This window comes from Oryzias latipes, chromosome 1 (assembly GCF_002234675.1).
Source record: "Oryzias latipes chromosome 1, ASM223467v1".
Classification (NCBI taxonomy): Eukaryota; Metazoa; Chordata; class Actinopteri; order Beloniformes; family Adrianichthyidae; genus Oryzias; species Oryzias latipes.
The window spans coordinates 34,612,510-34,682,925 of record NC_019859.2 but is presented as its reverse complement, the minus strand read 5'-3'; the positions used below and the strand labels follow the sequence as shown (position 1 = coordinate 34,682,925).

The following is a 70,416-nucleotide window of genomic DNA, read 5'->3' as shown; positions in this document are numbered from 1 at the left end:
AGATTCCAGCTCAGTCGAGGAAAACAAAAACCTTAACGGATCTTTTTGTCTGACAGTGAATGCATCACAGCAGAGAGCTTGTGGCCCGACTGTAGCAGCTGTGTCACCACTACAGCCTTTTTCCAACAGTATGTTCTCCTGATTCCCCACGATCTGAATGACGAAATACTCAGGAACGCAATTGTTTTCTTCTTTTTCTATATGTTCTTTAGCATCCGAAAATGTGGGTTAACTTTAACTGCAGTGGATAATTGTATTTTTCCTGCACAAAGACATCTGTTTAACTGATTTATCACATATGCAGATATGGAATACTTTATTTGTCAGTTGAACTCAGTAAGGTGAGATTTAACCACCTCTGTGTATAACTAAAAATCCAAAAGCATTGGAAATTAAACACCTTTGATTTAGTTAAGTTTGCATAAAATTTAAGTGTTGATCATTTTTGTATCGTTCTCCCTTTTTTTCCTGTTTTTTTTTTTTTTTTTTGCTTGTTGGGTCACATGAAAACAAACCTGTTAGTTGTAGTCCAAAACACCCAAATCCTCGGTCATGATTTTATAAACAAACCTCAGATTTATCTACTAATTTCATGTCTAAGTGTTTGTGTAGATCCTCTGAGACTGAAACTTTCCTTTAACGTGACACTCAGAACTATTCAGCAGTCATTTTTTAAAATACTTTCTCCAGGCCGGCCTTGGCTACCCATCTGCCCCTGAAGTACTTGGTGGCTTTAACATCAATTAAAATCCCTGCACCACTTGCTGACCATCACTGCGCTCCGTCACATCTTGTTGTGCGATCTTGTTTGGTGATGAGCACCGACAAAAAGCTCCAAAGGGTTTCTGTGCAGCCCACTCACAGGGAAGATGCCCCCCCCCCCAGTTTCCATCTCAAAGAAGGGACCCACATTTTTATTTTGATCACAGAAAATTAGCACGCTTTTCAAAAGGTTGGGAATAAATCAGCAAATGCAGATAAACGTAAAAGGACGGGCTGAAAAAGACGTGTTTAAAGGACGTCCGATGAGCATCAGAGCAGTTCCCAGCCTTCCACAGTAAACAAGCCCAACAGCTCCACTCGACGCCGCTGCGTGTCTGCTTCCGCCTGCCTGCCTCTAATCACCACTGACACACCAAATATCTCTGGAGACTTCTCACCACTTGCTTTGACTTGTCGGTTGACTTCTGACTACATGGCAGTTAGCATGGCTTTAAGGTCAGTTGCTTCAACAGTGGTCTTGTGATATTATGGGCCATTGAAAAACTGTCTGGCTCAGCTTCTTGATGCTCACTTAATCTGTTGGTATAAGCGGTTGCATGTATGTACGGGATTTGAGACATCAGACTGCTTCCAAAGCAAAAAAAAAGAATTATTGAAGAGGCAATAAAGAAGAAAAAAAACACATCAGAAATGGGGAAAGACCATCTGAATCCAGATAGAAATGCTGGCATCACGGCTAGATTTAGACCCCGACTGGAAATGTGTTTGATTGATTTGTTCGGCTTTCATTTATCCCTTTATTTAAAAGTCAGTTTTCATCGTCTTCGTGTTTCTTCATGTGGGACTGTTTTTTCTAACTTTACCGCAGCATCAAGGCTGTTTGTGTGAGCTCAGTGATGCTGACTGTGTGCGTTCACTGGTGCGTTCACGTACTCTTGCATGACAACTTAAGTAGCTCTGTCTAACGGCGCTGATGTTTCCTGCCATATGCCTTCAGGGCCTCTCCTCAGTCTTTCTCCTCTTTGCTGACTTTTAAAGTGTTCCTCGTTTTTTTTGTCCCTGAGGACGGACAAAGCCTAGCATTAGACGGAGTGAGAGCCACCGATCCTATGGTCTATTAAACTAGGATGACTTCTTGTGACTTTTCTGGTCCTTCTTTGAGTTATGTATGTCAGGTTTAGGAATAACACTGCAATCTGAAAGTAGAATTTGACTTCATTGCAAGCGTGTTCGTTTTTGGAGCTAAAGAAACTTAATGGTTTCAACATTTATATGTTATCCCAATGAGAGCACAAAGGTTGTCATGATGCGTTATTTTATGTCCCAAATGCACTGACACCGATGTGGAGGCATAGGCAGAATCTTCAAGATTTCATGCCGATTTTCGGAAAATTGTGGGCGTGGTCATGAATGTAGATGGCGGCAGCAGGCGGTGATGACGCCATTGCGAAAGCGGTTACCAGCCGACAGCAGCTCTGACTGGACGATGTAAAATTGTCTCTGGACCGTCCACATCAAGGGCCCCTGGCCGCCACCTGCCCGGTAGCCCAGGGAGTAAATAAAAAGCGGCCCATGCTGCACCACTGGTCAGTAGCAACTCAGATTTTGAGCACACATTACAATATTGTCAATTGACAAATTTACAATTAAGTAGAGAACATGCCTCCCAAGAAACCCATCAAGGGTAAGAAAACAGCAAACAAACCATCAATGCCGTCTCCCCATTTGGATCCAGGGTGATTGACGTCCAGTCATTGTGCTACCGTACGATTTCTAACAATCTGGCGGTAGCTGTGGCACGGGGGCAGGTGGATGGCCAGAGGGTGTCAGTCTAAAATCAGACAATTTTTGGGACCTGGAAGACCCTCCCATCAGTCAACTAAAGGAGGGCTGCTGCCTTCCTGCCCCTCTCCTGCTGCCGGACTGCCCGGGCGACCACTGACCAATGTCAAAAAATATTTTGGCGCCGTAAAATTGACCATTTTCCTTAAAACCATTGCGCAGCATGTAAAAATGCAACTGCCCCCTCCTGATTACAAATGCTGCCAGGCACCCACCTGCCGAATTTGCTGAAAAGCTTGCATTTTGGTGGCAGCGCTGTGGCATTTTGGGACACGAGACTGGAGTCTTAGGAACGTCTCAACTCACGGTCTTCCCTTTGGTTCTTTTTCGGAAGTGCGTTCTTCTGAGGTCGGTCGGTCAGTATTTCGGACTGCTGCTTCTTCAAGACTCTGTTTGCTGGTTCTGCAGTATAAAATAGCCTTAAGGCCAAATGACTGAAAACCTGATCCAAAGGGGTCAAAGACGTTTCTGCCACACCAAGAAATCATTTGAGGTCAACTAAAGCTGATCTATTAGTTTGTTCTTGGCTGACAGCTGGACATCAAGTTTTTAGGGAGAGATCGTTGTTGTTTTTTCTGTGGTGTTATGCTGTATACTTTCATGAGAATTGGTGTTTAAGTTAAAATTAGGGTTTGTCATATGTTTAAGTCTAACTTTAGAACAGTCACTCCTCCCCCTCTCACAAATTATCTTAATAAGACTCCTAATAAAATGCACATTTGTCCACTGATTTTTTCTATAAGTTCAGTTTATGTACAATCCTAATGATTTCAAACTTTTTTTTTTCATTTTTCCTGTTCAAAAAAGAGCAGGCTGTGAGGTGAGGCACAGCGCCTTTTGGAAACCCAGCATATGCCACTAATGATAATGCTTTGTTTAAATGTTTTTACACATTCTTGACATTTTCAATTCATTCTTTACTTTCCATTCCACTGTTAACATATTTCACTTTCAGATCTGACATTGAAGCTACACGGAAAAGGCACAAGGTGAAGATGTCAGTAGCTCTGCCTAACCATAGAGGGCGCTATTGAGCTCATCTTCATTTTTCAGTGGTCGTTAATAACGTTCTAGTGCGGTCCGTCAGTTTTGCTCTGACTTGACTGATTGTGAGAAATGGTTGATGAACTATCTCAGCTTAGAAAATTCTCAAAACTGGACTTTTAACTTTTGGAACCGATGGACGCCTGATGGCAGCTGTGAGATCAGAGTGGTAAAACTACATCTCGGATAAACTTATTTTAGTGTTCTGTGATTAGGATTGTATTGAATGAAAGAGAAAAGATGGGAGTTATTTGTAGTTTCTAGACAAAAACAATCTTTTATTTTAATGAATGAGGCAGAAGATGGATGTAGGTCTGATGGCTGCAGCAGATGATCCGCTGTGGGGGGGGGCAGAGCTATCTGTCAGCTATTAGAAATCCAATAACGAGGAAAGCCATCATGTTCTTATTTTGGGATGGGAAGGGACAAGACTTTTCTAGAACAACGAGCACCAGCGTTATCCTAAAATGTAAGCAAAACTCCCGTCCAAGACAAGCGTGAGCAGATTTCAGCCAAAGAGGATCAAACTATTCCATAAAAGACCTTTTCATTTGGTTCTTTTGAACTGATATAATCAGGAAAACTTATGGGGGGAAAAAACAAGACAAAAAAAAGCTGCAAAAGAAAAAAAAAACGGAATTCTAGGAAAAAAGTCAAATGGACAGCAGAGGACCAATAAGACAAATTCAGATGTTTTGGGCTGCGTGGAAGCTGAAGCCACACAGGCAGACAGTTCTTGTTGCTTTTATGAAATTACACCTAAAGCGTCCATTCTACGTTGTTGAAACAGTAGGCTTGTCAGGATCTTGGGGCTTTTTTTTGATCCTCTTGGCTTGCCATACATGCTCAGCCTCCTCCCCACTCCACTGATTGATAATTCGGCTCAGCTGGATCCTGGAGTACTGAAGCTCCATTCCTTCACCCACCCTGTTTGGTTCTGCTTTGCCGCCAATTTGTTGCTTTCATGGTTTTGTCATGTTTCAGTTTGTTCATTAAATGTTCCTCAAGCAGCAGTTCCTGACGTTGCTGAGCATTTGTGGGGCTACCACAGCAAAATTAAACCTTTCTGTCCAGGCAGAAATGTCTGTTTTTGTGTGATTTTACATCTAGTCAGTGAATACAACATGGAAAAATGACTAACTAAAGTTAGTTGCACAAAGTTGAGGTTGTGCTGATTAAACTGATACCAGATAAGAAATTACTCTTCAAATTGAGAATACAGAGGAAAAGTAGGCAACAGAGTTTTAGGCCCTTTAGGTTCCAAAGGGTTAATCTAAGCATGAAGTCATAAATAATGGAAAACTAATGCTGGAGCTAAAGGACTTCAAGCCACAAAAAAAAGTTTCAAAATGTATCTGAAAGAAGAAGAATATATGGAGAGCTTTGACACCAAAGTCACTGAGAATCAGTCCAGATTAGAGGAGCATGGACCTTGTATTATGGGTGATTTCCAGCAACTAGGCAAAAGCGATTGGACAACAATTATAGTTGAACTATTGGATATACAGTTAAGGACAATCCTATTGTGGGTCCAAAAAGGACATTCTGAAATTCCTGACAAAAAAAAAAATCCTTCAACCAGAGAACAATGTAAAGACAAATAATAAACGTTTATCATTTGGGGTCTTCTGTAGATGTGTGCAGAGTAAAAAGCAGATGCAATACGTACATTTTGTTGTATTAAGGAAAAGACACGTCTGTTTTAATGTCTTATCCATTTACTCAGCAAACAGAATTTTTCTATTTGAGAATGCTTAAGGGGATCTGAAATGTTCTCATGGATGAGCAACCAAATATTCACTCACTATTTTTAAAAATGTCTGATTTACAGTCTGACGTTAAGCCGGGGTGACAAAGTCAAACGCTAGAGCTGATGTGTCATTCACTATGAATGTCAGCGCTTGAAGTCAACATTTGTAGACTTGTCTTGTGTAAAGGAGTCGGGGGAAGACTTGATGTTTGCTCTTACAGCCTCCAAACCATTCAGGTAAGACCGTTATTACCCCCCACCCCTTGTCCGCCCGCCCCTGACCATCCTCCAGCCCTTTTCTTTTATTGAAAGCGGTGAAAGTGAAATGCAGCTGAATGGGACGCTTGTTTCCCGCAGGCGTTTGATGTCCCGTCTGTTCCTGCTGCAGCTCAAGTCCATCGTCAACCGAATCCTAATGCAGTGCTAAGAAGTCAACCGTGCTGTTATTGTCCAGCTCCGTCTAATATTAAACCTCCGTCCGCTCAGCTGGGAAAAAAGAGAAGCCACACAAAGCACAGCAAGTTTTAGGAAGAAATTGAATTAGTGATGAAGCAAACAATTCAAAATAAACTTTCTCTGCGCCTGTTTCCATATTTAGAAATGTTGGTATTTCAACAAAGACGGGCAGATGTGTAACAGGCTGAATTCAGAAGCCTGATTTGCTTTTTCCTTTCACAGGTTTTTATGCAGCAGCTAGGATTCTTTTATGGGACATTTTAGTCTGTCCGTGTTAAAAAAAATCAGAAATTAAAATTTCAAAATACATGTTTGATGCATTTATGGCTAAGTCTGCAGTTACACTGCATGGTTCAAGTGACCCAATTCCGATTTTTTCCTCTCATGTGGCTCAGATCGGATATGACCGGTGAACGTGGAAGCAGGACAAAAGCGCATGGATTCCGATTTTCTCAGATCGGATTCAGGCCTCATTCATAAGTGGAAATAAATTGAAAACGAATCGGATACATGCGTTTGCGTGTGCCATGTAAGCAGACAAATCGGATATTCCCCAATAAATGCGAGTCGTACGTCAGTGACATCAACTTAGGACATCACCAACTGAGATCACATGACTTATTAAGGTGCTTTTGTGCTGATTTTGCTGTTCGGGGACAGCTGGAGCCCCATCAGCGTGTTACCTTTTAGCCTCAGGCTTCAGACTGTAGTCGGAAACCGCTATTTCCGGTCCGGTCCCGGTCGAGACGCAAACGGTAACTAATCAAGCGGGACACCGTTGCTATGGAACAGGCTAGAAGGCGTTTATTTCTTTGCTCGGATCAAACTGTTAGTCCAGCACAACGTCTGCAAACACTCCCTCATTCAAAACTCAGAGAGAGCACATAAGCCGGCCGAGCAGCCCTCCTTTTTCCTCTCCCGCGCTTCCCCTCTGGAGCGCCCAAGGCAACGTTTCCTTCCGTCGCTGCCTCCATGACAACCGCAGTCACACAAAAGAAACACAACAAAAAGGGGGGGTTTCGCCATGCTAAACGTTTGCCGTTGGACCAACACGCATCTTCTAAATGTGCTTTTATTACTGTTATGATTATTGATTCAATGAGGTTCATTGTGTCTATAAATGTTTTTATAAAACAAACCAGTCTGATGAAGAAATAATTTAAATACGCTGTTATGATTATTATTAAGGGCCTGCTCGCACATAATGTTAATAAATAATGTTAACATAAATGTTGCTACGTAGTCCTCAGAACGTTTCCGTTTGATAGTTTCAGCATTGTTTAGTGTAAATGCAAAAATCGGATACGGGTCACTTTTAAAAGATGATGTAAGCGGGTCGTCAAAAACATCGGATATGGTCAGAAAATCGGATTTGGGCATCAAGATCTACAGTGTCAATGCAGCCTAAGAGTCCTCTTCCAAGTATTGGAAATAAAAGTGAAGCATTTTCTACCAGCCTGAAAGCTGCAGCGCAGTGAGAGTAAATGCTCCTTCTTCATAAAGAACTGTGGCTGTATAGAAGTATTCTGCTATATAAATAGCAGTATAGCTAATAATGTCGGTAGTCTGGATCTGTAATTTTTAATTATGCAAATGACCCTTTGGCAAACGCTTCCACGTTCATTTAAGTTTCATTCATTTTCCAAATCAGCCAAACAAATCTCTGTCATTAAAACAGACTTCTGTTGTTGTTTTCTACTGAATATTTGAACAGTCTGGTTGGGTTTAAATCCAGTTTTCCACATGACATGATACTAGAGCATAACTGATTCAATAAATGCTAAAAATGTACAAAGCTACATTTGATTTCTATTTTACAATCATAAGTTTGCAATGGTACTGACTCAAGGTCACAGTTTTTATTGTGTTCTTCTGTCCAAATATGTTCATTATGAATCATTGTTGGCTGCAAGGTGAGGCAGCACCACAACAGTGAACTGTGCAAAAACTGGGTTAAGCCTTTTGCTAATTCAGTGTTCACTACTACCTTATATTCCACACAGTAAAGCGTATCTAAGTCCCAAATTTCTTTCTAAAACTACAGTGCGCTTTTTAACCTGAAGCACCTTATATGTAGAGTCATTCTGGCTGTGTTTACTGATGTTGAAGCAGTTTTGAGAGGCACACGCCACTCAAAATGTTTGGTTGGGTGTTATTGTAAATACGCTAACAGCTAACATGTTTAAGTGTCAGACGTTTTATTTTTCTGTGTTACTCATTGGGTCGGGTACGGAAGCGAAAACGGCCTGCCCTCCTTTTTTTTATACCGTTTTCTCGTGATAACGAGATCGACTATCTCGTTACTGTACTACTAAAGTAGCTAATAAAGTCTGACTGATTTATGATCTCTGACTCTTTTGTCTCACCTAATGCGCCTTATAGTATATATGACACAAGTTAATTCTTCTCTATGAGTTCTAGTACATCGCCTGTCCGTCCTGGGGGAGGATCCCTCCTTCATGTGGACACCCCTGAGGTTTCTTTGTTTTTTTCCGGAATCCGTTTTTTAGGAGTTTTTCCTTACAGAGAAGGGGGGTCTAAGGGCAGGGATGCCAGTATAGCTTAGTCAGTTTGTTAGTTCATTTTAGTATTTTCCTATTGAACTCTTTGTATTCATGATCCTTTTGAGTTCATGTTTACTTCGAAGCCCATCGAGACGACTGTTGTTGTGATTTTGGGCTATACAAATAAAATTGAATTGAATTGAATTGAATTGAATTGAATTGAATTGAATTGAATTGAATTGAATTGAATTGAATTGAAGTGGAACATAGACTGGTTGTTTTTAGAAACTGTAGACATTTTTATAACATTTCCTCTTTCCACTTAATAGTTGATGTATTTCTATCGTTCATTTTGTGTCTGTCTGACATAAAGATCCACAGAAAAGACAATAATGTGAGGCAATAGCTCTGCCTCAATGAAGAGGACGTTCATGAGCTCACCTTTTTTGCTCAATGCTTGCTAATTAAGTTTGACTGACTGGCTGCAACAATGTCAGATGTACTATCTTAGCTGTGTAACCCTTGTTCTATCCTAGGCACTTTAACGTTGGGAGTTGGGTCATCTAGACCCACTAGACAGTGCTCTGAACCTTTTTTCTTCAATGATTTGTGATCTTCACTGGTGTCCATGGATTACATGACATCTTTCCACCTTTATCCACCTTTGTCATGGTAGGGAGAACACGTCAATGGAGGGGGGGGGGGGTCATCTAAGATAGCACAAGGGTTAAATTGGACATTCAATCAAAGTGTGAGGACCAGTGCTGGTGGGAAAAAAACTTTAAAACTACAAGGAGGAGGAGGACTTTTCTGTTGAAGTAACAGAGTTTTTTACAGCAGTAAATGTTAGATCAGTGTGTGAATTCTGTCTGTGTTTGCAGCATCCTCCATGGTCTGTGGCATAGCACCCATACATTTTACATTCTTCCGTGATCCAATATGTTCTTGCCATGTCAGTCCCTCACCAGCCACAAACCTCACTACACGTTACTGTCGTCCAATTGGTTAACCCCAATCCCAAACAAGGTTTACAAACAACAAAGAATTTTATTAAATTATATGGGAGACTTTAAATGTTCTTTTTCTATTTTCAATTAAGCAATTGTTTCCCATCTGGTCAGTATTTATTGATTTTCATGAAAATTCATTCAAGACCTAAATTGAAAGGACTGCTTGTGTGTTGTGTTGCATTTACAGTTTCTGAGGTCCCACCAACTCAAAATCTGAACTAACACTAGAAAATCTTATTATTGACATTTTTAGTTTTCTGGGTTTTTTCATAAACTTTTAATTTATTTATTCGTTTATTTAACAGGGACAGTGCACAGTAAAAGCATCACTGCAATGCGCCAGAATTAGCCCAAAGGCTATTTTTCATCCGTAGTCCCCGGACAGGTGTTAAAAATTGTCAACCTAAAAACCTAAAAACATCAATTAAGTACATTAATTAAAAATATACATTTACAATTAAATTATCATCTAAAATACATATACTAATAAAAACATGCACATAGTGAAAACATAAAAAACAAGTATAAAAGACACAAAGGTGATAGAGGGGAGGAGGAAGGGCAGGTGTTAATCCAGTTCAATGTGAACATGTTTGCTGTGATATGAGCCAGTTTTTTAGGTTCTTTTTAAACAGAGTGTATGTGGTGATGTGTCTTATGATGTGAGGGACAGAGTTCCATTCCTGTGCTGCTGTTACGGAGAAGGCGCTCTGGCTGAAGGCACTTCTCCTCAGAGGAACTATACAGTCTTGTTGACCCGACCCTCGAGTCACTCTTTGGGAGGATCTTATTTTAACAAACTGACTGAGTGGAGGGGATGACAGACCATTAAGGATTTTATAGAATAGGCATAGTTTTGTATACTTGATGAAATTCTCCCAGCTTAACAGTTTGTATTTTTGTAAAATGTCACAGTGATGATGTCTTATTGGTTTTCTATTCAGTACTTTAATTGTTTGTTTGTAAAGTGACTCCAGAGGTTTTAATGCTGATTTGTTTGCCTGTGACCATGTAGTGAGACAATATGTCATGTGTGATAAAATCATTGCATGCATGAACATTGTGGCAGCTTGCAGTGACAAATTTGCCCTAATAAATCTAAAATTGGACAGGTTAGACCTCACACGGTTACAAACTTTTTGAATTTGTGATTTAAAATTGAAAGTTGTATCAATTAAAATCCCAAGGTATTCAAACTTTTCAACAATGTCTATTTTCTTTCCTGCCACAAAAACATCAGCCAGAATATTTTTACGGTTTGTTTTGGAAAAGAACATTGCAACTGTTTTGTTTACATTGAGACATAGACTTGACTGCTCCAACCATTTTGCCACATGTCCCATTGATCAGTGAGCTTCTCTGCTACCTCAGATGTGTTATTGCCATGTGAATAAATGACAGTTTCATCAGCATACATCTGAGTGAAGGCATTTGAACAAACAGAGGGCAGATCATTGATGTAGAGTGAAAAAAGTTAAGGCCCTACAATAGAACCTTGCGGGACACCTGTAGAGATAGGGAGAGGTGAGGAATGATAGTGATTTATCCTAACTGACTGGGATCTATTTGACAAATATGATTCTATCCATTTTATGGTACTAGAGGAGAAATTGAATTTGGTTAGTTTAGTCAGTAGCTTTTCATGATTTATAGTGTCAATAAAGTGTCAATTAACAAATGTACCATCATGACCTGCATAAAGTAACACTTAAACTAAAAAATAACATGCAGCAGTTTTATTGATAGAAATGCTCATTGTAATCAGTAAAGCTTTACATCGACACAGCTGTGGATCATCCGTGGTTCATTGGGCTAAGATGTGCACCAATGAGTCCCACTGCACATCAGTCTGTTGGCCTTTACTATACATTCCTTCAGGGCTAATCTGGGAGGAAATGTTCTCAATAAGACACTTGCATCAACAGTTTATCCTAAAGATTCACACATCGCAGCCGTTGATGGTGAATCTGTTGACAAAGGACATAAACAATAACCTTTTTGCGCAATTAAATTGTGAGCTAAATTCAAATTAATTTTATTTCTAAAGCACCTTTCACGTAAAGAAACAGCTCAAGGTGAATGGAAGGGTGGGGTCATCAAAGATAGCACAAGGGCTAATGTCATCTATCTTTGTGGTAAAGTGGACTGCAAACTCCTCACAGGTATTACTGCTAAAGGTGGGGGGCGGGCCAGAGATTGGGTTTATTATTGTGGCAAAGAGGATTTTTGGCTTTTACTGATTTTCTGCAATGAACTTTGAGAAATAGTCTTTTCTTGCCTTTTTAATGAAGTTTTTGTAATGCATTAACATGTTTCTAAAAATTTGGTGATGTATTGTTAGTTTTGTTTTCCGCCAATGCCGTTCTGCCCTCCTTGTCATTCTTTTAAGTTTCTTAATATCTTCTGTTCTCCAAAGAGGTGGAGCTTTCTCTTCAACAGTTTGTAGTTTTAATGGGGCGACTTTGTCCAGAATTGTGATGAGTTTACTATAAAAGTGTTGAATAGATGGATATGAAAGAGTTGGTTGCTGATTTTCCGAATGTGAGATAAAGTTTGCAGCCACTTCAGGGTGCAGACGGCGCCTTCTAATGCTTCTCTCAGGGAGTTTCTCAATTATGCAGTCATGAATTTTAAAAAACACACATGAATGATCAGAAATGCCCACATCCACGACAGAGGTCACTGAGACCTTCAGGCCGTGAGTAATGATGAGATCCAGCGTGTGACCTCTGTTGTGGGTGGGCACGTTCACATGCTGAACAAAATGCATAGCTGTTAAAATGTTCTCAAAATCACGGACATACATTTCTAAAGGATTGTCAACGTGTAAGTTAAAATCACCTAGAACCATCATTTTTCTAAATTTCATGTATACTAAAGAAAGCAGTTCAGAGAAATCAGAAATAAAAGATGAATTATACTTAGGTCTGTACACTATCAAACACAACATGACAGGATTATTAAACACAATGCCCTGATATTCAAAAGAAGAATATTTGTTAAACATGGTGTCTCTAATACCAATACCTGCAGATGAAATTGCAGCGGTCCCCCCACCCCTGCCTTGTTTTCTGTCCTTGTTTGTAAGGTTAAAAAGGGGAGGTGTTGCCTCTGACAGAGGGATTGGTGCACCAGAGTTCCAAGTTTCTGTTAAAAACAGGCCATTAAGATTGTTTTCTGAAATAAAGTCATGAATATGAAATGATTTGTTTGAAAGTGATTGAACATTTAAGAGAGCCAGATTCAGTTCGGTTGATTTATTGCTGTGACTGGATTGGTGGTGCCTGGACGAGTTCTGGATGTGCACTGTTTTAAGATTATTACAGTTACTGTTGCGTTTCCTATAGTAAGTAGACCGTGTGGACATAACGGATGGTATGGTGGAGATGTCAGTTGGTGGTGTTGCTTTGTGGGATATCTGGCTGGGGGGTCTGAAGGAGGGGACAGAGGTTTGTTGTGATACTGCAGATGTTGAGTTAATAGTCAGTCTTCTTTAAACAATGCACAGTTCTGTATAGCCTATGGCCGAGCTTGGTTAATTTTGATCAATTTTGAAGAATAGAAATGAATTGCCATACTTTTAGGACCATGAGGCAAACCTAAAAACTTAAAGTTTTCCAAAAGAAATTATAGTGTGCCTTATAATATATCTTCTATATCGGAGTTTATTTATCTAATAGTGCATTCAGACAGAAAAATGTCTGGTGGCCCGGACCGCATTTGGACAGAATCAAGTCCTGAACCGGGCATTCGGTCTGTACTCAGACTGTCGTCAAGAGGACTTTCCTGTTTTAGATCAAAGCATGTAAACAAAACCATGTGACTATAGATCTCTTCACTCATTGGCCAGCAATTATGAAGGCGGGGCAAAGCAACGAGAGATTGTCTAATGGAAATTCTGTGCTTTACAATTCTTGTCGATATAGTTCACTTTTTTAAACTTTACATTTTGCTGACAATTTTGAATGTCTGTATCAACGTCAGGTACTTACCCTTTATTTGCTGCTTTGGTGCGGCAGAGGCATGCTGCGAGACGGTTGCTAAGAAGACATCGGCTAAGAAGGTACACTGATATGTATTCATGACATATACACCGTTGGAAAACAGTGTGAGAAGCAACATGTGTCACGTTAAAAGTTGTTTCCATGAGCCTTTGTTCATCCGACCACATTTTAATCAGTTGCTGTTGCATTGCCGCTCCACGCCTGCCCCTGACACTCTGGTTACATCACATGGAGACCAGCTACGGTGGCTGTTTTGGTCCAAATGTTCCGCTCAGAGCATAGAGCCTATTCAGATAAAGGAAACTCTGAGCAAACTGGAACTCCGTCCGCTTGGAAATGAAAAGATGGGTCAAGAGTGGATCCTGGTCCTGGGCTAGGGTCCGCTTGGGTGTATTCAGACGGAAAATGTGTTCCGGATTATCAGGGGAAACTGACTCTGGTTCCCTTTGAGCCAGGGTTGCTCATTCCTGGTCCTCAAGATCTACCACCCTGACTGTTTTCCTGATCTCCAATCCCTGCTAGCTTGTGATTAGCTCAATCATATGTCTCCAGATCAAATTCTGATTGAATGAACACACCTGGGTCTTAATCAACAGCAGGGAGAGGTGGAAAACAGCCAGGGTGGTAGATCTCGAGGACCAGGAATGGGCAGCCCTGCTTTAAACAAACCAAGTGTGTCCAGTCTGAATACACCCTAAAACAAGGGACAATGGATAAAAGACAATTGATCACATGAAACGTGAAATGATGAATTGTGCCAGCAAAGTCTGCTAATTTCCACCTGTAGTCCCTGGGAAATCATCAAAATTCAACAGAGCGTGATGATGTAATGATATAGTGATAAAAATTCTTGTTGTGCCTACTGACCTCAAACCTGTTCTCTGTGGTAGACGGCACTCAAAAATCTGTCAAAGTGTTTGAGGGTGAGGGTGAGGCATCACTGCGGCCAGGAGCCTGCCAGTGATACTTGATGAACTGAAAACGTTTTTTTTTCTTTTTGTATTTGAGATGTTACAACTAAAAAATGTTGAGAGTAACTGTTTTTGTATTTGTTTGATTTTTCTGACGTGTTACACTCTCTGCATAGGCTGCTTATTGCAGACAAAAGAGGTACACATGAATAACAACAAAAAACTTCCCTTCAACTTTTCTGACCATTCGCCTGCCCCTTGGCTCCTCTTTGCATTCTGGGGGCTTGCTCGGGATCCCACCCCAGTTGAGGGAGAAAATAGGTAAGATTTAAACAAAAAAAAGTGTTAAGACTGCCAGGGCAGCCATTTATTTGATAGACAGATGCAATGGGGTTCAAGAAGATAAATAGTAATAACTTAAATTCTCAGGCACTATAGCAATAAAAATCAAAACCTCAAAGGAAAACAGAGAGACGGGGGCTGCTGAGGCTTTGATGCTTCCCACCCGGCCTGTTGATTGGAGGAGGGAAGGACACCGCAGTCTTCTCCTGCAGGAGGTGAAGTCTGTAAAGGATAGACACACACACCCATACACACACACACAAATACACACAAAGGGCTGGAGGCAGTGACAGTGGTCATTCCACATTACATGAATGTTTTGTTTTGTTCAACGTGCCCTGTAATCTGGTGTGCCTTACTTATAACGGGGAGTTGATTCTCTGTTTACTGATATAATCCGGTGCACCTCATTGTTTGAAAAATGCGTCCGTCTGAATCTGACGCCTTTTTCTCCTCAGCTTGTTTTGGATTAACAGTAACGTTGGGACTTCCACGCATCATTCAATCCTGCAAGATTGATGTTTTGTCTTCTTGTCTGGCTTTCTGGGGGGGGGGGGGTTTGCAGACATTTTTTCCCAAATGAGAGTGCTGTGGATAATTTACCAATCACACGTATGCTGTTTAATGTCTGTCTGAATGGATCAACACGGAAACGAACACATTAGCTTTTCCTCTCATCATAGATCCTACCTTGTGCAGCTGTCTGTGAGAACGTGCCGACAGATGTTGCCCTAGGAAATCGGCGTAATCACACACAAATGGTGCAGAGTTGTGTCAAATTTCACACGTATCGTTGCCGCTTACGGCTACCCTGCCCCCGCCTCTGACCCCGTTAGAAATCAGACACTGACTTTTGTGGTGCAACTCTCCAACAACAATTGCACACCGACCAAATCGAAAGCAGATTTCTTTTCCTTAACAAATCCTGAGCAATGAAACGAACATTTATCACGAATGCACGCGCTGTAGAGGACACGCATGCTTCAAAGTTGCATTACTTTGTATATGGTCTTGACTCAATGACATACCTTTCTTTGATTGGTTCAAAACATCAATAAACAACTCCAGATCTAGATCCAGAGAATACATCTGAAAGCAGCCAAAGGCAGAACCTTCAGAAAAAGTTCTCCCTAATCCTCTTTTACAGCTCTGTGCACGGCAATGAAGACACTCACAACAAATAAAGAAAAGAACCTGGAGAAAAACAAACTGAGCACTGGCGAAAGGGGCACTTGTTCAATGAGCGTGAGCTGGCAAATTAGTTTTGGGGTCAGACCTCGGATCTGCTCCATTGTCTGCCACGACATCAGCTCGTCATGCCTCTGTGGGAAAAATCAAATAAAGCAATAGAAGCGTAACAGAAAAGATCAGTCAGTGTTTTAGGTAATCCTGGTGATGGCCATTGAAGGGGTCATAGGTGGGGAGCCATCACAGTGTTTAGTAAAGGAAGTGGCCCAGAATTTCAGACACGGTGCTGCCTGTCGGATGTTCTGGACTTTAAAGATCCTCTACAGAAATGTTTTTAAAGGTTTGCTTCTACGGTGGCCGAGAGGTGCAGGACACGTTTATGTTTAAGATACAACAACAACAAATGCCAGGACAAATGAACAAATACTGACACACAACAGCAAATAACAGAACAAATTACAGAGTCCTGAAACACAACAACGAAGGAGGAGACAGCGTCTAACAGAAAGGGACGTAATATAAAACTAATCGTGTATGATTCTTTAAAGTTATTTATTACTGTGGACATAAACTTTCTGCGTCCCAAAGGAATACCCTTACTACTCGACGTGACGCAGAAACTTTAGCTTGCTAAACATTGTTGTAATTTTTATTGTAGTAATACAATTAAAAAAGGCTTTTGGACTGTTTCATTTATTTATACTGTCCACATAAAGAAAACAGTCAGAAATAACTTTAAAAAAATCATACATGATTGGTTTTATATCATGTCCCTTTCTGTAAGAAGCCGTGTTTTTGCTTTCGTTGTTTTTTTTGTAGATTTGTTCCCTTTTTCTTTGATTTGCTGTTGTGTGTCAGTATTTGTTCATTTGCACTAGGATTGTTGTCATTGTATCTTAAATGTAAACGTCTCTTGCACCTCTCGGCCACCGTATGTTTCAATGATTACTATCTTTGCGCATCCTGAAGAGATTTTTGTTGGCCCCGTCGAAATTACACACTTTCCCAACGTGATATAAGGGAGAGTAAGTTGGGCAGCTAAGCAGGTTGCGGTCCACATCTCAGGAGTTCTCCAACACATCTCTTTCAGCTCTCCCCTTACCTTACGGCCCCCTCACACTTAGACACATTGTCCACTGTTCCTCTGCCATCATCCGAGGAAATGCTGCAGTCTGTAATTGCTGCCTTCGTGGCATTGACAGACAGACAGACCGGGGATTGGAGTAGACACGCACCCATTATTAGTGGACCAAGTGCTGTTTTTGCAATTACTGAGGTCTCGGCTGAGCGTGCTGACTCAGAGGTTGAGTCTCTATTCAGAACGCGTTTCAGCTCCAACTGGCTGCACAGCGTCTGTTGGCTCTGGTATAAAGATCAGTCTGCAGCGTCTCTGCAGACTTTATTAATGAATCTGGGGTTTTTATGTTTGCAAATCAAACAAAATCCGTTTTTTTCAGGATCCGTGTTGTTTTGTGTGGGGGACGGCTGGGGGACTCAGAAAACCGGGCAGTGATGTGACTCTGTTTGCCTCATGCAACGCAACACACCAGTGCATTCAAAATGCCATCAATAAAATGCACCTGTGTTCTTCGTCCAGAACATACACCTGGCCTTATCACGACCCCGCTGAAACCATGGGCAGCAATCAACAACCCCGCCAGGCAAATGGTGTTCACGCCAGATACTGATGTGTTTTCTAAGTCCCCAAACGCCCCAGATAGAACAAAACGGCTCGTTTCAGAGTGACCATTCATTGTGGCCAGTCTAAGGCACACCTGTGCAATACTCATGCTGTCGAATCAGCATCTTGATGTGGCACACCTGTGAGGTGGGATGGATTTTCCTCAGTAAAGGAGACATGCTCACCATCCCAGATTTAGACAGAGCAAAAACAAAAGTGTTATCTTTATGTTTCTGTTAAGCGTAGTAAAAAAGGAAAAGTGATTGGTTCTTAAAAATGCTCATGAATGTTAACCCTTGTGCTACCCTATGACCCCCCCCCCCCCCTTCCATTGACGTGTTCTCTCTACCATGACAAAGGTGGATAAAGGTGGAAAGATTTCATGTAATCCATGGACACCAGTGAAGATCACAAATCATTGAAGAAAAAAGGTTCAGAGCACTGTATGGTGGGTCTAGATGACCCAACTCCCAATGTTAAATTGCAAGGGTTAAATGAAAACTCAGTGAAATGAGCGGGGACCTCTGGAAGGTTAATGAATGGAGGAATGAACCTTAGTGTTCAGTGCAACTTTTACACCATAAAGACAAAATCCAGTAAAAGCAGCCTCTAAGAATAAACACTCGTCAAGACTCAAAGACGAACGGATGCATTCCTCAATGTTGCATTCAGTTCATGTAAAACTTAATAAATGTACAGCGGCACAGGCCAACCCATTTCCACAAGAACCCCTCATGCCAACTGTCAAACACGGTGGTGGTGGGGGGGGTCCAGTCCAAATCTACACCAGCTGACGTGGTAACGAATTCTACGGCCAGTTACTGAGCAACAGTGAGAGAAACCGACACAATTGTTAATGTCAGAGATGGATCTTCCAGTCTGATGACAATGGTGTTTTTGGTTTTCTTAAGAAGTTCTTGCTGCATGACGGAGGACATAAATAAAAAGTAAATTAAGCTTCTGAGTATTTCTTTTTAAAAATTGCTGTGAATTAACTAGCCTGAGCGGAACCTGGATCAAAACTGTCCAGCTGGTCAGCTCCAATAATGCTAGCCCTTCTGTTGCAGCGATAATGCTAGGTTGGGGGTGTTAGGGGCTGTTATGGAGGGGAAATAGACTTTCTTGATCTGTGTGTGCGTAGTACCGTGAATTCCGGACTACAAAGCGCACCCGATTACAAGCCGCACCCACCCATATTCATGTGTTTGACTGCTTTTATACATACACAAGCCGCGTCAGAGTACAAGCCGCGCATGTGTTAGGCGATATTGTCATCCTGACGGATCACGCCCAGCATCCCAGAGTGAGTGCAATTTATTAGCACATTGTGGGTGGTGCCAGTTTTGCCTCTGAGTCACGTATTTGAGTGTATCCACATCTGTCAAACAGCATGGACCTATATTCTGTTCACAAGTGCCAGGGCAGCTTCAAGGAGGAGCACTTCGTCCCCGTTGCGCCGATGGATGGAGCAAATCGTTTCTGTGCAAAGCAATCGGACTTAATACTGTACGTTTTGTGTATGAGGGGTGGATGCGTTGTTACGTGTGGGAGCCATCAGACTGCCATCGGCCCCGCAGCTCAATCAGCAGGAGAAGATGTCTCCAGCTCACACGGAGGCTGTGAGTTTTTCAAAGCAAAATTCCGCTTTTACGGTTTCCTTAGAAACCGTAAATGGAGTGTAAATTCACTCCATGCGCTGTTCTCTCCGTCACGCAGCAAACCGGCTTTTCCAAACCCGTTGGTGACGGTGGACTTTTTTACGCTGCTTTTAACGATTGATTTTAACTTGAAAGCTTCATCATAATGTAGCGGCGATCACGTGCACGTTGGGTCTAATGGCCCCAAAGGATTCTGGGATGCGGCCGGGCATGCGTGTTTCGTTTTGTTGAACCATGACTGAAGTGTCTAAGACCTGAAGTCAAGTCCATGCTGTTTGGTTGCTAAGAGGTGTGTTGATTAAAAATGCCTCGTGCTTGGTGTCAGATAGAGAATTCAATCTATTCACTGAGTTCGAAAGTACGTACATGGCGGCCGCCAATTAAATCCATAAATCAGCCGCGTCACTGAATAAGCCGCAAGGCTGTAAGCGCAGGAAAAAAGTAGCGGCTTGTAGTCCGGAAATTACGGTACTTGATTTGTAACTCATAGATTTGTGCGTAACTGTGTTTGCTTGCAACTGTGTATTGGTATGTTCATCTGAATATCATAAACTTACAAAATACAACCACATTCATGCACAGATGAGAGTTACAAGTGCACAAGGGGTTGTGAGACTCTTTTCACATCTTCAGATTTGCATTTAGACGATGCATGTAAGTGATGCTAGAATGCTGGGTCAACAGAGTTTTCATATCAGCCGCTTTGAGTTTAGATTGTGAATAGTATTATCCTCCTGAGAACCAGACCCTATATATGTCCTCTGTGGGGGACAGTTGTTCTTGGATTAAGTCATTTGACTCATTTGAAGTCTTTATAACAAGGACATCCTGGGTTTTGTCTGAGTTCCTTCCCTGCTGACTATAAAATGCCATTTTCTAGTGCTGTCCGAATCTACAATTCCAAAATCCAGTGCCCTGGACATTTCCCAGAAGTCTCTGCAAAAACCAGTGTGCATCAATGCTCACTCACTTGATCGGCAAATATAGACCACAATGCATTGCGTCTGAACAATTATTTGCCAAAAAAATATATATCTGTTTAATAAACCATCAACGTTTTTATCTTCAGAAGACACTGGACTCATAAATAAGTGTTGCAACTCGCTGATGTTAAATAGATTTTTAGTAGTAGTGAGCGTGGTGTCTGAATTGTTTTTAAAATGCAGGGCACTACACAGTCCCACACTTAATAGTTTTTTAGTAGTTAGGGGTTAGGGCAGGTAATGGGACACAGCCCTGGTCTTTCCAATGATATCTTCCATGTTTGGGTGGTATCATGGCAAGTTTGGCTTTCTGGGGAGGCAAAGAAAAGGTCATAAATGAATGTGCTGCTTCAGGAGGATATCTAGAAAAAATAAGACTTTCTTTCACCATTTTCTTAAACAGATGGAGAAAAAAAACGGACACCAAATAAGCATTTTTAAACACTCCAACCCTTTTTAAAGACAAAAAGATTTCCAGACTTGATGGCTCCTTCTCTGCAGCTAAAACCTCTTTGCTCTCTGAGTGCAGAGAAGGACTTGGTGCTGTCTGCTATTGCCCTGATTGGGGACTGGAGCTCAGGGCAGAGCTCTGTGCTGGAGGCTCCAAGCAGACACACATCCAAAGTTACACACAAGCAGGCAGAAACAAGTTACAAATCAAGTTTTTTCTTGACCGGTGACGGGAAGGGGGACCGGGTTGCTCCACACCAACAGTCCTGCCCACAACTCAGAGGTGAATTTTTCAGAAACTCCTGCTGCTCAGCAGAAACTATGTCCTAGAAAACAACAGGTTCTTGGAGTTTGGCTAAATTGATCGGAGTGGGACGTCAGTACATGGAGAACCCCTTTGGTCAATTATAATTTAGTTGTTTTTTTTTACTTGTACTCTTTTTCATTGTGAATTTAGGGTTTTTGGTGTTTTTAGTTTTTTATTTTGGATGACTTCACTCCCCTGAGGTTAATTCAAATGTATGCGTTTCAATTAAATGATAATTCTAACAAATTCAAGCCATTTGTGTAAATAATCTGAAAATGTTTTTTTTTAGTTCTCTGTATATTCTAACCTGACATGGAAGAGATGTTTGGATAATGATAAGTTTGATTTTTTTCCCTCTAATTAAAGGCAGCACTTCTGTCATATATTGTGTCTTTTCTTTTGCACAGATAAACTTTCCTGCCCTCCGATCTGCTTTTTCTACGTCCTTCTACTCTTGCTGTGATCTGGTTTTTGCCGTGTACTACATCAATAACTAAAATACACATTCTTCAATACGAGAATGTTGGAGAACACCAGCCTAACTGACATAATGAACGTTCAGTGAAGGATTTAGCAGTTCAGACATACATGTTAGTGCTGCCCAGCAGGTCAGTTAGGAGGCAGAGCGCGCCGTCTTCTCAGGCATGAGGAGGGCGAGGGTCCGTCTTCTCAGGCATGAGCAGGGCGAGGGTCCGACCCGAGGCTGAGGCTGAGGCTGCTGTGCTGGCAGCCAGTGGCTGCTGGGTTTCTGGAGGCTCTGTGACGTTAATGCAACATGGCAGCCCTGAGGGCAGAGCCCATGCAACTTTCTCAGCCCTCTTAGAGTAATTGGTGACCCCTGAACCTGGCCTTCGTGAAAAGGGAGGAAAGAGAGGGCAAAGGAGAGACAGGAGGAGGAGCAGGGGGGGGGGTAGACAGCGGAGACGCTGCAAAGAGGAAGACGGGGCTGGGAAGAGGAAAGGCCAAAGGCAGAAGAAAAGAGAAGTCAAGTAGACGTGAGGCGGGAGGAAAAGGTTAATCTCCTTAACTGTGGATGGTCTCAAAGTTCAGAGACGTAGAAATCTGCATGTCCTCTGTGTACCAGCGTCACAAGAGACAGATGTGGAGACGGCCACTTCATCCACATCTGCATCTTCATGCAATGACATGAAGAAGACGTGTGGTTTGGATCTTTCATTTCTTATCATTTGAACTTTTTTTTCCAATCTTTTTTTATGATTTACCCTTTTATTATGTCTAGTTTCAACAAGTGTTTATGTTTAATAATTAAAAACCCATACAGGATGTGTGTATATAGAAACAATCTCATCAAAAATACCACTTTATGTTTGTTGAAAAACTGCACATTTTAAATAATTGAAAGTTTTTGTTGCTGTCCTTTTTATCTGTAGGAAAGATGAAAATAAAACTAAATGTTATTTAAATATTATATGGGACAAGATTCAGAGGTTGTTAAGTACGCCTACATTTCTATATTGCGTGTTTCTGTCGTTCGGCTTGAGTAAACAACTTATGTAGTTAATTTTCCCAATATTCCAGTAAAAAATGTGCAAACCAGCCGGGGGCATCACTCCTGGAAGCTAAAAACTTTATGTCTGCACTTCTTAGCTTCCCAATGATGTGCGAAGAGTTACAGGCGGTGGTGTTGAATTTTGGGGGGAAATTCCGCGCATGGTGGCCTCTTCCCGAGGTCAAAGGTCAACAAAACTTTAGTTGTGGTCGTAGACTTAAACTGGCGGCTTGTGTGAAATGTCGGGGGGGGGGGGGGACTTGCTCAAATAAATGTATTTCTCACATTGTGGGAAAACGTAAACATCACCAAATTTCCCACTTTGCCACAAAAGGGGGCCGCCAAGCCGTAGGCCCTGTGGCCTTCCGCGAAACCTCCTTTGGAAATCCCAGACACGTGTGCTTTGGTTTTGTTCATGGATTTTGGGGGGAGAAAAGTCACTTTCATGAGCCCCTTAAGAGATTCTGAGTATGTGTCAGCACTGCAGCAGGACAGAATGACTAAACGGATGGAGAGAGTCTTCCTCCTTCACTGATGGTCAAGCGGTGAAACAGTCAGATGGTCTATGAGTCTGAAGTAACTAATGCTTGATGTCTTCTGCAACAACAACCGGTTCTGCTGGTAGAAGATCTATGCGGGCGATGTCTGTTTCCACTGCCAGGGCTGGACTTTAACTGTGACAGAGATGCTTCCTCCCCCTCCTCTTCTGCCTCCAGAGAGCCAAACCAACGAACCTTGGTTCGTTTCCTGACAACTGTTCAGCCGCTAAGGGTCCTCTTTTCTGGTACACAGAACCCTCCCCATAAATCAATACATGAGAAGCACAATCTAAAATCTAAAATCAAATCCCTTCCTTTACCCAGACCAGAGCTTGTGCCTCACTCACGCCTCATCGGTGAATCTTGCGTTCACCTCGATCGGCGCTCCCGCTTGTCTGTGTGGGTCGCTCCATGCCGTATGAGTCCATTTGTCTCCACTGATGGAAAATAATTGCAAAGCAAACAAATCATGTCTGCCACATTGAACAGGCCTCCACTCCTGGGGCAGAGCGGCTTCGTGGCTGCAGGAACGAAGCTCAGAGATTAACAGGGAGGGGAAAAAGAGAAGGTTCAGAGCAGGCTTGGCATTTGCATTATATATGCAGAGTGTTGGAAAGTGTTAGGTTAGAGAAACGGGCACAGTTGGATTGAAAGTGAGCTGGAGTGTCCAGAGGAAGAAAAAAAAAGAGAGAGAGGGAGGCAGGAACTGTGGCGGATGGAAACCAAGAGCATCTGGGAATACGCCGCATTATATGAGATCATTAGAGTGTGATGCTAGACGGGCATTTTCACTTACAGGACCTACATGGCCTTAAAATATCTGTGAATGTGTTGCTGGCGATTCGAATCTTTCCATGAGATTCACCGACGACTCAAACTCCAAATATGTCCAATGTGACCTGAGCAGAATTTCTGTCAGGATTTCGGTTCGGCTTGTTTCAAGTTCATGTCAGCATCTACACACTGTGGTGGAACCGAAGCAGAGTTAAAACATAAATCCTAAAATCCTTCAATTTAAAAAGTACGTCCAGCAGAATAAAAGCCTCACGGGAAAAACGTGGCAACTAAAGCTCAAATTGATCAGATTATTTAAGAGATTCAGTAAATATCGTTCTCTGGAACATGTCAATGAGTCATCTCAGTACAATTAACTCATTAAAGTGAGTATTCTCCTGCTCGCTTATTACACACAAGATAAAATAACAAGACAAAAACACCAAAGAACAGTGAGTTTGTTGTGCAAAAACTGTTTCTTTGAGTTCAAACACCAGACTTTTTTAAGAAATAACTAAGTTTAAATCTCATTTCATTTGTAAATGACATTTAACAGAGATAATAGTTTAGTAGTTTACACACTACACTACTGTTTCCACGCACTCTACGTACTGCATTATGCAGCAGAACCTCCCACTCTGCTCCAAATCAACAACTTCTGTGTGCTTTAACAATATCACCACCTCAAGACTGCTACAGTTTGGTTGTTTCATGTACAGTTACAAAAAAGGCTTCTGACTCTGATAATACACAGGATTTGATCAATGATCTGACTTCTAAATTGCATTTATCAGATTTGAGGTCATTGAGACAAACCCAACCAGACAAAGGGGATACATTGTTTAGGGGGATATTCTGCATTTTTCAACAAGAACACAAAAATCTCCTGAGTCTTAGTTTGTGTCATTAATGAGAAGCTGAATTGGGATGATTAACATGAGTGTAGCAGCAATGATGCATCAAGTGAAACTCTTTAAATGTAGTTTCTGTGCACTGCTCTTCGGTCCATGGAGAGATAGTTTTTACTCCTTACTCCTCTTTTTCTGATGTGGGGGTCAGAATTAGCATACTTGCATTTTTATTTTGTGCTTTTATTTTATTTTCGACTCTCACAAACCAGTAACGTTTTTAAAGAGCGACAGAGACATGAATGTTTTTTTCCTTTCTGCCAGGCCTCTTTCAAAGGAACTGATGTTGAGCACAATTTAGAAAAGCTCCTATTTCTGACCAATGCATGACAACTGTTGTTCTTCTGACATGCAGGTGAAGCGAACATCTTGATTTCTTCTTCTTTTTTTCGCCTCTGCATTTGTGTTACGGAGCATTGGCAGAGCAACGTCCGTGGTTTTACCTCAAACTCAACATGGTGCAGAATTCCTGGAAGACCAGCAGATAAATACAAACCTCAAAGGATGATGGGAGACAGCAACACACACGTGAAGACCTGACGACTTTCAAGAAATCATTTCAGTGACGTGGAAAGAGCAACATTAGGACAGATCCAAAGTTCTTTACCAACTGAATTTGCCGTAAAAGTGCACAAAAAAGAATGAGTTTATGAAGCAGAGCTGCAGTTTGATTGTTTTCATGAAATGAAAACTTTTTTTCTTTTGAGCACCGAGGCTTTGCTCTTCCATCACAAAGTCTGCAGCACACCAGATATTTGAGTTTACCACTTCCCTTTTTTTTTAGCAGAGACATGACATTAAAAAACCTTTGCTTTAGAAGGGCAGGACTTTTTTTATTTTATTTTAGACTCTCCTGCAGAGATGTGCAGCTGCACCTAAAGAATTTCCTGCTCTGACATTTAAAATCATATTTTGATTCCTCTGCTAAAAACTTTGACCGACCCTCAACCGGCTCATTAGGACTGGAATATAGAACTAACAAAACCAGTATTTGTGCTACGATTTTTTTTAAGTACTTAGAAGTTAAAAAAACTGAGGTCAACTTAAAAATAAAACCTTCAGATGGTACATGAAACTGTGTCCACACAAAACAACCCAAGAGAAATCCTAACAATGTATGCAAGCTTATATAAAATGCTCCACTGCAGAATTACACTGGAATACATTGAATATTCATGTAACTGTTCTGTTTATATTTACCCGAAATGCTTCATAAACCCAAACAGACAAAGTAGCAGTAATATTAGTGACATTAAACTCTATAAATCAGACTGGAGGTGAGAAGTATATTTTTAGCACTAATGATTTAAAACTTAATTTATGTGTTCAGTGTCAAAAACCTCTTTTTTTATCTGCATCAGTAAAACTGCAATCCACCATAATTTATTCTCTGGCACCCTCTGCTGGTGAAAGTGACTGAGCGGCAAAACACTGAAAAGCAGAGACATCTGACTGAAGGACACTGTGATTATTTCTGGGGGGAAAAAACTCCAGAGAAATATTTTTTATTTTTTATTTATGGCTTTATAAAAAACAACGAAGGCAAAATCTCTGCTGGCCTTACGGGGAAGGTCACTGAAATTACAAGCTGCCAATGTGATTAAAAGAGTTCAAAAAGTTTGTAAAAAAAACTAAAAATCTAATCAAGACTGTAATGGCAAAAAATATGAACATTTTAAAATTTGCACAAACATATTTTCTGCAGCTCTGTCTTAGATATGCAACAGTAAGCGATCAGATCTGATGGAGAATCCTCCATAACTTATTTCTTAGGTGGAACTTCTTTAGAAGTGCTAAAAATTCAACGGTGCAACAATTTGAGCAAAAACCTCAGTGAGAGAAACCCATTTGTGGTCTGCAAAGCAAAGGGCTGATTATACCAAGCTCCGGTGGAACGTGGATCCACCTCCTCACACTGCTTCCTTTGCTCCTTCTGCTCCCACTTCCTGTCAATCTGTCTAAACGTTCCTCAGCAGCCAGGTCGGGGGTGAAATGCCAGACTGGGAGAAGTAGTTCCACCACCACGGCTTCTCCTGCCTCTCCACCCCTCCGTCACCCTCGCTGAAGCGCTCAAACTGGTTGTAGGGATCAAACCGCTCCCAGCTGTCCACCGTGGGAAAGAGGTGGTCTTCAATACCAGGCTCCACGGGGACCTGTGGAGAAAAGGGGTAATAAAAAAAACAAAAAGGGTGAGAGGTCGTGCACTGGTGCACATTTGAAGCAATGCGCTGAAGGTCAGCACCTTCTCCAAGACAAAGTCCACGCGTCCGGCCTTGTTCATGCGGTGAGGCAGGTGAACTCTCTTGCTGACCTTGGAGTAACCCTTGGCTGTGGCTGTCACGATGTAAGTGCCAGGGTTCAGCAGCCTCCAGTAGTCTCCATCCTCAGCTGACAGAAGAAGAAAAGTCTTTGGGCTCCATTACAACACAACCCCGGATGTTTCCGTGATACAATATTCCGCCTACCTGTGGTGACATCTTTCCTGATGCCTCTAACAGAGACTGTGGCACCTTTGATCCCATTTCCATCAGTGTCTTTCACCTCTCCTTTGATCCCTCGATGCACCTGTTTAGGAAACAACTTTCCTTAATGCCTTAGTGTCACACAGTCACTGCGCACATATCACGGATGAAATGCGACAGACTGGCGACCTGTCCAGGGTGTCCCCTGCCTACGCCAATGATTGGCCGGGATAGGCTCCAGCAGCCTGTGACCCCCGGAAGGGACAAAAACGGATCAGAAAATGAATAAATGAATAAATGCATGCATGAAAATTGGTGAATATACGTCTAAAAAGTGTGAAAAATTGTGGTCTTTACAGGAAATTAGTGATGTGTGCATCAAAAACAGAATTTAAATGTGATATGTGCGCCGCTACAAAAGTTATACATCTGTGGTTCATGTGCGAAACGTCTGTTAGACATACGTGGAACGGCCCAGCAAAGCCACAAATTTGCAAAAATCGTGCAGAATAGCTTAAGATTTACGTAACAATTGCGCATTAAACTACGTTAAATGCGCCTAAACAGACCAAAGATATTGAACGGCTCAAAAACGAATTCCCCTAAAGATCCGTCGGCTGAGACCCTCGACAGACATCTGCGCTCATCGACGAATGACAAACGCAGGAAACTTGGTGCTTTTAACATGTTGGAGGACAGTTGATAAAGAAAATTAAGCTTAAAATTGCATTTCTGAGTATATCTCCCTTCAAATGGTGGTGAATCAGGAGCAGACGACAACATGAATGAACAAAAAGCTCATATTATCTAAGTTAAAGAGCAGCTTGTAGAGCTAACGTTTACCAACAAAAGGAGTTGTAATTACTTAACTGGTCGTTATTGATGTCTTTCATCACCAGGAACTGAGTCACTCTGGTCCTTTTTTCTACATTTCTTGGTCATCATCCATTTCTCCTACTTCTGCCGTGGTTTTAACGCAGTTTATTTCTGATACGTGTGTGAAAAAGACCAGAACTTTTTCTCACTTTTGCTACATATAGTCACGGATGACCAATGTTGATCTGTGCAATATGCGCTAAATGTGGCTGTGAGATCAGCTCTTGGACAAACTGCAGATTTATTTTTGTGGTTGACACTAATGGTTCCATCCTTAAAACTGAATAGGGCGATTCGTTTTTTTTCTAACATACGTTTATTTTATGAAAAAGACTTGTGGAAAAAAAAAGTCCCACCACAGTCAGTGATTGACTTACAGACTCCAGAAAACTGAGCAAAGCCTCTTTGTTCCTCTTCCACTCGGGGTAGAGCTCGGCCTCCGGGGGGAATTTGTCGCAGCCCAGCTCCACCGTGATCTCCATGCAGTTGGTGTGCAAGTAGTTGAAATCAGACATGCCTGCAGACGAGCAGACATGAGCTGTGCCGACGGACGTTCAGACCTATGTCAACATTAAAGGGTCTTACCGCCAGCAAAGCTGTACCACAGAGCCCCGTTGATGATGCCCCTGTTCCAATAGAAGGAGGCCCCACACCTGTCTGTGTCGTTGTTTGACATGGTGGCGTGAGCATCAGCATAAGTGCGTGCCATCTGCTTAAAGGCCTGTCGGATTGAGAGTTAGAGTCTTTGATTGATCAGGTGCTTTATTTCTGTTAAGTAACCATTGACTGTATATGAAAACTGGACTGAGTGACCCCCTCCCCTCTGGCGTTCCAACCAGTTAGTGGCTCTAAGAAGCCAAAATCCCAAAGACTTCTATAGAGAAATAGACAGCTGTTTCTCAGTCATTCTATTGGACAGGTGCCTCTCCCCCCCCCCCCCCATATTTTTCCTGTAGTTCACTTTATTTAAGTTGTAAACAGACCAATCAGATGTCTCAGTAATAGTAGGTGGAGCCTGATGGTCCTCATGTCCCTCCAAATGTTTGATTGACAGATTCTCCTGAGCCCGCTTTCAAGAGGTGGTGAGGTGAGGAACTTCCAACAAGCTCACTCCTGATTGGTGAGAGTGGTCGTCATAGAAACGCTGACTCAGACCAACTCGGACCAATCGGTTCTCTCAGACAGTCAATGGTTCAGTCAGAGGCAGCAGTGGATCTGGTTGTCACATCAGTACCTGTTCGTCAGGAGTGGGGGAAAACATTCTCTCCTCTTGTGGATGTCTGGAGAAGTCAAACGGATAGGAGACCACCAGCTCTCCTCCATGGAGACTCGCAGACTGAACAAACGGCAGGGACCTGATCCATTTCATCACTGCATAGGTCTCCGGCGCCACCTACAGCCCACAGATGGGATGGAACTGTTTGACATCCACAAAAACTCCCTTAACCCTTGTGCTATCTTAGATGACCCCACCCTTCCATTGACGTGTTCTCCCTACCATGACAAAGGTGGATAAAGGTGGAAAGGTTTCATGTAATCCATGGACACCAGTGAAGATCACAAATCATTGAAGAACAAAGGTTCAGAGCACTGTCTAGTGGGTCTAGATGACCCAACTCCCAACGTTAAAGTGCACAAGGGTTACACAAGAACAAATGCCACCTTACCTTCCCAAACCAGTAGCCATCTGGGATTGGGATGTGGTCAGTTCTGTAGTGACGGCTGCGCCTGTTCCTGTAGAAGATGGAGGTGAGGTCCGGGAAGTTGCGGTTCAGGTCAATATTCTGGGCGTTGGATCGGCCATTAGTCCAACCATTCAACAAGTGTCCCTGAAACATTCAAGGTCAAGCAACCTGAGAAACTCACGAGGAGGGAGGACTGTCAAAGGTGAAAGTACATACGCTCAAATGAGTTTGATGAATGGAATTAGTCAGGAATTTGTGAAAAGGAAAAAGTTATTTTGGTCAATTTCATTGTTAACAAGTAGACAAGACCATGTATCCGTCATGACAAAGTAACTCACTATTTGCTTTTCATGCAAAAGATTGGAAAGGAATCTTCAGAATCACCAAGATGTGATACACCAAGTCCAGAGCCAAGAACCCAATGGCCCTCCAGAATGACGTCCACTGCTCAGAAGGTCACTGGCGTCCGCCTTCAACCCCTGAGAAACCGGCGAAATCCCGACGCTTTACAGCAGACGCCCCACCTCCACCTAGTACCCTGTCCAGTCTGTGGCCCTCTGCTTAGCAGGACTCACTATTAGGCAGAGGTAGGCATTCGCCTGAGACCCCCAACAATCTTTGAGCTCTGAGCTGAGCACCTAATAAAAGTGTCTAAAATAAATTTTACACCCATCATTAGTCATAAAAATCACCCCAAATCACGGAAACAGCATCAGATTGATCACGTTTTTCATCCTAAAACCGTCCCTCATTCCAGTCAACGGTAAAAAATAATTTTGTGTAAAACACATTTATTTCACATTTAAATGTAATTTAAGTGTTTAAATGTGTATCAAAACATGCTTGCACCAGTAAGGAAGATATTTGATGTTTTGTTCTTTTGGCAAGGATTTTTTTTTTAAATAATTAATACAATCCCTGCAGAGGGCCCCATATTATTGTTCGCCCAGGGCCCCCAAAGTCCAGTCTGGCTCTGGCCCTCTGGATAGCCTTATAGACTGACAAATGTCAACATAAAAACTAACACCAACGCTGATGGATTTCAGTTCTTATTGCCCCCAACACAAACTCCAGGCAGAGCAATTACCCCCTCAGTTCTATTGAACATACGCCGTCATGGCTTATTTTATGCTTTAGTTTGTGTTTTAGAGAGGAGGTTTTTGTCATCCAGCTACATTTTGCTGACTTTTTGTCTTGGCCAGAGCACAGAAACGTGGCTGAAATGAGAACGCAGGTGTAAAAGCGGAGTGACAGCCAAACCGATTTTCAGGATTGGGAGTTTTGTCTGGAGCATGTTATCCCAAAGGTTCTCCACTGTTCAAAGCAGCAGCAGCAGCAATTTTACCACTCTGAAGAGATCTGAAGACGGACTGATTGACAACTTCTGGGACATCCGCCCACCTTCCACCTCAGCAGCTAGAACAGGACAGACTTCAGAGAAAGCGGATTGAGAGCGGATAATGGTGGTTTGTCTGTTTCTGTTAACAATATTTACTTCCTGGTTGTTGAGGTCCCGTTCACTGTTATCCTCTACCTCTGAGGAGGCCAGCTCGTAACCGTCGGGGTTCATGGAGGCCAGGATATGGATGCGAGTGCTGTTAATGATGCTCTGGATCCTCTGGTTTCCCAGGTTGTACTCGGAACACAGATACTGGGCCAAGTAGATGAGCAGCTGGCGACCCAGAACTTCATTCCCGTGCATGTTACCCACCATCTTGACCTCTGGCTCCACTGACGACAAGAATCACAATAAAATCTGTCAAGACATTTTTTAACATCTCCATTTTCTAAGATTTCAGAAAAAGAGAAACAAATACGGAGAAATGGACTTTTATTTAATTACTGAAACCTACAGAGTCCGTGAACATTACTCATTTTTCAGAAAGTGTTCATTTTATTTTTAGATATTTGGCTAATTGACCTCTGAGAATAAACGGGACCAGTAGTTACCTGGTCATGGTTTTGTCCTTTAACGTTTTTTTTTTGTATAGTAAAATGACTTCATCATATATATAACTGTTCTTAAAATAGACAGAATTCAACCAAAAATAATACAAAGATTGCAAACTCTTTAATTATCTAATGTAGATTCAATTTTGAACAGATTAGGGTACAAACCTATAACCGTATCAGCCCTGTAATTTCTCCATGATTTGACTTTGCAGTGTTCCTTTTGTGGTTTGTCAGGGCTGTAATAATGATTTTATCCTTATTTGATTTATTCTAAAATTGTGTTGTGTTTCATAAATACTGCAGCTGCAATATTAAGCATAAATATGACAGAATTATCAGCGAATAAAGATTTACACTTATTAAAATAGGGTTTGTTTGGGTTTGGTTTGAGCCATAAAGGGTTCACTGTTGATGACAAAACTGAATTGTTGTATAAAAGGACAATAGTGTTTTATCACCACATAATAATTGTTGTTTCTATTAGCCTTTTCTAGACAGGATTTGCTGTTAAATGTTATTTTATGGCACATTTAGCCAAGAATATCCACAAACATGCACACATGGTAAATGATGGAAATAAAGCCAGTTTTTTGAACATATTACAAGAATGTCACATCTGTAATCTGAGGATTTTTGCTTCTTTCCTTGGCTTCTTTATGCACAGTAATATAACATTTTACCCCGGGTGCTCAAACTTTTGAATTTCTAAATTAATATAAATGAAACCTCGTTTTTTCTGGGGTTTTTTTAGTAGTCAGGGAGTAGGGAGGGAATTCGGACATAGCCAGAGTGTAGATTGTGTGCACATCTTGCGTTTCGCCGGCACACCCTGTGCGTGTGGAATTCGCATGAGGTCAGATCATATCAAATGTGCATTAGAGCTGGCCCGCTGTACCGCTTATACTACAAATCCCACAATGCTTTGCTAGTACGTTGGAGTGCAGCCGGAACCGGCAAGTGCTCCTTTTTTCTGTGGAGTCGTTGATAGCCATGCTCCAGACACGACGGACAAATTAACCTCACCCTCCACAAAAATGGCCAAACGAAAGGCCTCATTTAGTTACTATGGGCCTCGGCTGTGGAAAACCTGAGGATGTGAGGGCCTCATCTGCTGTGGAGGTCTTTAAAAAGAAACTACATTAGCTTTTAATTAGATTTTATGCCTTTTTATGTTTTATTACATCATTTTAGCATTTTACTTGTTTAATCTACTATTTTTTATTCTTATATTTTATGATTTTTTTATCACATTTTTTTTTTTTTAAATTAGACTGTTTACGAGTGTTTTCTCACCCTCGGCTGGGGTGTTTGGGTCTATACTGACACCCCTGCCAATAGGAGGACAGGCCAGACGGCGCCTTCTGGTTTCTCTTTATTCTATTTATTTATTTATTTATTTATTTCCACTCGTGTTTGTCTTTGTGTATTTTATTGTGCGGGGCTAATTGAATGTATTTTATTGTATTTTATTGCATTTGATTTTGTTTTTATGTACAGCACCTTGAGCTGTCTTTCTTGTCATGAAAGGTGCTATATAAAAAAAATTTATTTGAATTTGAAAGATGAACAGGAGCTTCACGAATGTAAAGGACAGACCTGTTTGTGGGCGGAGCTAACGTGGCTGTAACGAAATAATATTACCTAAGTAGACACTAAAGGAAAAGGTTAAACATTCCATATCAGCTGTAGGTAATTTTTCAATAAATATTGAGTTTGCCCCGTGACTTTACTTCACTGCTTCATTTTGAGTTCAACACCCCTGAACCAGGGTGTGGCGTAAGGACGCCGTGCGGCGGGATCACCCGTACGTCAACTTACATCCTTTCAGACACTTTCCACACGCACCGCAATGGCACGTTCCATTTTTAACGATGTCCCTTAAGGTGGCCGCATGAGCTTAGAGGGAACTGCGAGACGCACCTGCTCTACAACCCTCCTAGTGTCCCGTACAGGTCAACTCCTGTACAGGTGAGTATGACGAAGGCCGAAGATACTTCTGGCAGATTCTATCAAACGGCACAGCCACCCCATCAGTTTGGGAGCTCCTGTATAGTTGTGAAGTGGTGTAAAAGCACCAACCATAGGTAGAAATGCGCTACACAAGAGCATTTCAAATGTTATTTTACAGTCTGACTCATGTTAGCTTCAGGCTCCATCAGAGCATCTGCTTTCACCCTCGTCTCCGTTACTCACGTAGCTCATGTTGTCCTGGGTTGTTGGTGAACTCGATGACCAGCAGGTCCCTGCCTTCAGTGCTGCGCCCGATGCTGTAAACGTGAGAGATGTGGGCACACTTGGCCGCTGTTCTCTTCAGCAGGCTGTACATCTGGGAGTTGGAGGTGTACGTGAACTGGATGATGGTACTGGGCTCCTCAGGTGAGAGGCTGGACAGTGCAAGCTCCTGTTTGGCTGGAAACCACACAGGAGGAGTTAGAGAGGGGCAGAGGTCACCAAGAGGTCAACGGCTGTGGGCAGGTCTGACAACTTTACCTTTCAGCCCTGCCAGGGGGTCAAAACAGCCCTCTTGATCGCTGGCAAAGAAGCGGTCACAGTCCAAGAAGTAGGGCCAGGCCATCTCGATGGCCTCAAAGGCATGGGAGCAGTCTTTCCTCAGGGCCTCACATGTGCGTCGGCACGGTTTGATCATCTTGTCATCCCGGCAGGGCGAGGCCAGCACCGAACAGCCCACCAGGCGGATCTCAGGGGAGCACTCGCCATTGAGCAGGCCGTGGATGACGCTTAGGAGGAGATACTCCGCCCCCGACTCTGCTTCCACGCGACTCTGGTGGCCCAGGATGTTGGGAAATATGGTTCTGTGGAAAACCTGATGTTTACCCCACGTTCAGCTGTGTCGAGTTGAAAAAACATTTAAACCAATGAAAGGCCCCCCACCTTGAGTAATCCAAGTCATTACAGTAGCCCAGGTTAAGCTCTGTGCAGGCAGCTGTAGCGACAGAAGAAAATGTTTATTGAACATCAATAAACACGACAGACCAATCACAAGTCGGCACAAATTAAAGCTTCAGGCAGCCTTGTATGCCCTGCAGGCACTAGCCGCCCTGGCTGCCCCCCTTCTCACTGGCTGAGTGGCAAGAACAGTGGCTGCTTTCCCCTTCTGCCCCTACCACCCTGATCAGAGCTGCATGTGACAAATTCATTTGGGTTGTGGGTGGAGACTTAAGATGGTGGCGTGTGTGAAAAAAGTTTTTCTTTTTCATATTGCGCAAAAACATAAAAATTGCTACCATTTTGCCACACCACACCGTCATATGGCCATCCCATAATTAGGCCAAAACTTCCTTTGGATATTTCAGACATGTGTGTCCCTTTGAGTTCTGTAGTGGACTTTGAAACACTTTTGAGCCCCATAGAAGATTTTGGCCCCAATACCCTGCTCCCAGCGAGGCTGAAAGGCCTGGGGTGCTTCACGGCAAAGGTCACGGCCTGAACTAACAAGAGTCCACCCGCTGTCTGCCATTTTTTTATTTGTTGTTCCCTTGGTTATTTTAATTTAATAAATTATGTGTAAAAAATAAGTAGTAAGATAATTAGTTCTAATTTAAATGAAAAAGAAGGGAAAAAAAGTGTTTTTGATACAAAAGAAAAATCAAAAGTGCCTCAGTGGCGACGTTTCGACCGTAACAGGTCTTCTTCAGGCGATTGAGGCACTGCGGAAAAAGGTTTGCGTAGCTGATGTCTCTGAGAGCTGGTCGCTTCGCCATCCTGTAGTTTGGTGAACTTTTACAAATGCAAGTCGGAAGGAAAATGTGAGAGCGAGAGTCTCTGACAACCAACTGTGAAGCATGGTGGTGGTGGCATTATGATGTGGATCTGTTTTGATGCAATGGAAATGATCTACTTAGTAAGATAGATGTCAACCTAACATTATATTATACCAAAGAAACATCTAACAGAAGGTCGTCTTGATCGTGTCTACATGCCGAAAGTTGCTGACGTATGATTGGCTGATTAGAGATTTCCATTATCGAGCAGTTGGACAGGTGTGCCTAATACAGTGGCAGGTGAGTGTATGTCCTCTATCGTCAGAAAAATGCCACAAGAACAAGTTATGGACACAAAAGACACCATTTTCATCGGAGTGGGTCTTCAAAGGCAGCTTTACTAAAGAGCAACGACAAAAACGGATGAAAATGTTTCTCATTCTTTTGGATTTTCAGAAATGACAATTGAGAATTTGAACTAAGTGGAACCCTTCTTGATTTTAGGACACTGAAAAGTTTCTTGGAGGCTTCTTCTGCTTGGAGCTGAATGTTATTTTTTTTTTTTTTTCGTTCAGTCACTTTTCTCTCTGTCGGAGGTCAAAGAGGTCAAAGAAACTCTAAATGACTTTGACCTGTAGTGGAACCTGCATCTTCCAGTGTGGCCGCTGGCCTGCTGGAACAGTTTAGCACACCTTCTGAAGATCCATAAATCATGCAGGGTAGAAAGGTCATTGGGCAAAAGAATGGGGACATCTAGCCTGAGATGATGTTTTTTGGTTTTCTGGCCCCAGGGGTTAAAGGTCAGACACACGGGTGCAACCGTGCTGTTTTTACAAAGCAGAAAGTGAAACAAACTCACCTCTGTCTTGACGCGCGCCGGTACTGCATCTTCCTGTTGAGAAACCAAGAGAACTAATGATGAAGCAGGAAGGTGGTGACCGCTAGAGGGCGACATTTACAGCTGAAGAGCTTCTGTTTACTCTAAGTTCCTTTTAAGACAAAACTTCAATAACTGTCATCCTAAAGTTTCTAAATTCTCTCTTTTTATGATAAATAAGTGACATCCTTCGCCAGGAGGTCATCTGCAGATGTGACCTGACCGCGCACGGGGGTTTTGGTTCGGTCCGCCTTACCCAAGAGCTCGTCTCCCGGGTGACACGTGTGCTGCGGCGCGCACCAGCAGGGCGCCGACGTCCACAGGAGCAGCAGCAGCGGCGGCAAAACGTCCGGACTCATGGCGCCGTGAGCGGCTGCTGCAGACGGGATGAGGCACCGGGGCTGCGGGGATCCACACCAGCCACAGCACCGAGAGCGTAGCCCTCTGCGCGCGCGCCACGGAGCATCCCCGCGCGCGCGGAGCAGGGGGGCCACATTACGGCTGATCGAATTACAAGGAAAACAGGAAAAAAAAATTGGCGCGTGCTCGTGAGCGCGTGAACAGCTGGAAACGTGGCTGGAAGATGTTATATTTCAGAAAAGGAGCTTGAGCTTTTTGAACAACGTTTATGGCCTTTGTCTTAACTGACGGACAGACTTTTGTTGCTTCAATGTTTTTTATTATTATTATTATAATTTTGAATGTCATTCAGATACAAACCAAGTTAGGGTGAGCCAACATTTGAAATGCACACACAAAAAATGAAATAAAATAAATAGGTAAGGAAAAGGCAGGAAACAATTTAAAACAACAATAGTTATGGACAAAAGTTAAGACAAATAATCAGAAAAACAAATCATAAAGAGACTAAACGTGTTTTTTTCCAGTTGCTTAAGTGTTTGCACAAACTAATAACAAGCCTGATGACGTCAGAAACGTCCGCCCCCAGGTTTTCCATAAAGTGCCTCGGAGGCACGGAGTGGGGTCATCTGGACCCCACAAGATAGTGATCAAGCAGAGCTAAAGACCAGTTTTTGTTTCCCCACTTTCCGAACAACCAATGAATTTCAAACATTTCAGTCAAAGATGTAGTTCGATGTACTGAGAAGGAGCAGAACCACGATGTAAAGTCTGCAAGAGTTTGAATTTCTTCAAGTGTAAAAAACGAATTGAGGTTGTCGTGCACATTTGGAAATTACACGAAAATACCACTTTAACGTTCAAGTTCTGTCTGTTAGTAAATCAAGCCTTTGCGTAGCTGAAGTGCACAGCTTAAAGACCTTCTCCCACCGACATGATGTTTTTTGTGTGTTTTTATGATGTAATCTTTGTGGATCTTTTTCTGATGATGGAGGACATTAACCTCAATGTTGCATCTCTGAGTATTTCAGGTCATTGGGAATCAGGAACAGATGAAAAAAGATTGTGTATTCGTGGAAAAAGCGCTGGGAGGTGACATGCTCTCGCCCACAACTCACAGGCTGATATCTGAGGAACTACTGCCGCTCTGCAGAAACTATAGAATGTCACAGTTTCTTGGGATTTTGGCTGAACACGGCATCATCATCATTAAACGACCACTAGGAATGCTTTGACAACGGATCAAAAGATGATCAGAGAGTCTTTAAAGAATAGTTTGCAGATGGATGCCTGTCAGGATGTCCGTTTCTTGGGTTTTTTTCAGATGCAGTGACGTGTTTTTGTCTTTAATGAATAGATCTGGGCCTGATTTTAGGATTTACCAAAGAAGGGTGAGACCCATTCCACATAAGACCAGACAGGTTTCCCCCACGACAATTACTTTATTGATAAGTTCTGTTCTCTTTTCATTCACATAATATCTATCCAATAAATTAAAAGCTCTACATGTTCACATTATATTGTGCTCCTGCATAAAATACATTTTGAGAATCAGATTCAGTGTATTGTTGAAGTTTTTCAGTTTTAAAATGCTAAAAAATAAAAAAAATACTCACATATTTTAAAAAGTTAAGTTAAAAATGATTAATTAAAGACAGTATTTCGCAACAATTGCCACAGTGCTTCATCCAGGTGTTGCTTATTTTGTGTAGCTATTGATGTCATCCTTCAGAACCAATGTTGGATTTGATTAGAACCCTTCATTTTTGGGAGAATGGCCACCTGTTGACTCGGCAGAAACACATGTTGTGGATTGATAAAGCAAAAGAAAAGTACTATTTAGGACTATTTATTGTAAAGGCTCCAATGGTGTGGATTTTTGAAGGGACGTTTTGGATCAGAACCCCAGAAAATTACATATTTGGAATCATAAATGACAAACCGATGAAACCACGTTGGAGGTTTTTTCCATAAATGTCAGATACTCCAAAATATCTGTTTTCACAAATCAGACACAGTTTGAAGGAATTTCTGTGTTTGTTGAATCTCTGTCTCCTGTCATCTGAACTGTCTGAATGCAGCTCCTCCTCACTTTAATCTCAGCCAACAGGTTTCCTCCCTGCTTTCCCCTCACCTGCCCACTTGGCATCACTAGTGTGCCGTTCAGGTGTTGTTGGAATGTCAAAGTTTGTTTTTACTCATGCAGACAACACTGTGGTTTTGAATGGACACTCCTTCCATTTTGGAGCGTGTATTGAGTTACAAAGTATTAGAATAAATCTATTAGCCAGTCATTTTGTCAGTTTCTCACTGAAAACAGACGGGTCCTGTCTGTGGACAGGCCTTCCAGTCCTCTTCAGAGAAAATTCCTTTAGTATTCTTCTTCCAGCAGCTGGAAGCGCCCTGCCGTCAAGACCCTCAACCGGTGGGTCCTCCGCCTCCTCTCTGACCTCCATCTGGATGGAATCAGGTGTTTTTTGTTTGTTTTTTTCCAAACTCGGCACACCTCAGGTGACCCTCGCAGCGTGGCTTTTGTCTGTGGCGTCCCACATGCTGCCGGCGCTGCAGCGGAAGTAGGGATCTTTCCTCACGGCCCGGCTGATGACACCAACCAGGACCTTCCTGTACTGATGCCGCAGGAGGCAGTAAACAAAAGGGTCGCTGGAGGCCTTGGCGTAGATCAGGCATTTGGTGGTGATGCCCCAGTAACGAGGAATCTGCACCGACGTGAACAGCTCCACAAATCTGCAGGGAGGAGAGCAACGGAACAGACACGGGTTACTTCTGAAAACCAACATGAATATGAAGTTATGAAAACCAAAAAGTGCAGAAATAAAGTTCTTCTAGTAGCGTTTACTGTCTATGCTTGTCTAATACTCTGATTTGAAACTTTTTGTACAAAAAAACTCAAGTTGAAGTGACGCCGTAAACAGTCAGCTTAACTAGATCAGGGCTCTGCAACCTTTCACAAAAAAGAAAAGAGCCGTTTGAGTCATTTTCTTACCGACCAGAACCCAACCAGAGCCACAAAGTCCCACTTTAATATTTGAAAAAATACACTTTTTATTGATATATTTTTGGCCACTAAGCATTTCATTTATACTAATTCACTTCTTTTATTTTTTGAAGCATTTGCATTTTTTAAAGCCAAAGAACAGCAATGGATGAATAAGAGAGCTGCAGCGGGCGTATGGAGTCCCAAACTGTTCATAATTCAATAAATAAATATGACCCCATGCAAATACACAATCAACCAATAAAACTCTCATAAGTATATAACAAGATCATGAAATTGTGAAAAACCTGCACAGAGATTTGAAATTAGCAACTATATTATTAAATACATTTCATTTTGCTTTAAAAACCCCTCCATTATTTTTAAACAGCGTTTTAAAATATTTTACATTGCTGTTTTCCAGAATGACTTATTTAGGGAACTGTGACTGTAAAGCGCTTTGGGCCTACGAAAGAGGGTAGAAAGCGCAACACAAGTATATGCCAAATACCATTTATTTCATGATGAGCTGTTTTAGCAGAATGAGTCTATCTGCCAATCAGTAAAAGCGGGCGGGATCTAAACGCACATCGGCTGATCCGTGGAAATCGAATTGTATTCCTAGATACCCGCTCTGCGGTGTGCCAGTCAGAGAGATGACATATTTTGGTGACATCTGCATGGCTTTACTGACATTAGGTGATCAAATAGAGACAAATCATCTGTCTGCTGCTTATGTCTGAGTAAAAGAATAGCCAATCACAAAGTGTCTCCGCCTTGTCTGGTTTGATTGACAGACAGACTCATTCTGCTGAAAAAGCTCATTATAAAATAAATAAGTCATTCTGAAAAACAGCAACGTGAAATGAAAACAAAGCTACTCTGTGAAATATTGATTTTGAAATCCGAGTTTCTGACAAAAGCCATACATTTTTAATAATATTCAATGTGATTAAAAATGAATATTTTAAATGCATTTTTAAAACAATGAACAGGTTTTTAAAGCAAAATCGGTGTGCAGGACTTTTTTGATCTTTTTTTACAATTTTGTGTATTTGTACAAGGTCATATTTATTTATTTACTTAACTATGAACAGTTTCTGTCTCCATACATCGGAGCCTCAGACCCCTAGATATATAGTAAGAACCCTTCCTTTGGTTCTCATTTGTGCAGCATTTTTACGCTCTTTTGATTTAGTGTTGTGTCCAAAAACAACAAAAAAACAGTTCAATCAGATTTTTTTAAAAGGAAAAAACAAACATTTCTAAGTTTAAGCTTAAGCAAAAACCTAGAAATAAAAGCGGCATTTGAAGCTGCTCATTGGCTTTGAGACTTCTGTGTTGATCCTGGATCTGCTGAAGTCAGTTCGACCATGTTTGTTACAAATGGGGAGCAGGCGCGCTCAAAGTGCCAAAGAAAGTTGTTATGTTACCTGGTGAGAACGTATGGAAAGAAGCAGAGGATGAAGGAACCGATGAAGATGCAGATCTTCTTGGCGGCGCGCTGCCTCCTCTTCCTCTGCTGCGTCAGACATCTCTCCTTCACGCTGAGGGACAGGAGCAGTCGTGTTAAGGGTTGGACGCTGCGCGCAAACCTGCTGCTGCTGAGCCTCGCCTCGCTTCGCTTTGGCGGCATACCTGGGGTGAATGTCGACCAGCAGCAGCAGCGTCTGCACGGTGATCACGTCGATCCTCCGGCAGTGGGACCGGGCCACCCTCCAGACCTTCAGGTAGGCGAAGCTCAGCACCAGCAGGCAGAGCGCGAAGCTGCAGCAGTGGAGCAGCGCGGTGAAGGTCGCGTAGGCGAGCACCTGCGACGCCTTTCCCGCGCCCAGGTGAGCGGTGCACGAGGCGTACGCGTGGCTGTAGGCTCCCCAGCCCAAGGTCAGCTGCGTCAGGGAGAATGCGAGGGAGTGCAGCCAGCAGTACGCCACGATCAGAAGCGCGTCTCTGTAGCGCATCCTGCCGGAATACCTGAGAGGAAACACCACCGCCAGCCACCTGTCCACGCTGAGCGCGGCCATGCTCAGCATGGCGTTACAGGTGGCGAAGGTCTCTGCGGAGCTCACAGCGCGGCACAGCGGCTCCCCGAACGGCTCCGCGCCCGTGGCCACCCCGAGGAAAGTGGCTGGCATGTTGACAAGGGTGAGGAGGATGTTGGACAGGGACAGGTTGAGGATGAAAAGACCTGGCACGTGGGACCTGAGCTCCCCACTCTGGGTGAAGCACAGTAGCACGGAGAAGTTGGTCAGACACGAGACCACTGCCAAGACCACGATGGAGATCTCCAGCAGGAGCTCAGGGACGCTCATCTCTCTGACCTCAGGGCTGGAGGCAGCGGCAGCAGCAGCAGGCGGGAGGATGCTGGAGAGCGCGCCAAGCTCCCCTCGGGTGGCTCTCCCTTCCACATGGCAGCCGCGAGAGCTGTCCAGTGCTGAAATGTCCTAAAAACTCTGCTGTCAGTCAAACCCCGAGGCCCCAAAGGTAATCAGAACGTCCACTGCGATCCTTCTGTGCAGTAGTTAAAGCCAAGAAGGTACCAAACGGCACCGAAGCGCCTCCTCCACGCGCCACACGTGTACACCGGGAGGCTGGCTCGCTCCTGTGATTCTGAATCACGCGAACGGGACCGTGGAGCTGAGAGGTTAGCGCGTGCTCCAACTTAAAAATGACGAGAAATGCCGCCGTCACACTCCTGCACGAGGACATCGTGCACGTTTCAGCTGTGGCAACTTTGTTGGCTCGTTACGCACGCATGCGTACAGACGCACCGCACGCAACATCGCCATGGTAACACGTGAACTGGCTTCGCTTCTACGCAAACTTCACGTTGCAATTCGCCTGATCTGACTTTTCCCTGGATATGAATTTTCTTTCAAGAAAAGAAAAAAATTAACATTTTTCTACGGAAAGGAACCGTTATGATGACGAGACAGCCGTGAGAGGAGCATTCTGGGTACTGTAAACTGTAAAAAAGTACAAATGGGAATCCAGAAACAAACATCAACGTGAGGTATTTCTGCTGACATCCCAAGTACAACTCATTACCTTGAAAGTAAAGCTTTTTCTGTCACCTTCAGTTCAGCTACTGAAGAAATTATTCATTAAAACATTTAATTTAATAATTAACATTAAATATATATATATATATATATATATATATATATATATATATATATATATATATATATATATATATATAATCGTTGAATATTCCAAGTATTCTTTACATGTCTTGTGTTGTATTAACACTGATGATTATTTCAAATTTTACTTTCGTACTTTATGAACAAAAATGGCATTTATATTTCTACAACAAATTTACATGCATGGGTCAAAAATGACCCATTCATTCAAGTGGGATTCTAATATAAATGAGTTAATACTATAATAATAACATTTGTTTTGGAAGTAATATGTTTTGCTTTGAGTTTCTTTTCATTTTGTCCCACATACCTCTGATAACACAACATGTCTGAACTGGATCAGTAACAACTGTAAACTGGTGTGGGACGTCCGTTTACACCAATTGCCACCTCAGTTTTTACATGCCTCACAAAGTGCTTCCAATGTCAGCTGTGGCTACATCAGTAGATACCATCACCTGGAGCACACGTTAACTGTTTATCATACTTTATGTACTGTATATAAGTTGTACGGCGACCTTGAGTGCTCAGAAAGGCGCCTTATAATTACAATGTATTATTATTATTTTTATTGTTATTCTTCCCACCCCCAGTTCCAATAAAGGCAGTGGAGCCCCTGTCATGTTTCCATGGAATTCTAATATCAGTTTTATTGCTGGGCAACAACAACCTGAAGAAAAGAGGGGCGGAAGGTATAGGTATATCCTCTTTTGGACGGGAGGGTCCCTCAGAGGGCTCACATGTTTCCTCAGCGACCCCACCCCCAGGCTGCAGAGGCCGTTATGTAAGCCACAGACTTGAGAATTCCTTTTAGAGAGAGGAGGGGGGGTCCTCCTAGTCACTCTGAGGCAATGCCCATCCCTGCATGACCAAAGCAGAAGAGCAGTGTTACATAACCACGCAGCCCTCGTGGCTGCTGCTCCATCTGTACGTAAGGTGATGAATCCAGCGTCTGCTTAGTCATCTCTGCATCCTCACTCCTCCTCGTGAGCTCCCCTTTCAGGTGGGTTTTGTCTATTTTTCCCCCTCAGCTTCACATACATCTCCACAGAGTAGAGCTAAACCTTAGTGGCAGCTGTGACAACGATCCGTCTGCTTTGGTAGCTTTGTTTTTTCTCTGAAAGACCTGAGAGTCGGGCTCTTCTCTGGAGGATCTGTTGATGATGATGATGATGATGATGATGATGATGATGATGATGATGGGAGAACTAGGTGGCTTCCATCTTTAATCTCTCCTCCCCCCTTTGTCTTATCTCTTTCTTCTGCGGCCCTGAAATACTGGAGGAGCCCCACTGCAGATAGCAACATCTGGACCTCCTTACAGAGCTGGACGTGCGACGCCTGGTCACACTCTGGACTCTTCCACTTCTAGCAGAGTTTCAGAACTAAAACTGGGATGGGAAAAATCCAACCTTTGGTTCTTTGTTCCCGTCCTCAGATTGTTTGTTTAAAATGGCTGTGTCCCAATTCCCACCCTAACCCCTAACTACTGAAAAACATAAGAACATTTTATGATGATTTTTTATGAGTCCAGTGTCTTCTGAAGATAAAAAACGTTGATGAGACGTTGATTAAGAAAATACATTTAATCCTCCTTTTTGGGAAAAAATGTCCCAACGCAATGCATTGTGGTCTATATTCTCCAATCTAGTGAGCATTGATGCACACTGGTTTTTCACAGAGACTTCTAGGAAGTTTCTAGGGCACTGGATTTTGGAATTGTAGATTCAGACAGCACTAGAAAATGGCAACGCACTTTAGAGTGAGCAGGGAAGGAATTCGGACAGCGAATGAGTTACATAGGCTTGAGTTGCTACGTTAGCTTGTTGCGTACGCAAAGTTGGACGCCATATTGGTTATGCCAAGATGCCTGTTTACTGCTGTGCCGCAATAGATCTGAGTGAGTTTACTCCCAAAGTAAACGTTTAGGCAGATCTTGTAGCCCATTCAAAGTTAGTGGTAGCTTTAGACTTTAAACTTTTTTCACGTCTTTCAGAACCACAGACCTCAGATCAGACCAGAATACCCGCTGGTAAGCAGATTACTAAGCGTAGGAAAAAAAACTCCACAGTAACGGCGAGCAAAGACAGAAGAGCCCAGTGCCGAATCCCTGTTTGGCGGGCGGACAGGGAAATGTGGCGCACAGTAAACCCTCTGCCGGGTGTCGCGCAGGTGCCTGAGTCTTTCTGACAGAGGTTTGGGGGAATCCACTTGTGCAAATGTGTCAAACTCAGGCCCACGGGTCAAATTTGGCCCGCAGTCTAATTCTAATTGGCCCGCAAATCACATCAAATGTGCATTAGATTAGAACTGGGGGGGGGGGGTGTCTTCTTTCACGTCCTCTCTCTCTGTACCGTCATCATGCTGTTCTCTCCTAGATCCTCTTTACCGGAGTCACACAATAACACATTAGGGCGGCTCCGTACATTTTGGAGAAAATGTAAAACTTTCACCTTATGGTTGTGAAAGTACTGTATATAGAAAATATGATAAAAGGCAGAGAGCCGCATGCAGCTCAAGAGCCGCCTGTTAACCCCCCCTGCTCTGAAAAATGAAAGTCCCGCCCCGCTGCCTCGCCGGATAAGACATGCAAATTTTGGCATATCAGATCAACCAGAAAGGTTACTGCCCCCAAGTGACAAACACACCCCTGAATACCGCCCCCCAAGTGACAAAAACGCCCCCTTAACACTGAGCGTAAATCCTGGTGAGGGCGCAGAGCGGAACTGACCGCGCGGGATCCCCGCTCAGGTAGGATCGCAGCCGTTCAGTTGTAAAATACAGGGTCGCTCGGTTAGAACTGCGCCTGTGTGGTTGTAAGGTTCCTCACTCAGTTCCTGAATACGCCCACTCAGTTGTCTTTATGCCCTTTCACTTTATGGCAGAGATGAAACGCCATAGACCCGTTTGAAAACACGGACCGAGATGGCTAACAGTTTGTGTAAATCTTAGTCTGTGTGTGTGTGTAGATTTGAATATAATTAAAACCATTTCTCAGGTGTGCATTTCCTATTTATTTATCTATAGAAAAGTTAGAAATGGCGTTCATCTAAAAACATTCAAACCATGACATGGGTCTGATTTTTGTCAGAAATTAATTTTTGTCTGTAGGAAAATGTTAAGTTAAAACAAATCCAGAAAAGCAGTTTGAAATAAATGTATTTAATTGTATTTATATGTCTAGTGTACTTAGGTAATAAATCAACAATTCTTAAGTCTTGAAAAAATTTACTTGAATAAGCAAAAACTGATCTGCCAGTGGGATAAGATAAATGGTTTTACCAAGTATTCTTAATTTAAGAAATACAGTTCTCTTCACTCAGACATGTTTTCTTAAATTAGGTTCATTGTTTCTGAAAAAACTTTCTTGATAAGATTCCCTTTCATCCAACAGAGAAAATAGCAAGCCTTTTCTTGAAACAAGGGTCTTCTAGCTCTCATAAACCTTACGCTATCCTATGACCCCCCCCCCACCCTTCCATTGATGTGTTCTCCCTACCATGACAAAGGTGGATAAAGGTGGAAAGATTTCATGTAATCCATGGACACCAGTGAAGATCACAAATCATTGAAGAAAAAAGGTTCAGAGCCCTGTCTAGTGGGTCTAGATGACCCAACTCCCAAAGTTAAAGTGCCTGGGATAGCACAAGGGTTAAAGGCCATGTCACACATTCACTACATACATCTTTGTGCATATTGCATGGATAAAAATTGGTCATCCGTGGAAAAAGTGAGAACAGTTGTGGTCTTCACAGATGTGTCTCAAATGAACCACGTTAAAACCATGGGAAGAAGTATGAATAAACCACGCAAAGAACACGTAAACCAACATGGAACATGAACCGTTTATTTGGAAGTCATTAGGGATTTGTGCGTCAGTTACATCATTTGTACAGGATATGTGCAAGTTACAACGAGCCGGTTTAGTTCGTGCTGGTTTGCGGCGCCTTCCGTCCGTGAAACCAGGGTTTGAATCCGGGCTGCTCCCTATTCCCTTCTCTGCTTTTGTGCCGGTCCCGAGCCCGGTTAAATTGAGAGGCTTGTGTCAGGAAGGGCATCCGGCGAAAAACATTGCCAAGTTCACCATGCGACTCATCCTCGAAGGAGAGGTTGTTTCGCTATGGCGACCCATGGCAAGATGCATGCACAAATTTCACAAGATTTATGTAATAATTGTGCAAACACTATATAAAATACACGTAAACTGGGTAATTTTCAACTGACCAATAAGTTTGAACAGCTGAAAACCGAATTCACGCAAAGACCCGTTGGCTGAAACCCTCGACGGACAACGCCTATGAATAATATATCACGCATGTATCGCAAAAGACCAAAGTTTCATATGTGGAAAATGTGCAAAATGTTTTTAGTGGCTTTGTGACACAGCCTTAGGATTCAGATTTTGCAGTGTAGCTGGCAGAAGGAGGGGTTGACAGTTCACAGTTCCATTGCAGGATCTACAGAAAGGACCTTTCTTTCGTTATTTTTCCTCTTGCTGAGGAAATACGTTTCCACGGAAACGCTCAGAGTTTGAATTGTGTTCTTTTGGTCTTGTTTGAGTTTATGATTAGAGCCCAGTCAGCTCTGCAGCTCAGTGAAGAGCTGCATATCTGTTTGATTTGGCAATTGGTCTGGACACAAGTTTACAGCTTCTGCCTTTCATAATTCTAGCTTTTTTCCCGTCAAAGGTGTTTAGCAGACGTCTCCTTGCACGGCGTGGAGATAGCTGCAGAGGCTTTGTGCTCCTCCATCACAGGGGGGCACCACGAAACCCCGATCAACACAGCGGGAAGTGACACAATTCTGCCAACGGGGCAGTGAATCATTTGTTGTATAGTTAAACATGTAATTAGACACGTCTCCCTCCTACCAGTTGCATGCTTGGCTGTATGTCAGCACCACCCACAGGGAAGCAGCTCAAAAACCTGTCTGGGTGACCAAATCTTGACGACTTGGGGAGCCTTTTCCATGTCCTGATCTTTGTGCATGCGTTTTGTGTTTGTGCCAACTTTGCCACAAATCTCCAAGCCTCTGGTTTGTTCACAGCAGGCATCGTCTTCATTAGGTGAAGTAGTCAGCTATGCAGTTGCAACACGAGGCAATTATCCCGTTCAGGCATAAAAAAAACACCCACATGAGGTTATCAACACGGGCACCGCCGGTGCTGCAGCCTGTGCGAGCGCACACACGACCACCCACGCACAGGTCATTGGATGAGAAAAAAGCATTACTCAAAGCCCGGCTTGTTTAAAGACGAAGCCGACTGAGCTGGCAGCAAAAGACGGAGACACGAGGAGGAAGTCCAGAGACGAGAAAGCTTCAGCTATTGCAGGAGTCCAAACCAAATCACTGTAATACAGCATCTGCAAGCTCATGATGGAAATACATTCCAGATGTTTCTCAGTGGCGCAGTGGTTAGCACTCTTGCCTCACAGCGTGAAGGCCCCTGGTTCAAGTCCTGGCTGGGGGAGCCTGGGGTTTTTTCCAGGAAGCTGGTTATGTTAGCTCCCACGGTAAATTTGAGGCTAACGAAGTTGATAACTTCAGCTTTTGGTTCCAGAAATGGAGGTATGTCTCATGGTAGGTCAAGTTGCCATAGCAACTCATGCTCTGAACATAGCGAAGGGGGGTCTAAGGGCAGGGATGCCAGTATAGCTTAGTCAGTTTGTTAGTTCATTTTAGTATTTTTCTATTGAACTCTTTGTATTCGTGATCCTTTTGATTTCATGTTTTACTTCGAAGCCCATCGAGACGACTGTTGTTGTGATTTTGGGCTATACAAATAAAATTGAATTGAATTGAATTGAATAACCTGGTCTGGAGCAGGTTTGGTTGAAGGTTAGTTTGTTTTCAGAGAGGTGAAGCAGCATTTGAAGATGATTTAGTAGATGAAGAAGCTCAGATAATACTTTTTCCACCGTGAGAGGATGATAAGACCACGTATGGATGTTGGAAAGATAAACTTTTTACTTTGATCTAACTTAATTATTTCCTTCAGTTAAGATAATTAAAATCTTTATTTTTTGTTAAGTCAGTTTCAGTCAGACAACTCTTGCAGTAAGAAATATTTATTTGACATACTTAATTTTCCACATTCTTTAAGTTGGCATTCACATCTTTTCGTTTGGTATAAGGCTCCGTTCAATTCCATTAGAAATTTCCATAAAACTTTCGGGTAACAAAACCCCCCTTTACGGAGCCCACAGGTGGAAGCCGGGGAGGAGGGTGGGGCGAAGAATGAGCGCTGAAGGTAAGAAAGAGAATGAACAACTGCGAACCTGGGCTTAAATAGGATGCTGAGCAGGTGAGTTAATTGACTGAACCGCCCTAGGGTAGTTACCTGTAAAACACTGCTGCATGTGTCTGCCTGAAAAATACGACAAGTCGTCATTTAAAAATAATACGTAGTTTTCAGACATTTATTTTACTTTCATTCAAATTAATTCAATTAAGTAGGAGTAACTTTGGTGCTGCTGTTAGATCGGCACTGCAAGGGATTGTGGGATACCATTCCCTTTGCCTGTCTGGACGGATTTTGGTTTAAGTGTGGCTTTTTGACCAAATGTGTTTAGTTGTTTAGCTGTTTTACTGTGTTTTACCGTGTTTTGTTGAGTTACTTTGTCCTACTAAGCTTATGTCTCTGCACCATGATTGAGAGGAAGGGAGAGGATGATGAGTTTATATAGCACCCCTACAGTCTAGGGATGTAACAACAATGATGGAAATTCCTAAATTAATTGTATGCACCATGCGTGTAGCATTTGGTGTTCTTATTTTTATAAAAAGGAGCATATCTGCCGGCTCAAACTTAGACATATGAGAGTTCAAGAATTATAATTAATTAAGATGGAAAAAAGACTAATTGAATTGGAGTAATATGACATTTAGTTAGATAAATACATACATTTGAGTTGTATAAACAATTATTGAGTTTTATAGATTAAATTTAACTCAATTACTTGTTACCAATAGAAGTAATTTATTTTTATTTGGCAAAATTGGATAAGTTATATATATGTGTGTCACAAGGAAAATGGAAATAAGATCAGAAACTCGTGCCTTTACTTTGTCTGTTCTTCTACTACAAGCAGAAACTCTTTCTTTTGCTGATGATGCAGCCATATTACCTTTTTGATGGACGTATAATCTTCATACGCCGTCATTAAAAGCTCAGACTCCGTCTGAGTGAAGTGTCGCGCTTTCTTTTTTGCTCCACGCGTTTCCATGGTGACTCTGGAAATCGGCGATCCATTGAGCATGTCTTTATGTACCTGCTGTGCACGAGCATTAACCCAGGGTTACCAAGTCGAGCGTAATTACGCTAACTCATATCCGGTCTTTTGGAACCGACATACCCAGAGTAAGCAAGTTCAGGCGGATTTCAGCCAGAGTTCAGGCTTAAAGTCAGGGGAGTTTAAACATGCTTCCTAGAATCCTGGAATACCCCCCTGAACCAGAACACCAATGGGGGACATTTCTGTGTGGAGTTTGCGTGTTCTCCCCGTGCATGCGGTTCTCTCCAGGGACTCCTCCCACTATCCAAAAACATGCTCCATTGGTCAATTGGCAACTCTTAATTGTCCCTAGGTGTGAGTGTGAATGGGTGTGTGATTGCGACCCTGCGACAGAGAGCTGCAAGGCGAAGGCAGGATGTCCCCCTGCCTTCGCCCACAAGTCGCCAGGATAGGCTCCGGCAGCCCTGTGACCACGAAAGTGATAAAACGGTAGAAGATGAATTAATGTTTCTCAGTTCTTTTAAGGCACATGTGTCAAACTCGCAGTGTAATTATAATTAGCCGCGAGATCATATCAAATGTGCTTTAGAGATTTCCCGGGTATATACTGTACCACTGATACTACAAATCCCGAAATGCTTTTCTAGTACGTTGGAGCGTTCCTTTTTTCTGTTGACAGTCATTGACAGCCATGCTCCAGTCACATCGGACAAACTCATTTCAGCCTCCACAAAAATGGCCAAATGAAAGATGAACAACAGGAGCTTTGAGGACATTTCTGCTAGAATACGAATCTTGGCTGGTCTGTTAATAGTTGAAATGTTGGATTTTTATTGAATGACAAAATTATTTTTGGTTCTTTTGTTGTTGGCTTTGACAAAGATTTACTTTTAAAAGGAACTTGAAAGGATACGGAGAGAGAAATGCTTAAATATAAGAAAAGAATACCACTGATGGGTCTTTTATTTCAAATTTTATTTTCTCATACGTTTGTAATATCAAGCTTTGGTTGATCCTTAAGCAAAACTAACATTTGTTTCCATATGAAAAGGTTAAACTTTACACATCAGTAGCAGTTCATTTTTCAATAAATATTGAGTTTGGCCTGTGACTTTACTTCACTTCTTTATTTTGGCGCCACGGTGAATTTGAGTTTGTTTTAGGGTATTCTGCTTTCATGAATTCTTACTCTTCCCCTTTAAAGGCTATAAAAGCAGAACTTCCAAGGGCTTTGTGAAGTCCTCCATCCATTCCACCGTTCTCAAACACATATCTCCTTTTTCTGGCTCTTGTTCCGCTACATGACACCGGATTGTTAAATCAGTTAATGTTCCTGATGGGATAGCCAGACTTTTAAAATTGAAAATCACAAATTAATACTAAAAATCGGTAATGAAAAGAGGCAAAACAAAAAAAGGGTGAAGAAGGGAAGTTTGCACCTAAAAATGAGACATTATGGGAAGGGAATAGGACATAATACTTGAGTTTATTGAAGGCAGTGTCTGCGCCTGAGTTCCAAATATTAGGTTTGGTGGTGGAGGTGAGTTGAGTGAGGAGAGCGGCAATGGCTCTATAGTTGTGAATGAGACGCAGAAAGAAATGGCCAAAACCCAGAAATTGTTGAAGCTTCCTTTGGGAGTCGGGCACTTCCCAGTTGGTGACGGCTTCAATTTTTGGCGGATCGGGTCGGATGCTGCCTGCCTCGATGATATAACCTAAAGGCCCGTACACACCGGGACGAATTTCGCCGGCGATGTTCGCCGACGTTTAACGCCTCGTGACTAAACAAAGGGCACCAATGAGAGTGTGCACACCGACGCGAAAAAACGCCACGCGTCAAAGCGTCAAAAAAAAAACCCGCCTCAGGTTTGTTTGTTTTTTTTGACGCGTCGCGTCAAAATCTATTCGGCCAATGAGAATGGCGCTTTTGCACACGTGTCTGGAGCTTCTGAAGTTACAGTAAAACACAACTTGGGGGCGCTCAAACACAAAACTGCCTTGCTGAGCACACATACCAGCGAAGAAGATAGACGCCGAGTTGCATCTACACTGCCGCGAAGAAATAATGACGGACATTCTAAAATATCCCCGAACCAAGCATCAGTTGGAGCTACTGGTGCTTGAAATATTCATGTTTTCTTTGTATGATTCTGACAAGCGCGTAAATACTTGCTCTTTTCTTCTGAGTGAAAAGCGACTTTAAGAAGCGTAAAGTTGTGCAGTGCCACCTTGTGTACAGGAGTATTTCTGTTTTACATTAAGCACCATCTACTGTCAGGGAATGAAATTGCAAGTTCGCTCGGCTCATCGTCAGCGAAAATCGCCTGGGTGTGAACACAAAAAACGTGGCGAAAAACGCTGGCGAATATTCGTCCCGGTGTGTACGGGCCTTAAGAACGGGATCGTGGATACATACACCTAACCCTGCTGCTTTGATGGGAGAACTGAAGGGTTCGGTGGGAAGAGAAAGTCGATTAACTAATTACTGATCAATCAGACTATTTTCGGCGCCAGAGTCGATAAGAGCCTTAAACTCATGTATCATGGAATTGTGACAGACTTTGACTGGAGCAAAGAAAAAATTATTTTCATCGGCATGAGCGAAATCTTCCCCCCGTAGTTTGTTCACTAACGGGGGGTGTTTGCTTACGGTTCTGATGGTCTCGTTCGGCTTGGTATTCATGTAGCCGGACATCCGATCGTAGGGCTGCAGTAACTAGGTCTTCAAAACGATTGGCTTCCGGCTGGGAACACAAATGATCTTTGATTTTAACATTGAGAGATTGATAGAAAATTCCTTTGAGCACGGGTTACTGGGTTACTGGGGCTGATATGAACACCAATTAACATATTTCCTAAATAGGGTTTGGAAGTTATGCCCACCTGGGGCCCTTTTGGAGGACATGGCCAAAGACGCAGCCATGTTCATGTAAGCCACACCGTTCCGCTGTCGACTCTCCAAACCGGAAATGACGTAGCGGTCTTGCATCGAGCGCAGACATTTCATATGGGTATAGCCCACTACCCGGATAAAAACGGGTTTAACTACTGAACAATGTCATGCTCTTCCTCTGCTCTCAAGAGAAGATTTACTTCAACAGTATTTGGAAATAAAGGACAAAGAATGCAAGAAAGTTAAACCACATGTACTCGGCGAACTTTCCCTGAAACGGAACCACAGCTGTAAGCGGTTAGCAGGAACTAAATGAAGCATGAACAAAGCCTTTGCGTTAGCGGCAGTTAATGAGAAGCTGGGAGGGGGAGTCTTTGTGTGTTCTGTGGATTTGGAGAAAGTTTACAACCTTTGTTAAAGTCAAATACATCCCTTTACTGCTGGTTTTTGTTGCCATCAGTAAGTCAGACTGTTTCTAAGTGGCTAAGTGTCTAAGACGCCAACGCCTTTCGCCAATGGGATAAAGTCAAGGCCGGGTATAAGCATGGGAAGGGGGGCAATGCCCTCAAAAGCCATAACCCCCCCTAAAAAATCCACAATTAACTAAAGAAATAAATACAAAACAAAAAAGCAAAAAGAAGACAAAAAGATACAAGAAGATAAAACAAAAGACAAGAAAACTTAAGGATAGATGGACAGATGGATATAACAAGAAAAAAAAGCTGTTTCAACAGGGCGCAAACTGGTGTTTGTGGCTGTCCCAGGCCCGGTAAATGCAGTTTGTAGTGTCAGGACCCCATAGTGGGCTGGCTAGATCTGGGTTTGGGTAAAGAGCTATCACTCTGGTGCCCCCGTTCACTTTAATGTGAAATGGTCTGACTTTACAACAGAAATGATAACTGCCCGATCTTTCACGAATGCCCGTCTGCATGATCTGTGGTCATGAAAGTTAAAACAGAAAGTTAAAACTGCATGAACTGTCAGCCAAAGGATTATCTTCCCAGACACATGGAGATACTCCAAATGCCATCTTCAACAACCAAAATGCATGTTTTGCAGCATATGGGCAGCTACACGCTGCACAGGGATGTAGTGGTTTGAATCCCAGCTGGGTCCTTTCATGCATACATGGGTTTCCTCCTGGCTTCATCCCACAGTCCCAATTCATGTTTTATAGGTCGATTGATAAGGATAAATTGTCTCCAGATGTGCTGTAACGAACTGTCCAGGGTGTTCCCCACCTTTGCCCAAAAGTGGCGAGGATAGGCTCCAGGAACTGTGACCCTGAAAGAGATGGATGGATGGGAAGCCAGAGGAAGGTGTAACTTCTCACTTCCTCATTTATCTTTTTGCATTTCTGAGTGTGTCACCTTTTAAAATGCTGTAAATCAATTGGACACTCGGTTTGAATTCATGAGCTGTTCTTTTCCCCCCGTCCAGCGTGCACAAGCTCAGGTGCAGCAGAAGAGAAGGTGGCAAATAAATGCAATGACCGCGGGCATTTTAAGTCCGTCCAAGAGTGGGTTTTGTTATTGGCTGCTCGTATGTGTTTGATTCACAACAATTTGAATAAATAAATACTGAGAAGGGCTATTTTAAGCTTCATTTCTTTAAAATGCGTCCTCCATCATCAGAAAAATGCCACAAAAACATGTTAACCACACCAAAAATGTCATTTTCATCTGAGTGGGTCTTTACGCACTCAAACCTTTACATGCCATTATGCACCTGTATGTTGCTGCAAACAGCAAAACAAATGTACTTTCTCTAAAACCTAAAGACAAAGAGCGCAGGCGATGAACAAACTCCCAAAGTCAGAGGTGGATGTCAGAGATTTTACCCTGACAAGCCTGTGGTGTGTCCAGGATACGATTCAGGACTAAACAGAGCAAAAGGGGGCTGTGGGATGGAACGCCCCCTTTGATACGGAAGCTGAGAATATTCGAGAGCAACAAGCACTGACGCATGATTTAGCTTGCTATGCTGCATCTCTTTGCTTTCCAAAGAACTGCTCATGAGGTTGCTGTCACGCCTACATGGGGGCTGTGCTCTTCTGGTGATCTGACGACTGTGTTATTCCTCAGTTGACACGTTCTCACTGGAAGTCCTCCAACATCTGTCAAGCTGGTTTTCAGAAAAGCCTGGAATCAGGGACGTCACAGCCACCCAAGACGGCTGTAACTGAGAAAAACTGATTCAGTGTCTTTGCTATATTTCTCAGCAAACGTCCTCCTCCGCTTCAAATGTGTTTGTTTCCTCTAAATGCTGGGCATGTGCTCTGGTCCCAGTTCACGGACCAGCAGGAGGGTTCTGTTCCTCTTGGATCCGGGTCTCAGTGAATTGTGGATACATCCTGAGCCAGTCAGCAGTGACCCGCTCATATTATTGCCTTAAATGAAGTGTAATTGTCTTTGTTTATATCTGCTAGTGCCAGTGTTTATCACGAAGCCCCGGTTCTGCTCACCAGCTGTATTCAATGTATGACCTCAATTATAACTTCATTTAATGACACCATGAACTATTTTACTTTCCTTTTTCCACGTAAAAGTGAAATCTGTCTTTGAGGGGGGAAAAATACCAATAAAAGGTACAGTTTTGTTATTTCTGTAATCTTTCTGTAAAACAGTATAACAGAGAGACACATAATGAAGAATCGAGAATGTTCTCACATTTATTCTTGTGTTTATTGAGTTTTTCCAGACTTTGTTTTTTGGAACGGCAACAGCGCAGTCCAGTCACAACTTTAGAAACAACATTCTGCTCATAATTCAAGAGGCCGATGTGGAATGTCAGACCTCCTAAAATGGTCAAAAACGTTGCTGCGTCAGGAAAGAAATGCACCGGGCCAGGCATTGTGGGTCCTCTCCCCGTGAGCTCGGAGTCTTTCTGGTTTAGTCAGGCAGGCCGTGCGTGGGAAGAGAGCTGGACAAACCTCTGCCAGCTTCATTATTCCCCCGCTTGCTGTCCACAGCGGCTCGGATCTGCTGAGTAACTCGCTCAGACAGAGTGCCAATCCACACACATGGAAGCAGTTGTGAGCGAGCTACTGTTGGTCTCTGTTACCCACACCCTTTTTTTTCAATCTAAGTTAACTCCTGGTTTGCAGATAACAGCCTGAAGAAACTTTTGTTCAAGGTTAATATAATAACTTTGATGCAGTTATTATATCATGAGTGCAAAATGCACTGAGTGTTACATAAAACACATTTGTTTTCAAGCATCATAAAGGATTCTCTTCAGCGTCCATAAAGGCTGAAATGCCATGGGGTTGTGAGGTCATCCATGACTCACAGTGTGACATCATCCACAGCATTACAACTGCGCCGTGCTGTAAATACCTGTGAGGATTGTGTTTCTTCTCAAAACATGGTCATCATTTTTCCAAGAACACACAACTAAGCTTAAGGCACATTGCTTGGCTGAGCAGCTGAGGCTTGTAGTCCCACACCCCTAGGCCCAAACCATGGGCACACACCCTGCCCCCGTACCCTGGGCCCGCAGTACGGGATGGCACCCGGGCCCATGCCCTGCCCCCATAACCTTGGCCCGCACCCTAGGCCCACACCCCTAAGCCCAAACCCTGGTTACACACCCTGGGCCCGCACCCTGCCCCCGTACCCTGAGCCCGTTTCCGTAACCTTGGCCCCCACCCTTGGCCCGCACCCTGCCCCTATAACCTGGGCCCATACCCTGCCCCTCTACCCTGGGCCTGCACCTTACGCCCGTAACCTTGGCCCGCACCCTAGGCCCGCACCTCGCATCTGTATCCTCTCTCTTGCCCCCGTACCCTGGGCCCGCAGTATGTGATGGCACCCAGGTCCGCACCCTGCCCCAAAACCTGTGCCCATACCCTGCCCCTGTACCCTGGGCCCTCACTCTACGCCCATAACCTTGGCCCTCACCCTAGTCCCGCACCCTAGGCCCACACCTCGCATCTGTACCCTGGGCCCACACTTCGCATCTGTATCCTGGGCCCACACCCTTGGCCCTTACATTGGGCTTGCACTTGGGCCACACCCTGTCCCCGTACCCTGGGCCCGCACTCTACGCCCGTAACCTAGACCCGCACCCTAGGCCCACACCTTGCACCTGTACCCTAGGTCCACACCCTGCGCTCGCACCCTACACCTGTAACCTGGGCCTGCACCCTGTGCCTGCCTCTAATACAGCACAGGGACAGATGGGGAGACAACATCAGAAATGAAACAAGAGCATTTTAAAATAAATAACAGAAATCAGCGTTTGTGGATAAATGTACATCTCCTAATTGCATCTGCAAATGTGTTGGACAGAGGCAAAATTAATAATTTTCTTTTTTTATTCCAGATCACGGCTATTAAACTGTCAACAATAAGGGGCAAATGAAGCACTTAGAAAGGAGAACCTTTCAGGTGACATCAACTGAAATGAAAACTGACTAAGATGAAATGCTTTCATGCATTCAGGTCAAACCACAAACAAGGAGAGGGCTCCATCATGTGGACAAAGAAGCTGCTGAGTCTCTGCATCAGAACAGTTCTTATGAGCTTTAGCAGCATGGAGGTCTGAGCAAACAGGAAACTTCATGTCTGACTGGCAGCAGCCGTGGAATCTGATTCACAGTTTCTGTTGGAGACAAACAATCGTTCTTGAACGTCTGAGCAGGATCAGCACGAACACAGAGCTGTCAAAGGTTTTCAGTGGAAAAACCTGCAGTCAGTCCCGCTGGACACGGACACATCTAAGTCATCTGAATCAAGCGTTTTCCACGTTTATGCATCTGATAAACATCGATTCATGGACGTCTATTTCACATCGCTGTTTAGATCTCTTGCGGAATCTTTCCCACAGCTAATCCTGTCGCAGCCCATCATGCCTTGCGGCTGGATACGGAGGACAATATTTGTCAAAAACAAGATCTGACGGTGGACTGTTCAAAGTCGACTTCAAGTGTATTAAGCGGAGGTCGTTGCATCCTGTTTCTGTTGCCATCTGCATTGCTATTTTAGGCGACTTTTGTGTGTTTCAATTGTCCAAAGTTGTAATTTATTGTGTAAGATTGTTAAAAAAGAAGTTGTGCTGTTCTGATTCTCCTGAATGAATATGCTGTTCCCCCATAAAAGGAAGTCTGAATGTTGAATTGTAGTTGCATTGTTTCTTTTATTTCTTTCTTTTTCTAACTTGTTCTGTCCAACAACTAAGCAAACAGATTAGCACTGAAGGCCTTTTGTGTTGGACAGGTTTTACTATCACAAAAAGAGGTTAGGAATCTTCGGATAGCCAAGGTGTACATTTGTATGAACATTTGTATGAACCCCTTTTGTTACACCACACTACCCTCTATAGCCCCCTCACCCAACACGTCCCTCAACCCCTCCTCCCTTACTGTATCTGTTTGGGAGATGCAGCAGTGTGGGTCCAGAACAAACGGAGGGCATTACTCTGGAAGAAACCCCCAGTTTCACTTTCCTTGAGACGGAACCGGCTTCCTGCAGACTTTCCTCCTGAAACCGCAAACGCGTGTTCACTCGTCCTCGGATATGTTCACGTTTTGGTGTCAAAAGGAGCATTTGGAGCAGCCACTTCTCATTTCAACTGCTCAAAGCAACATTTAAAAAAACAAAAAGTCTAGAACCACATGTTCCTGTTTCTCTCAGCTCTGAGGATTTTCTTACATTTGTTGATAGTAAAATCTCAAATATTAGACATAAGTTAAATCAAGTTATTCCTACTATCAGCCCAGAACAGGCTGAAGCGGTAGAAATGGAGGCATCCATAGAAACCTCTGTAACATTAGACTGCTTCACTGCTGTGGATCAAGCGGAAATAACATCAATTATTACGTCCTCCAAATCCTCAACGTGTCTGTTAGACCCAATTCCCACTAGACTTTTTAAAGAAACTTTTCCCCTAATTAATGATCCCATATTAACAATGATAAATGCCTCTCTGGAAACGGGTTACGTGCCACAGTCTTTTAAATATGCAGTTGTTAAACCTCTTCTGAAAAAGCCCAGTTTGGATCCTAGCATCTTGGCCAACTATAGACCGATATCAAACCTGCCCTTTATTTCTAAAATCCTAGAAAGAGTTGTAGTTAAGCAGCTTTACTGCCACCTACAGGACAACAGCCACTTTGAAGACTTTCAGTCGGGGTTTAGACCCTACCACAGTACGGAAACTGCACTAGTTAGAGTCTCTAATGACTTGTTATTGACCTCAGAAAAGGGACTACTTTCTATTCTGGTCCTGTTAGACCTCAGTGCTGCCTTTGACACTATCGACCACGGTATTTTACTCCATAGATTAGAGCAGGACATAGGGATCAGAGGATCTGCTCTCCAGTGGTTTAAATCCTAGGTACCAGTTCGTTAATGTAAATGGACATTCATCTCAGTGCACTCGAGTCAACTATGGAGTCCCACAGGGCTCAGTCTTAGGACCCATCCTGTTTATGCTTTATATGCTATCCCTAGGAAACATAATCAGGAAACACAGCATTAATTTTCATTGTTATGCCGACGATACGCAATTGTATTTATCCATAAAACCAGACCAGAATGACAAGATAGAGAAACTGAATGCCTGCATCAGTGACATCAAGACCTGGATGACAATTAATTACCTCCTCTTGAACCCAGAAAAAACTGAGGTCATTATACTTGGTCCTAAAAACCTCAGAGATGCTCTGTCTGCTCAGATAGTCTCCCTGGATGGTATAAGTATAGCCCCCAATTCCACAGTTAGAAACCTTGGGGTTTTATTTGACCAGGATTTATCATTTAAGGCTCACATATCTCAGGCGTGTAGAACTGCCTTTTTTAACCTGTGGAATATTGCTAAGATCAGAAATATACTTTCTAAGAGTGATGCTGAAAAACTCATCCATGCATTTGTTACGTCGAGGCTGGATTACTGTAACTCCTTGTTAGCAGGGTGTCCTAAGAGTTCCTTAAGAAGTATCCAGCTTGTTCAGAACGCAGCAGCTAGATTGTTAGCAGGAACCAGCAGAAGAGATCACATCACTCCTGTGTTAGTTTCACTTCACTGGATCCCAGTTGATTCTAGAATCAAGTTCAAGATCCTCCTGTTAACCTATAAGGCCTTACATGGAATGGCCCCGTCCTATATTAAGGACCTCATAGTCCCTTACCATCCAATGAGAACACTTCTCTCCCAAAATGCAGGACTGCTTGTGGTTCCTAGAATTAGTAAAAGTACGGTTGGAGGTAGAGCGTTTAGCCACCAAGCCCCTGTTTTATGGAATAAACTCCCAGCTCATGTAAGAGAGGCCGACACAGTTTCTACATTCAAAGTTAGACTGAAAACATTCCTCTTTGGACAGGCTTATTGTCAGACTATTTAGTATTTAGAGATTATTTAACTTAATGTTAATTTGTTTAAATTAAACTTAACAATAACAAAGTTGTCACTAGGCTGGTAGAAGTTTGAAGCTGGGGTAACTATGGTGCTCTGGGGTTCTGTCCTCTATTGTCATCCACTTCTACTCTCCTTCTCTTCTCTATTCTTGATCATTATAGATCTTTTAGTTCTCCATGCCTCTGTTTGGTGCAGTGATTCATGTACTGTCCCTCTTTCCCTCTTTCCCCTCCTGGGGAGTGGGAGTGCTTCCAGATTCCAGTTGCCTCATCCGTGCTCCTGTTCCTGACCGTGTCACTCGCCTCTGGCTTGCCTCTACTACTGCTTCTAAACCTGGCTGTGGATCCTGTCCCTCCAGCTTGACTTGCGACCCCAACTGCCCCCCTCCCCCCCAACTCCGTCTGAATGAAGATCATCTGCTGGACTTTAAATGTGTAGTTGTATAGTTAGATAAGTTAATTCTTCTCTACGAGTTCTGGTGATCGCCTGTCCGTCCTGGGGGAGGATCCCTCCTGTTTTCAGATCATTTGGACTGAATGTAAAGATAAAGCAGAAAAAAAAAGGACTTTGTTGCATAAGAAAACATTTATGTCAGTTTCTGGTGTTCTTCGAAAGGTTTTTAACACCAAGCCGGCGAGGATCTGCGTCACATGACGCTTCTCCTCTCAGACGGTTTCTGTGAAGATGCAACAAACAGAAAGAAACGTTCAAAGTTCCCAAATTTTATTTACATTTCTCATCATTTTAAATATGCAACTTCTGTCATACAATCATAGATTTGGAATAAAAAGTTCATGATTTCAGCATTTAGTAAAGAAGAATGACTCAGTCCTGGGTTAGGTTTTCCCTTCACACAGTACTGTGCAGCAGAGCCACGCTGCTCCTTAAATAAACATCACATACATTCATCATCAGGCTGCCTCTGGCTGACTGACTTCTTTAGTACTGAAATGTTTAGAAACAAGGATCTGTGTAGAAACTGTAAACAGCTTTACATTCGAGCAGCAACTTCTTCCTCAAAATTCAAGTTTCAACAATCTTTGTTGCTTGAGGCGTTCTGGCGTCGCTCCGACTGAAGCATTTGGCAGTTGGAACAGGAGAAGGTGGAGGGCTTCGTTTGCCAGCAGTGGCTCTAAAGACGTGTTTGGGTTCCATCTGGAGCAGCTGCACGCCCATGTGTCCACGGGAAACTAGGAAAGGCAGAGCCAACGTGTGTGGACGGGAGCGGGACCTGCAGGGGGGGTTCCCTCCCAGTACCGCTGAGCAGAGGCGGTCCTGCAGGAGGTCTCAGAGCTGCGTCTTTGGCCTTTACGCCACCAGCTGTCTTTGCGTCAAAGTTGACACTTTTTAAAAAAAAATCTTTTTAGGAATGAAAAAAAAAAACACTGCTGTGGAAAAGGCAACCGTTAAATGAGGTCACCATGGTAACCAGAACAGCTGTAAGGCGAGGCTGATGTGGAATTTCTCTGCCCAAAATGAGAAAACCGCTGATTCACATTTTCTGCCTCGTAGGGACGGGTGTGAAGGATTTCCACAGAGAGGAGGACGTTTCCTCCCGTTTTATCTTTCAGGGAGGCTTCAAGGCCGACGACAGCGAGGAGGTTTTCCTCCTCATCCCTCGCACTACCAGGAGGTGAAGAAGGGGCGCTTGCAGTGGAAGGTTTGCGTGAAGGCGTTGCCCAGAGTGACGACTCGCCCCTGTCCGCCTGAGCGGCTGCGCTCCACCACCACCCGGGGCATCTGCACCAGCTGGATGGGGCTCTTCCCGTCCTTCAGGGCTTGGGTCAAGTTCAACACCTGAGGACGAATAGCGTTTCAGAAAACTGAGTCCTGAAGGTTTTTGCAAAAACACAGATCAATTATGACATTGATTTCAAAATAAATACTTGAGGTTTATATTTTAAATATTAGAAAGCGCTTTTCTTCTTTCTACTCCCAGCCCTTCTAATAGATTTTATTTCTCCTGTCTAGAATGAGAGACAAAATGCACTAAGATATTTAATAACATTTGTACATCGTTGACAGTCCATGTCCATACAGAAGGAAAAAAACAAACATGCGTGATGCAACAAGTGAAAATGCAAGGACACAGAGGCAGGAAAAAACGAGAAATGATTACAAGACCAAAGTGTCAGCGGGAAGCAGGAAGAGACAACAGACAGGAAGAGACAACAGACAGGAAGCAGGAAAAGACCAAAAAAGCAGGAAAAGAAAGGAAACAGGAAGAAACAGGAAGCAGGAAAATACCAAAAAAGCAGGAAAAGAAAGGAAACAGGTAGAAGCAGGAAGAAGGAAAAGACAAAGGGAAATACAGAACAAAAGTATCAGCAGGAAAAGACAAGAAAAAGGAAAGGACCAGAATCAGAAAAAGAGACCAGAAACAGGAAAAGACAGGAATCAAGGAAAAAACGGAAGCAGGAAAAGAGAGGCACAGCAGGAAAAAAAACGGAAAATGGGTAAAAGTCAAAGCAGGAAGCGATGAGAACCAGTGAAAGACGTTTAACGGGAAAAGACAAAGCAAAAAAAGTCAAAGCAATAAGAGACAGGAAGCAGAACGAGACAAATAACAGGAAAAAACACAGGAACCCTGAAGAGACAGAGACAAACAGGAAACGACAGTAACTGGAAAAAGGTAAAGCAGGAAACGACAGGAAGCAGGAAGAAAAGCAGAAAAAGAGAAGAAAAACAGCAAAGCAACGGTGAGAACAGACGACAAATCCCAACTGAAGCTCATTTCCTGTCATGCTGGCAGCTCAAACTCACCTGTCCCCTCATGACAGACATCTGCCTCTCAAACATGGTTTTGTCAAAGCCCTTATCAGCCTGAGGACACACAACAGGTTAGGTGGGACCAGCGCTCGTGTGGGACACGGAGGGACCGCTGTCACATGGCCGGTACCTTGAAGAGCTCGTAGAGGTCCTCACAGAGGTCCTGGACGAAGTTCATGTCAGAGAGGCGGGACAGCACGAGCTCTCGGGTTTCCTGGGAAAAGGCCACCTTGGCCTGAGGAAGCCACGCCCAGTGGAACGGGTCTGATAAAGCAACACGTTCATGGTTCAAAACCTTTAAGACGTTCTAGCACTTTGTCATCTCCACCAAACCTTAAAGTCGGAGGACATAAAGGTCCTTCTTCACCTGAACTATCTAGACTTCATTTGGAGTCAATTCTGGATCCTCTGTTCTGGTTTTGTATCGAATGGTGTGGACAGTGATGCGGCACCGCTTCCGTCACCGCTGCAGTGTGTTTCTGCTCGGTCGATGTCGTGTGCGTTTAATCCGTCAGCGTGGTTGACGTAAGGGTTAACGGCCTTCCAAGTGTGCATTATCATTTTTTAAGGCAAACCGTGGTAGACTGACGGAGGACGGTCGCTTCCGTGAAGCGCGTTAAAGAGTGATAATGCACACTTTGAAGGCCATTAATAAAACCATGGTCACTTACAAAAGAAATAAATGGTAACCAGTTTTTAGTCCTCAATTCTTTTTTTCCCCGATTTGGATCGCTTTTTTCACTAAAAGCGGACTATTTGTTACGTGCAGTTAAGATTCGGCGATATAAAGCGATATATATATGCTGATCTTTCCGATGTGCTAAATAAAGCATCAGTTCAGAGAGAAAGTTTACGTCTTACCGCTTGTTTTTGTCCAGATGATGAAGCCAAATGTTGTTTTAAAGAAGCCGGCGCAGTGATACAGAACATTTAGGCTAGGTGACCGGAACTTCTTTTTGGGGCGTGCAGTTTTCACTTTTTAATGCACACCCAGCAGCCAATCAGAATCGAGTATTCACCCAGACCATGGTATAAGTACATTCATGTGACGTCCAGAGCTGGTAATAGGTAATATCAAAACAACCAAAAACATCATTTCCATTTCACTGCAACAGAGTAAACATTACTTAACTTACACTCCAAATGACCGTCGTCTACATAGGAGGCGAGTAACTAACATAAAAGCTCCATCTGATGGGTCAAATGCATAAATGGATTTATTTGATTCGTTAAATACTTCAAGCTGCCAAAAGATTGTATTGTTTTAACACATTTAAGGTAACCAGTTAGAGCAATTTTTGCGACATGCATACTGCACAGGTTGATTTCGCGATAACGATAAATTTGCGATTTATTGTGCGGACCTATTCTGTAGGAAGTTTAATTTGTAAAGACGACTGGATTCTCTCCATCACATCCGAATCATTCTTGACGCATGTCAAGGTCACGTGTTAGCGCGGCTGCTCAACCGCTAAACTCAAACATCAGAGCTAGAAAAGTTAACAAAAAAAACACACATTTGGAAAGATTTTTAAAGTTTTTAAGACTTTTTTTTGCCTGCATTTAAGAGACAAAAAGGTCTTTACTCCAAATATGGATTTATTCTGACAGTTTATATTATTAATGATACATTTTTAGCAACCTGCTTTCTAACGTTCCATGGATGCCGCTAATAAAGTTGTTGAATTGATGGATTAGTGTTTATTATTATGTTTAGGGGGAAAAAACAGTTTCTGTGACCTTTTTTCCTTTTTTTGTTTTGTATTTTTTTGTCGCACCTTAAAAGTCGGAAGTTGGCGTGTGATTTTTTTAGCTTCCATTTGAACAGTTATGGGTTAAAATCCGGATCCCATTTGAATGGTTCTCACAGGAAATCATTTTGAATCGGCTACAGATATTTTGCAGAGGATGACAATGACCTTTACCCTCAAAAGTTAACGGAAAAAATATTCGCCGATGACCATCAGCCTCAAAAGGTTGAGGACCTCTGCGTCAGAGCATTCCCTCCACTTCAAATGGAAAACAGAATAAAGAATAAATAAAAAAGGCATTTCAAAGTAAAAGAGAAAACGCGACATACAAGCTCTCCACTCGTCGGGGTGTTTGAAGGGGAAGGCCAGGCCGTTGTCGATGGCTGCGATCTTGATGCAGGAGTCTGGGCTGCTCTCCGGCCACTCGGCCTCCTGCAGGAGGCGGAAGACAGAACCGCCAGATTCAGGAACAAGGACGCTCATTGATTGGTCCTTGAAGTCCAGAGGTTTAAAAACAAAAACACTTTTTCTGATGAGTTCTTAATAAAATGTGAGCGCACAAGAGCAGTAAGAAAACACATGAAAGTGCTTCGCGTGTGCTTTGTAGATGAAGTCCACCCACTTTCTGCCCCTCGCCGCTCTCTCCTGGATTTTCGTACTTGATCAGCCAGTTGTCGTTTCCTCGATCTGAAAAGCAGGTCAGAGGTTTTGGAATCGCGGAGATGAGGGCGGCGTCCCTGTGTTCCTGAAGGCCAGGCTGCCCACCTGTGTTCCTGATCACGTAGTCCAGCACCACCAGCCGCTCAAACTGGGACTGCAGCTGCTTCCTGGTGTTCTCCGGCAGAGGCTCCGCCTCGAAGCGCCGCAGCCAGTGGTCCGCCTCGCGATAACCCTCCACGAACAGCTGGAACGAGCCCACCTGCGACGACACGAGCCGCCTTATGCAACGGCGGGCCACGTGGCTTATCGGCCTGCAGATAAGGGGCTTCCACAGCGTATCCAGAAGCGGCAGATAACGCGGCCCCGGTCGCTGAACAGTGAAGCTCCTCGTTTATCTGACTCAAATTGGTGAACAGCAGCAAGTCACCGTGCCAAAGGTCAACCACCGTTTCAATATTGGAACGATAAGAAGCAAAAAAGGTCACATTTCTGCAGCAACTTCTAGAAACCAAAATAGCTTTTTCCAGAGATGTGTTGAGGCCTTTGGACACGTGCTCAAAGGTCCAGCCGGACCCTTGAAACGACCACCGTCTCCCTGCAGAAGCTGGTGACGTGGCGCAGAAGCGCCGCGTCACCAGCTTCTGCAGGAAGACGGCGGTCGTTTCTTTGTGTGGAATTGGAGGTTCCAGACCTCTGACTTGGCGCCGAAGCCCCCAATCCAAGCACGCAGTAAGACTGCGGTAGCTGAACCTCCAATTCCGCACAGCGAAACTACCGCCAGAAAGCTGGCGATTCGGCGCTAGGGGCGCCGACGTTACCTTTGGAGGCAGGCCCACTCTGTGGAAGCGGCGTCCCACCTTGGGGACTTTCTCCAGGGCGTACTTCTTCCCTCTGGACTTTGCTCTGTCGATCGCGCTGTAGTGGAACGTCTCGCTCGCCAAATACACCACCTGATCAGAGACATTTCAGTTACCGTTTGTTTAGCTGCGATCACATCAGGGCTAGAGTCCTCTATCAGGCCGGTCTCTTTAGGGCGGAGCCATTTTGGTCAAGCCTTTTGCCGGTTTTTGGGTTGTTTGGGTCCGCGGAGGATCACATCTTAAAGCTAAAGTTCCGTGTGTCATTTGTTCTCCGCATTTGACCCATCCCCTGGGGGAGTGGTGAGCTGCAGACACAGCCTGGCTCTGTGCTTAAATATTTCAATATCAAAATCACCCGCTGCATTTCTTACCTTGTTTTTGGCCGTTTGTTAGCATTTTAGTCCACGCCTCTGAAAAATGAAAGTCCCGCCCCGCTGCCTCGCCGGATTTGACCTTCAAATTTCGGCCAATCAGACCAACCAGAAAGGTTACCGCCCCCAATTGACAAACACGCCCCCTGATCAAACCAAGCCGGCGCGCAGGAGCGCGGATTGCAACCGTGGAGTTGTAAAATGCGTGGTCGCTTGGTTAGCGTTGCGCTTGCGTACGGTAAGGTTCGCTCACTCAGTTCCTGAAAACATTCGCTCAGTTGTTTTTGCGCTCGTTCAGTTAATGGCAGCCACGAAACGCCATAACCACCACATGTCAACAGCACTAATGGCTCCCTTCACAAAAATATGTCAAAACTGTACAATGCGCCTGAGTCTGACCTACTTCCCCCTAACATACGTGTAGTAGAAGTGTTCGCTACAACCGTCGCCCACAGCGAGAAAACCGTTGCCCCGCAAAGGTTGGCCCATAAGACGCCCGTAAGGACAGACCTGACTGAGGCTTCAAACCCGTGTGACGGCCTCCTCAAAGGGCCGTTTGAGTAGTCCGACTCACACCTTGGTTTTCGGCACCACTCCGAGGCCCAGTTTGGTATCGACCAGAGACGCGGCGGCCTCCGACAGGTAACCCTGGTTGGGCAGCAAACAGCCTCGGCCGAAGCAGCACGGACAGCAGAGCTGAGGAAACGGAGAGCAGAGTGAGCGCCGGTTCCACCGCCGGCTCCTCCCGGCAGGAACGTGTCGCCAGAACACAGAGGGAACTCCGGCGCTAAAGCTGGCAACTTCTCACCATCCAAACGAGACTTCTACCACATTTTAGGCCAGAGGAGGTGTGATGCGGCTCACCTTATGAAAGTATTTGGTCCATTTTGGGTTCAGGTGACCGTACGGTTCTTCTGACTTTGGTTTGAACACGCCGATGATTTTCTGTGGACGAACCAAAGAGAACACCCGGAAAATCAGATTCATCGTTCATGCAGCACAGAAAAAAGTCCCTGCAATACATTTAGAGTTTAAGAAATGAAATCTGTTTTCTTTTAGGGCCTGACTGAGAATTTCTGTTCTTTACAACAAAAGTCTTTGGCCCGTGAGCTCGTTGCTTCTCTGTCCTCACCCCTTTGGAGTCTTTGACGAAGTAGCTCCCACTGGAACCCTGGGAAATCCTCTCAGGACAGACGCCGCCCTCTATGGCTTGCTCCGCCCTTTGGATGATGTCTGCGAACTCAGGGTCTTCGGGGAAATGGTTGAAGTCTCCGCCGTGTGCCCCTGACAGACGGACAGACGCGTTTTGAGCTGAAACTGCCAAAGTAAAAGCCTTCCTCTCTGACAAACCACAGGGAGAACCAGCGGCGTGTCCGTTTGCACACACGGCCCTGATGTCGATTTCATGCTTCGGCCTCCTACCAACCCGCTCACCTGACGGCAACTCCAGCCGGTCCTGTGAGCGTTCGAAGGTCCGGCCGGACCTCAGCAACAAGCGTATCAGAAGCTTTTTGCTTTCGACTGAAACCACAGCGGCCATTGCAGTTGCAGTAGTGAATGCGGGTGAATACGGGATTCTGATTGGCTGCAGGATGTCCATTTAAAAAGTGTTCAACTAAAAAAGTAGTTCCGGTCACGTACCCTGAATGTTCTATATCATTGCTCAGGCCTTAACACCAATTGGTACTATAGAATCCTGAAACATGGGTGGACAGACGTTACTTCACAGTTTTCACAACAGCAAGACAGTAAACATGGTTAAAGTAGTAATATTTCATATAATATCTGTTTATTCCATAAGTGACTACGACATAAATGGCATAATGCTCGACAGGATGTTCTTTCCGAGTTACTAATGGCGTATTTGTCAGTCCGTTCTGCCGACTTGAACCTCCCCAGGCTAATTTTGGTCTTTCTTTCATTTCCAAAGAGAACATTTGTCTTTGTAACGCCTACTTTTCTGGGTCAGTGTTTGATGGCTGAGCAAAATAAGAAATAATAACAACAACTCTGGAAAAGGTCAAGAAATCTGAACTGAAGATGAAAAACGGGGGGGGGGGGGGGGGGGGGGTTACTGAGAGATTTACATAACCAGAGAGAAAGTAGTAAACTCTTGATCAACCATCTACGAAAAGAAAACAACATCAATACTGTCAGAGCTTTGGATTATTCCTATCCATTTAGAGTATTTTGGTCTGTCCTTTCAGGATAAAAGTCTTTTTGTCTTTAAAACCAAAAGCTGTCATTTCAGAACCAGATCTTCATCATCTGGCTAAGATTAAAGGACGCAAACGCAGATGTCAGCAGGTACAGTAAATGCTGGGGGGAGGGGGGGTTATCACCTCATCACCATCATCATCACCATCATCATCATCATCGTCCTCAGATAGGATGCAGAGAAAAGATCAGATCATTCTGTGCAGAGTTTGCAGTTAAAGCAGCCTTGATTGACAGATTCCTGATGCTGGACTGAGACCAGCAGGTTTCTGTACAGCCGAGGGGCTTTTGAGGTGGTGGGGGGCTGAGGGGCTACTGGGGGGTCTAGGGGGCTTTGGGGGGGGGGGGGTCTGAGGATGCTTCTTCATGTCAGGAGGAGGAAGGTTTACATAACAGGACTATGACACGTCGCGCCCATTATTTTCCTCGCAGGTGAAAAAAAACATCATCATGGGTTCAGGACCCCCGCCCCCTCCTCACCTGGGGAGGCTACGGTGTCCTTATCGGAGGACGAGCTGTGTCGGTTCCGCCGGTTCCGCTTCTTGTCCCTGGGAGACGAGCTCCCTGCCAGGCAGGGCAGCAGCAGCGCCTCCTCGCCGGAGCCCTCCGTCTCCAGCTCGGTCAGGACGCTCTCGCGGGAGTCCGACATGCGCACGGCGCCTCCGGGGTTCGCTGCGAGCCCCCGCCCGATCCGGAGGCCGTCGTCGAAGAAGAGGGTGCCGCCGGACGGGTCCGGGGAACGGCCGCCGCCGCCGCCGCCGTTGGGCTCCGGTTCGGGCAAGCCGCTCTCCGCCTCCGTGGGTTCGTACTCTGACATCATTGTGACGCTGCTGTCGGTGTGGACCGCGGAACCTGCCTCAGGCTTAACCGGGTTCTCCTTTCCACCGTTAATATGGCATTTTAGAGGAACGTGGTCGTTTCCGGGATCGTTAAAACCAAACTTCGCTTCGTCGAGCGGCCGCTAATCCTCTCTAGCTTCCTATGTCATCAGTGCTCATGCGCCTCATCGGTATCGCGGTTGGCTGACGGTGCCTTCAAGTGCTGCTCGGAAATCAAGGCATTTTTAGTCGTTTAAGACACGCTCCGATGAAAATCGAGTTTTTAACACGTTCTTGTGCAGTTATTGTTTACATCTCCCAGTTTTCTATTGGTAAAATCCTTTACTGCCTCATATTTTATGATTTGAATGTCCCAAATGGAAAAAAAGATGTGTAATTTTGAATTTTGTCAAATTAAAAAAAAAAAAAGGTTCTTGTGCTATTTCTCTCACGATGGAGGACTTGTATCAAGAAAATTAATACTAAAATGAGTATTTCTTTATTCAAATCGTGAATCAGGTGCAGACAAAAAAAGGCTCTTTGAAAAATAATTTATTTGCAACGTCGAAAAACACGCTGGACGGGCCACAAGCTCCATTCTGATGCATCCACTTGAAGACAAATAGATCCATGAATGTCTTTGTTTTCCTCATCTGAGCTGGAACCTAATCCATAGATAGTGTTGATAGTGTCTGTATTATTAACTGACTTCTTAGGTTTTTCTGTTATCAGACACAGTTGTGTGTTTTGTCACATACTTGACAAAACACACAATAGTCAACTAATCCAATGTTGTAATTTTTGCTGACCACGTGACCTTTAA

The 70,416-nt window shown here is 43.5% G+C and overlaps 3 protein-coding genes and 1 long non-coding RNA gene across 8 annotated transcripts; 1 reads left to right on the top strand and 3 right to left on the bottom strand.

Moving 5' to 3' along the window:
- Positions 1 to 26,073: 26,073 nt before the first annotated feature.
- LOC101171806 (carboxypeptidase Z) lies at positions 26,074 to 36,638 on the bottom strand. 2 transcript variants are annotated; one of them, XM_023960921.1, is made up of 13 exons: positions 36,416 to 36,638; positions 36,142 to 36,174; positions 34,453 to 34,504; positions 34,051 to 34,373; positions 33,754 to 33,969; positions 31,142 to 31,338; positions 29,590 to 29,751; positions 29,157 to 29,315; positions 28,508 to 28,643; positions 28,300 to 28,439; positions 27,050 to 27,149; positions 26,827 to 26,972; positions 26,074 to 26,737 (listed from the first exon to the last, which is right to left on the bottom strand). In XM_023960921.1, the coding sequence occupies exons 1-13, from the start codon at positions 36,516 to 36,518 to the stop codon at positions 26,543 to 26,545; spliced, it is 1,962 nt and encodes a 653-aa protein (XP_023816689.1). In that variant the 5' UTR covers positions 36,519 to 36,638; the 3' UTR covers positions 26,074 to 26,542. The 2 variants fall into 2 exon arrangements, with proteins under 2 accessions (XP_023816689.1, XP_023816686.1); XM_023960918.1 differs by having other exon boundaries at positions 31,103 to 31,338; positions 36,416 to 36,637.
- Positions 36,639 to 36,824: 186 nt separating this feature from the next.
- LOC101171553 (G-protein coupled receptor 26-like) lies at positions 36,825 to 42,594 on the bottom strand. The gene is made up of 3 exons (XM_004066300.4): positions 41,153 to 42,594; positions 40,948 to 41,061; positions 36,825 to 39,264 (listed from the first exon to the last, which is right to left on the bottom strand). Exons 1-3 carry the CDS (start codon positions 41,824 to 41,826, stop codon positions 39,027 to 39,029), a joined length of 1,026 nt encoding a protein of 341 aa, XP_004066348.1. The 5' UTR covers positions 41,827 to 42,594; the 3' UTR covers positions 36,825 to 39,026.
- A 171-nt stretch (positions 42,595 to 42,765) lies between these two features.
- LOC111948340 lies at positions 42,766 to 57,907 on the top strand. Its single transcript, XR_002874308.1, has 2 exons — positions 42,766 to 43,663; positions 57,115 to 57,907. It is a non-coding gene; the product is annotated as an uncharacterized LOC111948340 (long non-coding RNA).
- Positions 57,908 to 60,853: 2,946 nt separating this feature from the next.
- pi4k2b (phosphatidylinositol 4-kinase type 2 beta) lies at positions 60,854 to 69,744 on the bottom strand. 4 transcript variants are annotated; one of them, XM_023960907.1, is made up of 11 exons: positions 69,256 to 69,744; positions 67,691 to 67,842; positions 67,423 to 67,503; positions 67,135 to 67,254; positions 66,146 to 66,277; positions 65,433 to 65,586; positions 65,290 to 65,354; positions 64,997 to 65,159; positions 63,047 to 63,180; positions 62,911 to 62,970; positions 60,854 to 61,944 (listed from the first exon to the last, which is right to left on the bottom strand). In XM_023960907.1, the coding sequence occupies exons 1-11, from the start codon at positions 69,593 to 69,595 to the stop codon at positions 61,771 to 61,773; spliced, it is 1,575 nt and encodes a 524-aa protein (XP_023816675.1). In that variant the 5' UTR covers positions 69,596 to 69,744; the 3' UTR covers positions 60,854 to 61,770. The 4 variants fall into 4 exon arrangements, with proteins under 4 accessions (XP_023816675.1, XP_023816683.1, XP_023816676.1 ...); XM_023960915.1 differs by having other exon boundaries at positions 64,997 to 65,099; XM_023960908.1 differs by having other exon boundaries at positions 66,185 to 66,277.
- Between the last annotated feature and the right edge of the window lie 672 nt (positions 69,745 to 70,416).

What these genes read in the sequence shown, in the direction of transcription:
- LOC101171806 (XM_023960918.1), bottom strand. Translation starts at nt 36,518, where the DNA reads ATGAGTCCGGACGTTTTGCCGCCGCTGCTGCTGCTCCTGTGGACGTCG. An exon ending in CCCGGGAGACGAGCTCTTGG is followed by an intron (nt 36,175 to 36,415) that starts GTAAGGCGGACC and finishes GTTTCTCAACAG; the next exon opens with GAAGATGCAGTACCGGCGCG. An exon ending in CCCAGGACAACATGAGCTAC is followed by an intron (nt 31,339 to 33,753) that starts GTGAGTAACGGA and finishes TCTTGTCGTCAG; the next exon opens with TGGAGCCAGAGGTCAAGATG.
- LOC101171553 (XM_004066300.4), bottom strand. Translation starts at nt 41,826, where the DNA reads ATGAGCGTCCCTGAGCTCCTGCTGGAGATCTCCATCGTGGTCTTGGCA. An exon ending in CTGGTCGACATTCACCCCAG is followed by an intron (nt 41,062 to 41,152) that starts GTATGCCGCCAA and finishes CCTGTCCCTCAG; the next exon opens with CGTGAAGGAGAGATGTCTGA. An exon ending in TTTCCATACGTTCTCACCAG is followed by an intron (nt 39,265 to 40,947) that starts GTAACATAACAA and finishes TCCTCCCTGCAG; the next exon opens with ATTTGTGGAGCTGTTCACGT.
- pi4k2b (XM_023960907.1), bottom strand. Translation starts at nt 69,595, where the DNA reads ATGATGTCAGAGTACGAACCCACGGAGGCGGAGAGCGGCTTGCCCGAA. An exon ending in GGACACCGTAGCCTCCCCAG is followed by an intron (nt 67,843 to 69,255) that starts GTGAGGAGGGGG and finishes TCCGTCTGTCAG; the next exon opens with GGGCACACGGCGGAGACTTC. An exon ending in TCGTCAAAGACTCCAAAGGG is followed by an intron (nt 67,504 to 67,690) that starts GTGAGGACAGAG and finishes GTTCGTCCACAG; the next exon opens with AAAATCATCGGCGTGTTCAA.